This window comes from Pelodiscus sinensis, chromosome 30 (genome assembly GCF_049634645.1).
Source record: "Pelodiscus sinensis isolate JC-2024 chromosome 30, ASM4963464v1, whole genome shotgun sequence".
Lineage (NCBI taxonomy): Eukaryota > Metazoa > Chordata > Testudines > Trionychidae > Pelodiscus > Pelodiscus sinensis.
Genome location: NC_134740.1, coordinates 4,790,729 through 4,859,760, shown reverse-complemented (window position 1 = coordinate 4,859,760; position 69,032 = coordinate 4,790,729). Strand labels below are relative to the sequence as shown.

The window sequence follows — 69,032 nt, the reverse complement described above, 5'->3', positions numbered from 1 at the left end:
CCAATCATGCAGAGCCCTGCCTGGGTCTCTGTTCCTCATTCCCCTATTTCCAGTGCCCCATTCCCCCATGTGACGGCGCGTTGGGGGCCCCCGTCTCCTGCACCCCGAAATGGCACAAACAGACCGCACCAGCCGGTGGAATAGAGGAAGTTTATTGCCTCTCCAGGATACAGCACAGCACAGATGGAATCTGGTCACAGAGCTGGGCTAGGATGCCTCAGGCCCCCTTGAGATGGGGGAGACTGGGCCCCTAAACTCCAGTCCCCTTCCCTAGGCTGTCTCCTTCATGCTTCCAGCCAGCAACTCACTAACCCTCTTCCCGCCCTGCCCCCCAGCCAGGGCAGCATTCCACCTTCCTTTGTTCCTCTCCATGGGGGGTGTCTGGCCACTGGTTTGCATAGTGACTCATCCTGTTTTGCTGGGTCGTGGTACCCACGGCAGCCAGTGGGGGTTACCCCAGAGCCAGCAGCATAGAAACCAGCTGGGTACCCCCACTACGTCACACCCCATTACCAACCCCCTTCCCACTCCACCCTTCTCCTCCACAGACACAGAGACACCCACCGTGCAAACCCCGATGGCACCTCCTAGAAATCATGTTCCATTGGGGGGGGGGTGAGTCAGGGTCTGTGTCCCACCCCTTTGGTCCTCCTTGGGAGGAGCAAGGAGGGAGGCTGCGTGGGTCAAGGGCTGGCATTTCTCTTGTCAGTGTTTTACCTCCCCGCCGGATGCTATGAAACTGGGAGGGGTTGCAACTGCTGTGGAGGATAGGGTCATAATTCAAAATGATTTGGATGAACTGGAGAAATGGTCTGAGGTAAATAGGATGAAGTTTAATAAGGACAAATGAAATGTATTCCACTTGGGATGAAATAATCCATTTCGCAGATTCAGAATGGGAAACGACTGTCTAGGAAGGAGGCCTGCAAAAAGCCATGTAGGGGTCATAGTGGACCACAAGCTAAATATGAGTCAACAGTGTGATGCTGTTGCAGAAAAAGCAAACATGATTCTGGGAGTCATTAACAGGAGTGTTGCAAGCAAGACAGAGAGATCATTCTTCTGCTCTACTCTGCGCTGGTGAGGCCTCAGTTGGAGAATTGTGTCCAGTTCTGGGCACCACATTTCAAGAAAGATGTGAAGAAATTGGAGAGGGTCAAGAGAAGAGCAACAAGAATGATGAAAGGTCTAGACAACAGGAGCTATGAGGGAAGACTGAAATAATTGGGCTTCTTTAGCTTGGAAAGGTGAAGACTGAGAGGGGTCTTGAGAGCAGTTTTCAGCTATCTAAAAGAATTTCACAGGGAGGAGGGAGAAAAAAAATTCTCCTTGGTCTGTGAGGATAGGACAAGAAGAACAGGCTTAAACTGGACAAGGGAGGTTTAGGGTTGACATTAGGAAAAACTCCCTAACTATCAAGGTGCTTAAACACTGCAGTATCTTGCCTAGGAAGGTTGTGGAATCTCCATCTTTGGAGTTCTTTAAGAGCAGGTTAGATAAATGTCTCTCAGGGGTGGTCTAGACGGTACTGGGTCCTGCCATGAGGGCAGGGGACTGGATTCGATGACCTCTCTAGGTTCCTTTCATTTATAGTCTCCTGTGATTCTATGAATCCCGCCCCAGCTTTGCTCCCACCTCTCTCTAGGATTCACTGGGCCCATTAGCAAGGCTCCATCACTGTCTCAGAATGGGGCTCAATGCCAGAGTGGGGGAGATACCATGCACCCATTGATTTCCACCAGTAGCTGCCCAAACTCCTCCAGAGATCGGTCCCTCTACACGCCGTGTGCCCATCTGCCAAACTGGTCTCGTAGCACCTCAGGGGGATGGGGCAGGAGAGACACGTTCCAGAGAGTGCGGAGCCCAGATACCAGGGTGATGGGAGCGAGGGAACTTGTGAGCTGAAAGCTCTTTGGTGATCTGAAATCCTCGCCTTTGGGGGCGGGGAACTGTTAGAGACCAGCGCCCATAGCCCCATCCACCCCGCCTCCGCTAGTGTCCTACCAAACCCACGTTGCTTCACAACCCTGGAGCGGCAGGGAGCCGGGAGGAAACGGCTGATTTACCTCCAAGGCAGGTCAGGCAGCAACGGGATCCCGGCTCCCACCTCCGCACGCAGCGTCTCAGGGCCAGAGGCAGGTTCCTCCGTCTGTCTGCTCTGCCCGGCGCGTTCCCCTGCGCCCCGGGTCCGGTCAATGGAACGTCGGAGCCCAGAGCAGCGACCGAGGCTCCTTCGCCCTGTCCGGTGACGCGCCCCACGCCTCAGCCCTGCGCCAATTGTGGAAAATCTTCCCCGCTGAGCTGTATAGCCTGGTGCGGGCAGGGGCCGCCTCCCCAGGTGCCAGCCCCACAGGGAACGTCACCGGCGAGGGAGGTTGGTGTTTGGTCTGTTTCTGGATGATACCGGCAGGTGCAAACTTCTAGTCTCAAAGGTGAAGTCCCGGAGAGGGGAGAAACTTTAAGCCCTAAAGCAAATCCCTCTGTGGCGGGCGAGGGCTGCGCTGGCTCTCAAGAAATAACACACGGATCCCAGGAACACGCTGTGTGGCTGAGTTTGTCAGAGCTGCCTAAGTGGTTTAGGCACAAAATTCTCATCCGACTCCCTTAAGCAGGTTTGACAATCTCAGCATGGTTCGCTGAGCTTGCCCGGTCTGGAAACAAACCTCCTGCTGCCCTTGGAAAGGAACAGCCAGGTCCCTGTCCTGTCAGAGTCTGTAACAGTTCAGTTCAGGTGTCATATTAATGAACATCTAAGTGACTGGGGAGCTTGGATCCCATTTTCAAAGGGGCTTCATCGCCAGGGCTGAGCAGTCTCTGCCTCGCTGAAATTAAACCGACTCCTTTCGAGATTCACTGAAGTGTGTGTGAAAATGTCCCCCACAGACGCTGATACTGAGCCGGGAAGGGACAGGAAACTTCTAGGCTACATCACCCACATTCAGCCACTAAAGGCAGATTAAAATGGGGTATAAATGGTCATTAGAGCCCGTCACCAGAGGTGGCGAATGGAGCCATGTCCGACACTGCAGCGCTTGACAGGCCGGCTGGTTGCTCGCTAGTGACTGTGCTGCTCTGGGGTCCCTGCACCTCACTGGAGGTCAGTGATGAACCCAGGTGGTTTCTGTCCCTGCTCTATGCTCTTGGTTCCAAAACCCCCAAGGGGCTGTGACTGGCCAGGACTTGGCTGTGACAGTGTCAGTGTCCATGAGTCATTTTGAAGTCAAGTGGCAACTCAGCAGCTGAATGGTCAATTGTCCCCGGCTGAGGAATGCAACTAGCTTCCCATGATCTGTAGGAAAGGGGAGTTTTCCCTGCCACACCTCAGCACCACACCCAAGCAGGGCCTGGGGTCAGGAGCCTGCCTGAGAAGTGAGAAAAGAAACCTGTGGCCCTGGCCCTGTTCGCCCAGCTCTGTAGAAGCCTCTTGCGGGGAAATTGGATATGCCAGACCGAGTCTGCAGCTCCTGCTCTGTCACCCTGGTATTGGCCACTGGGCTGTACGCCAGGGAACTAACTCCCAAAGAAGTTGAACTAGGGGCCATCAAATGACATTAATAGGAGGCAGCAGGTTTAAAACAAGCAAAGAGAAGTTTTTCTGCATGCAAGGCACAGTCAACTTGTGGAACTCCTTGCCAGAGGATGGTGTGAAGCTCAGGACTTTAACAGGGTTGAAAAAAAGAGCTACATAAATTCATGGAGGATTGGTCCATCATTGCCTCTTATACAGAATAGGCAGGGAAGGTGTCTCTAGCCTCTATTGTCAGGGGCTACACATGGATGACCTCATTCCAGGAAGTGTAACAGTTAACTCGAACTAAGGACTTAGTTCAAGTTAATGTTTCACTGCCGTGTGTAATCGTGGGTAGTTAATTCGGACTAGGGGGATTGAAAAATGGCAACCAGATGGGAAGATGCAAATCAAGCCCGAGATATTAAAATCCCGGGCTTCATTTGCAACTTCGAATGCCTACATTAGACTCCCTAATTCGAACTAGGGGGCTAGTGTAGACATACCCTTGCAGAAGAAAGCTCTGATGGCCATTTTAGCCATAGGGCTTTCTTGTGAAGAAACCCCTGCTGTGCAACCACACTGCCTTCTTGCGCAAGAAAACTTACACTTGTAAGAAAAGAGCATAGCTCTTGTGCAAGAGGTCGTCTTTTACTAAGCCGTAGTGTAAATCTTCTTGCACAACAGTGGGTGGGCAGTGTGGACACTCTGCAGAAGAACGGCTCTTCTTTTGCAAGAACCCACAGGTTTAGATATAGCTTCAAGTGTGGGAAGAGAGGGCTTCTTGCGCAAGAGCTACACTCTGTTCTAACAAGTGTAAGAGCTCTTGTGCAAGAGGGCTGTGTGGACGCGTGGCAGGGGTTTCTTGCGCGAGAAATCCCTATGGGTAAAATGGCCATCAGAGCTTTCTTGCACAAGTGAGCATCCACACTGCCATGGATGTTCTTCCTCAAAAGCACATGGCAGTGTGGACGTGTTCTTGTGCAAGAATCCACCAGTGTAGACATAGCCTGGGAATGGCTGGGGACAGCTGGCCCAGGGATGGAGCAGCAGAGCCAGGTCAGACTCACGCCTGCTCTGGTCCCACGGCCCTCCTCACAGCAGCTGGCAATTACAGCAGTGGCTCAATGGTTTGAGGTGCTGCCCCTCAGCTACAGACTCTGATGCCACAGCTCCCTGATATTGATCAATGGGAGCTGCAGGAGTGGTGTCCGCAGGGAAGGACAGCGTGTGGCGACTCCCTGCTCTGCCTCTCAGGGGCTGCAGGGACATGCCAGCCACACCCAGGAGCAGCAGTTGCCACGGGGATAATGACTCCAGACGTGGCAGGTTTGGCATTTTAGAGCTCACTGCTCAGAGTCACATTTAAACAACCCAGAGAAATGAAAGTGATGTCTGCACAGCCCAGCCAAACCCAAACTAACCCACTTTGCAAGCAGTGAAAGTGGTAACCTCCCCTCCCCCCCTTCCCATCCCCTCCCCGCATACATGATGGGACCAGAGACGAGAGGGAAGGGCAGTGTCTGTGTCTGTGTGTGTGAGAGAGAGAAATGACAGAGACACGGACTGTGAGCGTGGCAGAGATTTGCATTGCCAAGCTCCCGCCATCCCCTTCTCCTGAACCCACACAGAGAGGGTGGAGGAGGGACACCCTGACATCAGCTCCTTTCCTCTTCCCCCTCCCACACCTGCCCAGCAAGCAGGAGGCTCCCAAGGGAGCGCTCCAAGGCAGAGGGCAGGAGCAGCACGACAGTGGGTGGACGAGCAATTTTAGTGCCAGCACTTGAGAGCTTCCTGGCCAAACCAGTCGGGATCCCCTGCCAGAGGCTCCAGGATCTACTGGTAGATCCCGATGGACTGGTTGGTCAGCACTGATTTAAGGGAACTGTGTTTCTGGCTCCTGGGTACCAGCAAAGTCCTGCAGAAGCTTTTCGCTCCCCCGTTTGAACAATCTAAATATCAGCCTGACAGTTTGGGGGACTGTCTGCCCCCTTCTTTGCCATTTGCCCCAGCAGAGCAATCCCAGCCTGGCCCACTGGGACCCCACTCAGCGTATCCTGAAGTTTGTATCCTCTGATGTCTTCACACTTTTCATGACTGCCCAGCACCAGCCTTTCCCCCGCTGACTGGTTTTGTCTCCAGAGCTTTGGAGCTAACAATGCCCAGCGGGACTTGCATAGAGGCACTTGCCTTCCATGTGCCTTGGCTAATTGTCTCTTTTGCTTCCCCTGATGCAGAAAAATAGTTCAGTTCCTAATTAAACACTGGTTTACATGTTGGGAGAGTCTTGTCCCAGGCTGTTCCACTGTCCTCGCACCAACCCCTTCTTCATAGAACTCTAGCACTGGAAGGGACCTCGAGAGGTCATTGAGTCCAGTCCCCTGCCCTCCCAGCAGGACCCAGTACATTCTAGACAGTCCCTGACACGTGTCTGTCTAACTTGCTCTTAAATATCTCCAGAGATGGGGATTCCACAGCCTCCCTAGGCAACTTATTCCAGTGTTTAACCAACCTGACAATTAAGACATTTTTACTAATGTCCAACCTAAACCTTCCTTGCTGCCGTTTAAGCCCATTGCTTCTTGTCCTATCATCAGAGGCCAAGGAGAACAATTTGTCTCAGTGCAGTGTAGAGCGGAAGAATGACTTCTTGTGTCTTGCTCACAACACTCATGTTCATGCATCGCAGAATCATGTTTGCCATGTAACACTGCTGGCTCATATTTGGCTTGTGGTCCATTACTTTTGAGTCATTTCCTATTCAGTATGTGCGAAACTGACTGTTGTTTCTCAAAACAGTAAAACTTGAAGCAATGCATTTCAGGGGTGAATTTGATCTAAGAAGAGTTTTGCAAGTTTTTTTTTTTTACTTTTGCTTTCAGGAAGGTAAATTAATTTCAACCTCAAATATATTTTTCACTTGCGAGGTCACTGAACACCTTCATTCACACAGGTACCCTGACACACACTCATTTGCTACAACTCCTACAGTTTGTGTGCTTAAGAATGCAATCCATAGAAGTGCTTGCAAAATGGATAACGAATTGGTGACTGTTGAAGGGAAATATTTTCCAGTGTGTTCTCAGAACATTCTTCCAAACTTTGATGGGGGGAAAAATAATGAAAAAAAAATAAAAAAGTGAGAAATTAAAAAAAAAAAATTAATCACCGACGTCTGTTTTCAAATTACAGAGTGGGATTTCCAAAGATTCCTATGGGATTTGAGCATCTGAATTCCATGGGAGGTTTGTACATAATTTCTTTAGGTTTTTTTGAAAATGTGATCCTTAAAGAAGATGACCATTTTTCTGTTCAATTTGTTTACATAGCTCAACAAGTCCTAGGAAACTTTTTCCATTTGTAATTTCCCACTGGTATTGGCAGAGCCCAGATGAAACCATCCCACTTTAAAAAACGTATTTATAGAACGGATGCAGGCAAAGTTTATTTCCCAGATGGGCAGAGGCAACATGATAGGTAGAGCAACAAAGACTGACAGAGAGTAATTTGGAAAATAAGAGAGGCATTTACTTAATTTGTGATTACAGCATCTGAATCACAGCCAGTCTGAAAAGGTGAGATCTGTATAACTATGCAGACCTATTCCTACGCTTTGATGTTCCATGGCTCTCAATTTCATGGACAAGAAGGGACCGTTTTGATCTCTAGGCTAAAATCCTGTGTAACACTTCACTGGAAAAAAACTCCTACAGCAGAACTTTTAGAAAAAAATCCACTTTTAATTTAAAAGCAGTCCATTATGAGGAATCTATCACAATCCTCGGTAAATTGTTAATTATCTTCAATGTTAAAACGTGCATCTTATGTCTAGTGTGAATTTGTCTTCTTTCAACCACCATTCAGTGCGGCATTTTTGAATGTCTCTGTTAGAAGATCCAATTTACTCCTGATGTAGGTGCTACGTACGAGCAACCAAGACATTTCGGAATGGATTGAGTTCCTTGAGTCTGTCACTACAAGGCACACGTAAGTGGCACTTTGGCTGCTGTGTTGATGTTGTTGCTCAATTAAAGAGAAATAGAAAAAGAATTTAGCAAGGAATACAGAAAGGCGGAGGAAAAAATGTAGCAGTGAAGTTCAATCCAAACAGATTATTTAAGAACAGGCGGAGAGAAGACTTTGCGGGGAACAGATTTCTGAGAGTTCAAAACTGCTTCATCTAGCAAAAAAAAAATCCCCTGGTTGGAAACTGAAGTTAGACACATTGAAACAAGAGGTAAGGTGCATGTTTTAAAGAGTGGGAGTTGTTAACAATTGAGTTAGGGTTAGGGTTGGGATGAAAGAGGTGGTAAATATGCCGTCACATGAACTGTTTACATTGAGTCTGGATGTCTTTCTTGAATATATCCTCTATTTAAAATCCAAATTGTGGGTTGAGTTGTGAAATTACCATACAGTGGTATGGTTTATGTGATGCTGAGAGAAGATTCAATCTTTATTTGGCAACTAATTTGGGGGCAGAAAAAATGAAAGGCAGTCCGAGAGGGGTAGCTGTAGGGCACTGATATTTTTACACATTGTATTTTCCTGATACAATGAAAGTACATCTTTTAGAATAAATTTGGAATCATTAAAAGCTTCAGAGTTTCTGAGGTCACACATAGTGGTTGTATTAAACAGGTTTCTTGTTGTCACTGATAAAATATTTTATTCTCTACATCTATCATGGTGGGATTCTGAATATATTTTCATGGAAAGGTTTGCCAGCCTTGAAATGCTGAAAAATATTGTTCCGTGTAAAGCGCATGAGCGGCAATGGGGCATTTGAAAGTGTTTTGTGTGAGATGTTCTAGGATGAGTCTTAAGGAAAAGTGGGTTTGAAAAAAAATCTCCAGGGTCCTGGTGAAAAACCAGCAGAACACGAGACTCCGACAGGCAGAACTGAACCTGGGCATGAGGCTCTACTGCGGGGGTTCTGAACCTGGGGTCCATGGACCCCCAAGGGGCGCATGAAGCCGTGTCAGGGGGTACGTGATGTTCGCGTATGTTCAAGTATAGGTAATGTATTGAATTTAGTTATAAAAAATATTATCACCCAGCGGGATAGGTGATGTGTTTGGTGAGACCAAGGGGTGTGTGGACCGAAAAGGGTTCAGAACCGCTACTGCTTGAGGAAAAGAACAGCTGGGTCCTCACTGAGGCTGTAGAGCGAGCTCATTCTCGCTCACTCACAGTAGGTGGTGTCGGTGCCACTAGCTGGGACAATGAACCACACCCAGCAGGTGCGGGGGTCACGCTGTGACCTAACAGGCTGACTGCTTTCTTGGCTGTTAAATCAGGGGAATAGTTACTAGGAGAAGAGGTGTCCTTTCTCCCCTGGATTTGGCACATGCAGAAATCCCACGTCCCGTTTTGCGGTGCCCATCTGAAAAAAGCTTCCGAGAAATTAAGGCGTGTTCAGAAATGAGCCAGAAGAGTGGCTGAAGCTCTGGGCAGTTTCCTTGCAGTAACAGTCTCCATACGCTCCTCTCAGCAAGGAGAAGGTGGCTGGGTAATTTGATCCTGGCCTGTAGGTACCTACCCGGGGAACACAGAGCTGGGTCCAGCAAACCGAAATGTCACGTGATGAAATGGCTGGAAATAGAAGCTAGAAAAACAGAGATTGGAGCAAAGGTTCCCAGTTTGGATAGTGAGGGGAGTGAGCCATCCGAATAACCCGCCGAGTCATGTGGGGGATTCTCCTTCTCTGCTGAGATTTAAATCAAGGCTGGACATGTTCCTGGGGCAGAGGTGGGCAAATACTGGCCTGTGGCTGGGTTCGGTCTCTGGGGGTTAACCCCTGTAGGTCCCGGCCCCACCATATCTACCTGCACCGCCTCAGGTACGGGGAGCACAGCATCCATTGGCCACGGATCGCCGTTCCTGGCCACTGGGAGCTGCGATCTCCAGGACCAGGGGCGGTGCAGGTAAATATGGCGGCGGCAGCCCAGCAGGGGCTAACCCTGGTGAAATGGCCCAGTTTTAGTGCCCACCCCTGCAGTAGATGATCATTCATGATTTCACAGACTATCTATAACTGCGCAATTTCGATGTTTTTCTTCTCCCCTCATTTGAAACTGTTTCCCAGCCCCTCGTGTTTTATTGCCCCCTCGGCACCTTTTCCATACTTAGTGTAGATTTTTTGGGATAGGACAACCACACCTGCTTGCACATTCAAGGTGGAGCCTTACCTACAATAATTAAACCTAGTTTGGTTGTACCTGCTACCTACAGTACCAGGCAGGAGGTTCCTTTGAATGCTGGGTATGGTGAAGGGCTCCATTATTTCTAGTTACAGCAAAAGCAAAACCTGTGGGTCATTCCTGCTTATTCCCTCCCATCGATTCTTCTTACTAAACCCAATTTATAGCAAAGCGAGACTTGGTGGTTCTAGTCATAACTACCAATCAACTGCATATCGTGTACGATACCTATTATGTCAATATTTAGGATACATTTTGCTGGGCCAAAATATTGCAAAAGTGCTTAATTAATAGTTTTCCGGATGTCTCTGGAATTTTTCTTATAAAAATGGGATGCACTAGGACCAGGTTGTTTCTGGTCCAAGTGTCCTGGTCTCGCTGTCCTGTACAAGCTATGCTGATTGGGCAGCACTCCTGACTCTCCCCCACCCTCTTTGGCCTTATTTGTATGTGTCCATGAGTCCCCCAGAGCTGAGTCAGACCCAGGCTTTGCTTTGTGAGGACCGAATGAGGCTGGCACTGGAGACATTGTTGTTCTGGTTAAGGAAGGGCCGTCCACGCTCCTCTACATGTGCCCTGCTGCTTTCTATCCATAGGAGGAGAACCGGGGGCCAGGCCAAAGGGAAGCTCCTCACCCGGCCCTTACAAGTCCCAGGCCCGCTTGCTTGGCTGGTTTCTCTGCTGGAGCTCCCTGTCAAATATTCCCTCCAGCCGATCTCCCCCTCCCTCGTTCAGCTTTGAGCCACCAGGCAGTGACTGGAGTGACTGTCTGAGCCAGCGTCTGTCACATCCATCAGGGAGTCTGTACCCCCTGTCCAAGTCCAGCACCACAGGCTGCCGTATTGCAATGAATGTTAGTTATTGCTCCCAGTGACCCTGTCTCTGTCCCACAGACACACCCCATGACAAGCCAGAGACAAGGAAACCAAACATCTGTCACAGAATTTATCCTCCTGGGATTCGGGGATCTTCCTGGCCTGCAGGTTCCTCTCTTCCTGCTCTTTCTCGTGATCTACCTGGTGACCATGGTTGGAAACATCCTCGTCATAGTGTTGGTTGTGGCTGATCGACACCTCCACACCCCCATGTACTTCTTCCTGTGCAACTTGTCCTGCTTGGAGATCTGCTACAGCTCCACCCTCCTGCTCCAGCTGCTGGCCGGGCTCCTGACTGGGGACTGGACAATTTCCTTCACAGGGTGTCTCACACAATTTTACTTCTTTGGTGCTCTGGCAGGCTCAGAATGCCTCCTCCTATCAGTGATGTCCTACGACCGGTATCTAGCCATATGCAACCCCCTGCACTACGCAGCCCGGATGAGTGGTAGGTCTTGCCTACAGCTTGCCTTGGGATCTTGGATAGGCGGCTTCATTGCTTGTGGTATAACCACAGTCTCAATATCCCAGTTAACTTTCTGTGGCCCCAACAGTATCGACCATTTCTTTTGTGACTTTATTCCCCTTGTAAAACTCTCCTGCAATGACCCTCTGCTGATGGACATGTTGGCATTCACAGTCGCCTTGATTGTCTTACTAGTCCCCTTCGTGCTCACCTTAGGGTCCTACATCTGCATTCTCAGGACCATCCTCAGAATCCGCTCTACCATTGGGAGGCAAAAGGCCTTTTCCACCTGCTCCTCCCACCTCATTGTGGTGAGCATTTACTATGGAGCTCTCCTGATTGCCTACATGTTCCCGACCACCGACCTCCTGAGCGACTTCAAGAAAGTTCTCTCTGTCTCCTACACCATCCTGACGCCCCTGGTCAATCCACTCATCTACGCCCTGAGAAACAGAGAGGTCCAAGAGGCCCTGTGCAAAGCTTGCAGAGAGTTAAGAACATAAGAACTCCTACATTGGATCAGACCAAATGTCCATTTAGCCCAGTATCTTGTCTGCAAAAAGTGGCCAGTGCCAGGTGCCCCAGAGGGAGAGTACACAAGAGGTAATCCTCACTGATCCCTCCCCTCTCACCCATTTCCAGACAAACAGAGACTAGGGGCACCATTCCTACCCATTCTGGCTAATAGCCATTCGTGGACCTAACCCATGAATCTCGCTAGCTCTTTTTGGAACCCTATTAAAGTCCTAGCCTTCACCACATCCTCTAGCAAGGAGTTCCAGAGGTTGACTGTGTGCTGAATGAAGAAAAACTTCCTTTTCTTTGTTTTAATCTGCTGCCTATTGATTTCATTTGGTGACCCCTAATTCTTATATTTTGGGAATAAGTAAATAACTTTTCTTTATTCACCTTTTCCACAGCAGTCATGATTTTATAGACCTCTAGCATATCTCCCCTTAGTCTCCTCTCTTCTAAGATGAAAAGTCCTAGTCTTTTTAATCTCTCCTCACATGGGGCCTATTCCAAACCCCTCCTCAGTTGTGTTGCCCTTTTCTTTACCTTTCCTAATGCCGAGAGATCATTTTTGAGATGAGGCAAAACTTACATCTGTGCCCAGTACTCAGTTAAGGGTTCTAAGATTATGGCCCATAGGGTTGCGTAGGTGAAAATGGAACAGCTGCAGCACGGGCTGGGTTAGGGAAACCGGAGGACAACTCCCGCTATTACTGTTCCGCACACACAGCGACACAGAACCTGGTAGAGATTCTACAAGAACCCAGCCTGCACCTCCGCCTTGAGCCGCCTGGGGGCAGCAGTGACAGTGCTGTAGTGTCCTTGCAGCTGAGCGGTCTGCAGCCCGCAGACACCGCCCTGTATCCCTGCTCCAGATACACACAGTGAGAGGGAGCCTAGGAAAACCTGGACTGAAACTAACCGCGCGGAGAACCGGTCTGGCGTTACTAGCCCCAGAGAGGAGCAGCCGCCAGCCCAGTGTCCCTCTGCCGCGGGAGGTGTTCGCCTCGCCAGGCTGGAAGCGGGACCTATAGACTCGAACATTGGAACTGGAAGGGCCCTGCAAAGACCATCAACTCCCCTGCCCTCACTGCAGGATCAATCACCGTCTAGAACCGCTGCGTCCAACGAATTCTGAACTTGCGACCTAGCCACACACAAGCAGCCGAAGAGAGATTAGAGGTGAGCCTGTTGCACACTAGGGATCTAGGTACACTTAAAAGTAGACACTGTCCCTGAGGCTTTAGGAGGATTTGTACTCACAACTCTCGGCCTGACCCCTGAGCTGTTGATGTATCTAGGAGTTCCTTTATCATGTCTCCGACAAGTGACTGGAACGCCATCCCCTGCCCAGAGCTGCAACCATAGGAGTGGCCACGTTGGGTCAGACCCGAGGTCCTTCTAGCCCACAGTCCTGTTTGCCGGCAGCGGCCAATGGCAGGTGCGTCAGGAGGAATGAACCCAACAGGGAAGTAGCAAGTGGCCCGCCCCGCTTGCCAGATACTTTGCAATCGCCGGGCAGGGGCACGTCTCTGTGTCCGGGTCGGTGCCCGGGGAACGTTTCCTGCCAAATGTCGGTTCCAGGTGCGCTCGGGCGCCTGCAGAATTCCGGGGGAGCCGAGCCGGGCAGGGAACGGGGGAGGCTCCGTCCCATATCGGGCCTGGCTCCGGGATTGATTCCGCCCCTTGGTCTCTAGGGGGCTCAGGGAGGCGGAGAACGTTGGATTTCCCCGAGTGAATTAGGCCTGGAATCTCAAAGGTGCCCGAGGGAGCCAGGCGCTGCCCCGCTGCCCCGTCCCACCACGTCCCCCGCGGAGATTTCCGTCCCAAGGGAGGAGGAACTAGTGATCTGAGGAGCAGAAATGCCACGTGGGTTGGAAAACGCTTCTGGCAGCAAAGCGCCGTCAGACACCGCCCTTCCCCGGGCTGATACCGCCCGGCGTGTGAGCCGGGGCCATTGCTCCCAGGGCCTGGCTGAGCAGACACTGACTGGGGGTTGAAGGGGGGGGAGCAGGGACAGTCCCAGACTCGCTGACCCCTCACTCCTGAAGACTGATCACTGATTCCTACCTGCGCCCGGACAAAACCCGCCTGAGGCTGCGGGGGAGAAATTCTCTGGCAGGGGGCGCTGGTGAGTCGCGGTCCGCACGGGGCAGGCGTTGGGAGCGTCGCAGAGAAGGGGCCGGGGTAGAAATGTGGGTTCCCCAGTGAGGGGGAGTGTGACGGGGACAAAGCAGGTGCCTCGCTGCGGCTGCGCATCCCAGTCCCGGTGAGCGGCCAGAAATGGGCCAGCGGCTTGGGCCACTCACCGCATCGAACTCACCGAGCGCAGCGGGAAGCGATGGGGGGGAGTTACAGACACGGTGCGAACTGGGGCTCGCGTGTCCCAAGCGGCGTAAAGGAGGAAGAATCGCACTAAACCGCCCGGAGCCCCCAGGCCTGGAGCTGCAAATCCCGCCGAACCTGACCCGAGAGGGGAAATGTTCGCGCCTCCGGGCTCCCAACAAACACGGATCCCCCCAGTGAGCCGAAACCCACTAACGCCTGGGAAAATATTTCCCTTCACCACAGCCGATCCCCAGGAACCCCTAGACATTCATGACGAGCTAAGTGACGTCATTTCTCGGTGTCTCCCCAGAGCTGTGAGAGCCCATCGGGACCCCCCGCGCTGTGCCAGGCGCTGCACAAACACACCGGGAGGGGGGAGGAGACTCCTTCTGCCGGAGACTCCAGGGCAGTGACTCGGCTCGTTAAGGGAAGGCGTTTGTGTCTCTGATAAGGAGGGGAATATGCAAATGGCGGTGACCGGGGCCTGCTTAAATCGGTGTCTCTCTCTCCCTAGGCTGCACCCAGAGAGACACCCCGCAGCCTCCGGTGTCTGTGCAGTTACCAGCCTGCTCTGCCCCCCAGCAACTGGGAACATGAAATTTTGGGTCTACTTAGTGTTCGTGGTGGCAGCTTTGCCAGGTATTTTCTAGCTAAATACGCTGGAGAGAGGGACAGAGATTTTGTTTCATGTTTGATATTAATGCTTCTGTCGCGCCTTTGTTCCCAGGTGCCCGGTCTCAGGAGCTGGTGGAGTCCGGAGGGGATGTGAAGAAGCCCGGAGACTCTCTGCGCCTCTCCTGCAAAGCCTCCGGCTTCACCTTCAGCGATTACTACATGAGCTGGATCCGGCAGGCTCCCGGGAAGGGGCTGGAGTGGCTCGCTTATATCGCTGGTGGCGGGGGTGATATACAGTACCTTGATGCCGTGAAAGGCCGATTCACCATCTCCAGGGACAATCCCAACAACCTGCTGCACCTGCAAATGACCGGCCTGAAGCCCGAGGACACCGCCCGCTATTACTGTGCGAGACACAGCGACACGAAACCTATTGACGCTCCTACAAAAACCCAGGCTGCAGAACCCGCGGCGCCTAGCGGGAGCAGCAGAGACACAAACAACCCGGCGCTGGGTACAGAGCGGAGAACAAGCTGCGGTGGGTGAAATACAAACCCGGGGGAGATTTTAACCCTTTCGTTGCCTAGCAACGTCCCCCCTCCCCGTGCGGTTTGCAAGGTCCCACTGAGCCTGCGGGGCGGACATCGCTGGCTGCCTCTTCCAGGCCCCTTGAGGCGGGAGCCCTGTTCCCACGGCCCGGCTCGCCTGGTTCAAGGGACTCGTTCGTTCCCACGTGGCTTCTTCGCGCCCCTTCCCGCGCAGGGACCCGGTGCTGCGAGGCCAGCTCGCTAGAGCGCGGCGGAAGGATTTCAGCAGGGAGAAGGGCGGAACGGCTTTGTGAGGGGCTGGGATGTGCGGCCAGAGGCGGCAGTTTCCTGTTTAAAGCCGCCTGCCTCTGCCGGTTCTACTGCAGCGCAGACAACCTGCAGCCTCCAGGTGAGGTGACCAGCTGGGCTCCCGAGCCGCGGGAAGGAGACGGGCAGTTAGGCTGCGCTTGGTTCCTGGTAGCCGCGTGGGAAGGTGTGTTACCCCCTTCGGAGCACTGGGGGCGCCAGGGGAACGTTAGTTTCGGTTTTAAGTTAATAAAATCACCGCTTCTGATTGAGTGTCGCACCTAGACTATGTCTACACCGCCTTCTTTTTTGCACAAGCAATATACAAATGAGACTAAGCGAGGAATATCCCGGCACCTCATTTGCATATCTAATGAGCCGCCATTTTGGGGGCACAGGCTTTTGCGCAAGAAGGATCTGGCTACACTGGCCCGTTTTGCGCACAAAAAGCCTCTTGAGCAAGGATCTAAACAGGGGCCTATGAGAGTTTTGTCGGGCCCAGGGTAGCACAATTTCAGGGGCCCCTCTTTGGGAGAAAAAATAGAAAAAAGCATAAAATTCGCAAGTTGAAAGCTATTTTCATATTAAGTGTGAATTGGGTAAATTTGATAGAAACTTAATTTAGTTGGATAATTTTTATTTGAATTATATTGTAATTAATTTTTAAACAAAATTCTGCATTAATAACTAAACATTTCAATTCCTATTTAAGTCTATCACAGCTGTCTAGCTCTTTGGGCAGCTGGGTCTCTAACAGCCGTGAGAAAAGGCTTCTCCTCAGCATGAGCCCCTTCTGCAGCCCCAGGTACTGGAGCAGCGAGGCGCCCGGAAGCAGGGAAATCCTGACCTGGTTTAGAAGGGGCTGGCTGCTGTGTCCGAGCCAGCAGCCTCTCAGGAGCCTGCAGAGCAGCTGGAGGGGAAGGTGACGGCACCTCAGGCCCCAGGCAGGGTCAGAGGAGGGGCCAGAGAGGCTGCCCCGACTGGCCCCGGCCGAGAAAGGGAGCGTGGACACAGCAAACTCGCCTGCCACTACCCGCCCCCCCCCCCCCGCCGCCCCAGGAGTGTCCCGAGCAGAGCGCTCTGCCAGCCTGATGCTGCCCAGCTTGTGGGCTGGGTCCCCCCTGGCTGGGGCTGGGGGCAACCGCCTGGCTCAGTCTCCCTGCGTCCGCACCAAGGCAGCTGTGTGGGCCCCTAGTGCCCGGCTGCTCTACGACTGGGTGCCGGGGCCAGGAAGGGAACAGCCCCCGATGCCCAGCCCCCGCCCAGGCACAGACCAGCTAGTGTGGGGCTCACGGGGCTCCCCCACACCGAGACCGCCCCTTCCCATGCTGGGGCAGAGGACTCTGGCTGCGGAATCTGGCGGCAACTGGGGGGCAGCAGATATGGGGTGGGGCAGGGCTAGGCACAGCGCCGCGTTGCCGGCTCCTGGCCCTCTCGGTAGAGTCGCTCCCCCCGCCCTCCCCCCCCATGCCAGGCTGCAGAAGCTGCCGCTTTAGTCTGTTTTTCTCTTTCAAGGAGCTGGAATCGTGTCCGGGTCTGCGGAGCTGGGGAAAGGCGCCTCCCGGTCCCCACCCGCCAGCAGAGACCCCCGAGCGCTGTGGGCCGGGCTGCTCTAGACAGAACTGCAGAGGCTGGGGGACGCTCTGTGGGACAGGGCCCTGAGAGCGCTGCCCACACGCTCCGGCATCTCCCTGCCCGGCTCCCACCCGCTCCCAGGACCACCTGGCTTCCCTGCGAGGCGCGGGGCAGCGGCGCCCTCTGGTGGCGAGAGCTAGAAAGTGACCCCGCTAGCGCGGGGCTTATTGAAACGCGGGGCAAGAGGAGCAGCCGCCCCGCTCGCTCTGCCCTATATTCGCCGCTGATCGCTCCCCTGCTCTGGGCGGGAGCAGCACTTCCACGGGGAATCCCGCGCCAGGCCGAGCAAGAAAGTCACAAGGCTCCCGTGTCTGTGTGTGATCGGATCTGAACCAGCAATGGCGTGGAGCGCGCATCTCTGCTGTTTCATGTCCCACGTTTTTTTCGGAGGCCAAGCCCCACACAGAGGTACAGTGGGGAAGGGCCCGTGCTGGAGGGAAATCCGGGTTGTTAACATCAGCCGGGGCGTGGATGGGACAGCGTGGGAGGATGTCGAATGGAACACGCGTGGCCGTGGGAATGGGAATGTGGCTGCAGCGAGACGGTTCTAGTGCCTGGGAACGGAATTGTTTTATTATTTGTTAGTTTGTTTTGTTATTATTTAGTAGCACCAGTGCTATTGGAATCCCTCAATGTTACACCGCGGGGGCGTGTTCTGAAAACCGCCGCTTTCCTACCGCAGAAGAGCTTTGAACATGACAAGGGAAAAGCTTCTGTCTGCACTTTGCGTCTTACAGATCATGAACTAAGGAAATGATCTTGATGTTGACCCTCACACGACCCCGCCCCCCTCCTCGAAGCTTTTTCTACCGGGGAGCCCCGCAGCTGCTCCAAGACACGAACCCGGCTCAGCTAAGGGCACGTTCAGGCCCAAATCCTCTCCGCGCGGCGGAAATCTCCCCTCCCCGAGGGGTTGCGGCCCGGTGTCCCCGTGGGCACGGCCCCTCCCCAGACCCGGGGCCTGGATCGCTCCTTTTCACAGGGGGGCAAACTGCAGTCCTCGGGCCCGAATTGCACCAGGTCTCGCGGGATTTGAAGAGGAGATTCAGGCCTCCACATCGATTGGGCCTCGCACCGCCGAATGCAACGATGAAGGGTCAGCTGGGACCTCTCTGTCCAGGTACCTCGAAACCTCTGCTCTGTAGCTGCCTGGGGAATCAGACAGGCACCGGCTGGGGTTCTCAGAATCAGCCGGGTGCCTAAGTCCCATAGATCTCAATACAGGCTAAGTGTTCCGGTATTCTTAAAAATCCCGCTAAGCATACACTTGGGGACGGAGAAGAGCTCGAAGTCTTGTAAGTGCCAAGTGCTCCTCACAGGGCAGGGTCAGTGCGGAGGAAACTTCTCGTGCTCCTCTGCCCCTGGTTGGCCTGGGGACGGGGGAGCTTCTGGGCCTCCGGGAGGCCGCATCCGCCCGCGAGGGCCGTTTTGCTCACTCCTGAGCTAAAAGGGCGAAGAGGGGGAATCGTTTCTCTGGTTACTGAAGGGACAGATCCGCACGGGGGCAGCAAAGTGTCACGGTCGCTTCGGAAACGTTTCTTCCCAGAGACCGATTCGGAGAATAATCACCAGGAATTATTGGCCTCAACTCTGCAGGCTGGGATGGATTTTCAGCGTGAGGCTCTGCCCACCCTAATCCCTTCCCATTCAGCACGAGTTCGGTGCCCAGCGCCCCAGGGAAGTTCGGAGATCGCCGCTCACAGGCAGATTTCCCCGCTGGAGAGTGCCCGTGTTTACACATTACTGGACTCTGTGTTATGTCGGTTTCACATCCATTGGGTGTGACATTGTGACAGCCCGACACTGGGCACCGTAACATTCAGCTTCACCAATTGTCCCTTAGGACACACGGGCGCTCCGCTGAGGTGAAAGTAGTTACAGTGTTGTCCTAGTTCTGGGACCAAATTCCATAGATCTGCTCTGGCCTCCTCCGTGGCTGTGTCCCGCCAGATTCCGAGGCCATTTATTTGTCCAGGCGGGCACAGCCGAGGTTTCGTCAAACGATGTAGCCCCGCCCACATGCAAATGAAGCAGGAAAACTGACACAAAAACAGCCAGGATCCCTCGCTAACAGGCAGAGGGTTTCTTGCTTTGCAGCACACAAGGTGGGAGAGGAGAATATAACAATGGTCGGTCTGGGGTTCTGTTTTGTTCTGGCGGCTCTCTCAGGTAAAGGGATGGATGCGAGTTTCTGCTGGGCACAGCTGGGCTAGGGGAGCAAAGATGGTTTGAAGGTGAAGCCCTAGGAGGTGGATCAGGAACTTTGGATTCTAAATCCTAGCTCTGAGCACATCGCAAAGTGTGGAATTTGAAAGACTAGTAGCCTATTTTAATGCCAAATTTTGATTATTTTGTGTCAGGAATCCGGTACGCAGCTCTGAAAAACCTCCAGCCCAGTTCATGTCTCAGTTTCCCTCTGAAAATCGTGTAACTGTACTTCCCTACTGCACAGGAATATTGCGGGAACAGATTCTTCCTATAAAAAGCCAGACAAGAGACTGTCCTGAACAAGGCAAGCGCTTGGATAAGGGAAGAGGAGGAATAGAATGGACTTAATGGAATTTCTCTTGGTTTTTTTATTCACAGGTGTTAGTTCCCAGGTCCAGCTGACCCAGTCTGGGGCAGAAATCAAGAAGCCCGGAGAGTCCGTGAAGCTGACATGTAAAACCTCCGGCTACACTTTTACGAGCTATCACATTAACTGGGCACGGCAGGCTCCCGGGAAGGGCCTGGAGTGGGTCGGACGGATCAATCCAAATAGCGGTGGCACTGACTATGCCTCGGCCTTCCAGGGGCGAGTCACCATCACCAGGGACAACTCCATAACCACGGCCTGGCTGCAGCTGGGCAGCCTGCGAGCCGATGACACCGCCACGTATTACTGCGCTCTATACACAGTGACACAAACCGCATCTACAGCCCTTCACAAACCTCCAGTGAGAGAACCCAGGCCCTGCCAACCCAGGTGTCCTTCCAACATTGGAGCCTTTCAAAGCAACAAATCGTTCTGTGGCACCACTCCCGAGAGCATTTGCCCAGGTCAACAATCCGGGGTAATTTCTCCCCGAACCTCATCGGCTCCCAACTCACTTTGGCCTCCTGGGAATTAGATTTTTCTTGCTGCAGCGCTAAGTCACTTTTCCAAACATGAATTAGGCTCCTGGGAGAGTCACCTGTGACAGCAGCAATAGAACCGTGAGGAAATATCCTGAGTATGAGACGATGGGGGACTGGGGGGGGGGGGGGGTCTTTCAATATCTCCCGCTGAAGCTGTTCCTCAGGGAGTAAATGAATACTCATTAAGGCTGAAAGAGGAGAGGGTGTCTACACTCCCCCTGCTCTCATACCAGTTTGCGGAGAGATGATCCTGGCTGTATCGTTTCTCAGGCAAGTGTTCTAACCACTAGTTTAAAGGAAGCACCAACTCCTTCCTTGGCGCAGGGAGCTTGGCGGTGTTATTAAGTATCCACCGAGGCACCGACCTCCAGGAAGGGGCTGTGAATCCCAACTGGAGTATGGTACCTAACTCACTTTCACCGGTGGGACTCCAACCTTCCTTGGAATTTGTTAAAACTAGAAGCTGCGCAAGGCAGACCCCCACCCACCGGGCTGGCATTTGTAGATCCCCTACCAATCCCCTCACTCTCCGCGTAACCAACATGAGCTGTGATCCCCGGTACTTGAGCAGAAAAATACGGCACTTCGGGGGGCCCCAAAGTGCTGACTCTGGGACACCGAATCCGGCTCGCGGGCCAGTATTTGACCACCGCTTGTCTGCAGCAGGTTACAAGCAGGTCACACACACACACGTGTCTGTTGTTGGCAGCCCTGGTACCTGATTGTCATCGAACTCGGAAGCTCTTTCTAAGGAGCGGTCAGTGCTATTATGCCTCGTTTCACAGATGGGAAAACAGGTACAGGGAGCGGAAGGGACTTTCCTACAATCATCCGGCAGCCAAGGGAAAACCACGATCCGCATCCAAGTCTCCTGGTCCTCACAGACTAGGTCGATAGATAGATAGATAGATAGATAGATAGATAGATAGATGTGTTTGCAGATGGATGGATGGATAGTAAGAGACAGACAGGTCGGACATATAGGGATGGTCAGACAGCTAGGGACCGCATGTCACTAAAATGGCAGGGGGAACACGCCCTACTCACCCCTGACTGTCTCAGGCGCCGGGCACCCTCCATTCATGGCCCACTTTTTTTTCGGAGGCCAAGTACCCTACAGAGCCTGTATGAACAGAGCAGCTGCAGCTCGAGATGGGATCGATTGGCCACTAGGTGGCAGGCGACGACCGTCAATGGGCGGGGAGGAGGCTCTTCCAGGCTTCACCTGGTGCCGATCCCCCTTATTCCACCCCGAGGAGTCTTACGGAGCGTGTAGCTGAAAGACAGCCCAGCCCCACTGCCTCAGGGCCGGCTCTCCGCTGACTCTTAGCAGTAAGTCTCCTGCCGGTCCCGGCAGGGCGCTGGGCACTAGGGTTCATTGTGCGCTTATTAGAAGTAAGTTCTCTGACTCAGTTTCCTCTGTAAAGCTCGCCCCTCCCCCCGCCCTGCAACTCCGGGAGCAGAATCCGCCGTCCGGATGGGGTTGTGCAGCGCCAGGCAAACCCCGCAGGCAGTGGCGGGGGAAGAAGAGGAAGGAGCCAGCACCCCCGGGCAAACACGAGTGTCTGGCGCCTTTGCTCTGCGGCCAGCAGGGGCGGTCTCGGAACTGGGGACTCGAAGCTGGAGCAGCGGTCCCTGGAGCCGCGCAGGGGAAGCGGGGCCCCGCTGGGGCTGGGTCGGGGCTCCGGGCCAGAGGGCACCGGGCTGGGGGAGGTTCCTGGCCTCTGTTTGTCTCCACTCGCGCTGTCGTGATGGGGGGTGTTGCACTCGCAGTGACACTCGGGCGTTGGCAGATCCCTGGGAGGAGCAGAGACTCAGGAGAGTGGGGAGCTCCCGAGGGTTTCCCTGGGGCACAGGCAAGAGCAGCGCGTGGGAACGTCGGACTCGGCAGGGCGCGCCGTGGGGCCGGGAACCCACCCAGGAAATGAGAAAGGCCCGAGTCTCCCAGCCCCGCTACTGCAGCACCCGCCAGAGGACCCGGGCCCCTTTACACCGTCCAGGACCTTCGGAGCTAGGATCGAATTGACCGTCTGTGGGATCCAGGCACCGAATCGTATTGAAGATTCGCACCCCAGGGCCGAAGCAGCGATTCCCACCAAATCTGCACAGAGGGAAATGTTCTCACCTCCGGGCTCACAATAAACACGGACCCCCCCCCCCCCCACATCACCACGTGGGCCGAAGCCACTAACGCCAATTAAACTATTTCCCTTCCCCACAGTCGATTCCCAGGCAACCCCTAGACACGAATGGCGAGCTACGTGACGTGCTTCCCCAGCGCTGTGAGAGCCCATCGGGACCCCCGTGCTGTGCCAGGCGCTGCACAAACACACAGAGAGGGGGAAGGAGACTCCTTCTGCCGGAGACTCCATGGCAGTGACTCGGCTCGTTCAGGGAAGGCGTTTGTGTCTCTGATAAGGAGGGGAATATGCAAATGGCGGTGACCGGTGCCTGCTTAAATCGGTGTCTCTCTCTCCCTAGGCTGCACCCGGAGAGACACCACGCAGCCCCGGTGTCTGTGCAGTTACCAGCCACCTCTGCCCCCCAGCAACGGGGAACATGAAATTTTGGGTTTATTTAGTTTTCTCTGCGGCAGTTTTTCCAGGTATTTTCTAGCTAAATACACTGGAGAGGGGACGGATAATTTGTGTTTGCGATTTTGATACTTATGTTTGTATCGTGTTTGTTCCCAGGTGCCCGGTCCCAAGTGCAGCTGGTGGAGTCCGGAGGGGATGTGAAGAAGCCCGGAGACTGTCTGCGCCTCTCCTGCAAAGCCTCCGGCTTCACCTTCAGCAGCTACGGGATGAGCTGGGTCCGGCAGGCTCCGGGGAAGGGACTGGAGTGGGTCGCTGTTATCAGTGGTGATGAGAGCTATATACGCTACCTGGATGCGGTGAAAGGCCGATTCACCATCTCCAGGGACAACGGCAACAACCTGCTGCACCTGCAAATGACCGGCCTGAAGCCCGAGGACACCGCCCGCTATTACTGTGCGGGAGACACAGCGACACGAAATCTATTGATGCTCCTGCAAAAACCCAGCCTGCAGAACCCGCGGCCGCCACGCGGGGGCAGCAGAGACACGAACAACCGGGCGCTGGGCACAGAACTGAGAAGGCGCCTCCAGGCAAATAAAACAGAAACCTGCCGCGGGGCTTTAACCCTTTCACTGCCCAGCCGCGTCCCCTGTTTGCAGCCAAAGTCCCTCTGGGCCGGTGGGGCAGACACCGCTCGCCAGCGCTGGGAGCTGATTTACCCCCGTCGGGGGAGGGGTTTCCCAAGGTTTGTGCTTGGACAGAAACTGCAGATTCGTACCGTGTCGTTATTCCCGATGTCCGGTCCCAGGTGATATGGGGGGGACGGGGTGTGGAAAGGGGGAGGAATGGAGTTCGTCTCCACCTCCCCGGTGAAGCCTCCAGATTCCTGTTCAGTAACACAGGAAGTGAAGAGCCCCTGATAGTCCCGAGCTCCATGTTGCCCCAAAGGACTTTGGGAGCCGGACCCTGAGCAAGGAGCAGGAGGCCTCGGCTGGTGCTCGTGTCTCTCCTGCTTCTTCCTACATTTCTTCAGCCTTCACTTTCCATCCTCCCCGCGTCTGTCTGCACCAAGTTCCAAGCCACAGCAGGTCACGTAGGGTATTATCTCCCCAGTGTGTCCATGGACCAGCCCCGCACACGTGTCTGTTCCTAGCAGCCCTGGTACCAGCTTCTCATCGGACGTGGAAGCTCTTTCTAAGGATCGGTCAGTGCTATTATCCCCGTTTGGCAGAGGATACCCAGGGAACGGGACCCACAGCTCCTGAGTCTGAGACTCAAGGCCGGCTCTAGGTTTTTTTGCTGCCCCAAGCATAAAAAAAAATTGTCCACCCCTTAGCCTGTCTCTGCAGGACAGGCACCGAGGTGGAAAGCGCCCCTTTCACTTTGCGGCTCTTTGACTCCCACCACGCCCTCCGGCAGCCTACGTCCTGTCTCCCCTCCACACACATCCCGACCCCCCCCCCCACCCACCCACCCACCCACTCACCGAACTCAGTTTCCACCTTCTTTCCTCTCCCAGGCAAACCCAACCCCTCAGTAACTGGATCCAGTCCGCCCCCTTCTCTCCTCCACCTAGGCCTGGCCCTGTAACCGGATTACATCTGTGCTGTGATGTATCCTGGAGAAGCAATAAACTCCCTCTATTCTACTGGCTGGTGGAGTCTGTTCATGCCACTACAGGGGTGCAGGAGGCAGGGGAACCCCGACGCCCCACCACACAGGAGTCTCACAACCTGTCTGACAGGTTGCCTCCCAGGGAGAGAGACAAAGGAAGGAAGGCAGAGACCAATCCCTGTCTGGGGGACAGGGCTGGAAGAGAATCAGTTTCTGTCTGGGAAGCCGGGGAGAAGGGGCTAGGGAGGGAGCTGGGATGTTAGGGCCCAGCCACCCCGCATCTCGGGGGGGGGGGGGGGCTGAGGCCTCCTAGCCCCAGTTCTTGTAACCAGATGACATCTGTGCTGTGCTGTATCCTGGAGAAGCAATAAATTCCCTCTATTCTACTGGCGGGTAGAGTCTGTTCATGCCACTAGGGGGGTGCAGGAGATGGGGAAACCCCAACGTGTCATCACAACTGCATACCCAGATTCTGTGAAAGGCTGATTCACAATCTCCAGGGACAACCCCAACAACCTGCTGTCCCTGTAACTGACCGGCCTGAAGCCCGAGGACACCGCCCGCTATTACTGTGCGGGAGAGACACAGTGACATCAAACCAGTTTGTGATCATGCAACAACCCAGGCTGCAGAATCGCCCTTCCCCCCACAGCCAGGAGGGGGAGCAGAAGCACACAGACCACAAATCCCAGGCCAAGCCGGTTCCCCCAGGGTGCCAGCCTAGAGGCCTGTTCTCTGGCTTCTCCTCCCTCCACTTACAGACGCCACCTGTCATGTGAGCTGATGTGAAATCTCCCTGTGAATGGAGACCTGTCCCCGAGGGGACATCGCTATGAGTAACGTAGTGGGGGCTGCGTTCACTCTTATACCCACTCTGGCTCACTCTGGTTTTGCATTGTTGTGCCCTTTGTGATTCCCACTGTCTGGTGCTGCTCTGCAGTGACTGTGTGTGTGTGTGTGTGTGTGTGTGTGTGTGTGTGTGTGTGTGTGTGTGTGTGTGTGTGTGTGTGTTTGTTTCCTGCTCACTGTCCTCTCCTGGGAGTGTCCAGGGACCAGGTCCACAGAGAGACTGTCAATGGCTAAATCATCCCTCACTTTCTTTCCCTGTCCCCACGTGTCCTCTCTCAGGTGCAGCTGGTCCAGTCCAGCCCAGACGTGGTGAAGCTTGGAGAGACCCTTGTCCTGACTTGCACTGTCTCTAGAGTCTCTATGACACTGGGTATTATTTCTGGTATTGGAGCTGGCAGCCCACCAGGCAAGGGCTGGAGTGCGTGGGACATAACCCCCATCACCACCTAGTCCTGTGCTTTGGATGATTTTGTTAGTTTTTTTTAAAGCCTCATCTACTTCTGTCTGCAGTAGACCCCCAGCATGACATCTCCATTGCTTCGTACCCCTTTTAACCTAACCCAGAGACTCTCAGGAAGTCTGTCTCTTATGTCCATCTCAACCTCAGTCCCAGTATAAGCATCTTCAAAATAGAAAGCAACATCTCCTCCCATTTCCCTGCCTACCCTTCCTGAGCAAGTTTGGCTCTTCTATACCAATAGACCAATCGTGTGTGTAGGAGAAAGAAAGAGCCTGAAGCATGGGCCTGGTGCTTGAACCAAAGTGAGCAAGAGTTATACTATGGCTACGTCTACATTGGCCCCTTTTCCGAAAGGGGCATGGTAATTTGACAGTTCGTAATAGGGAAATCCACGGGGGATTTAAATATCCCCCGTGGGATTTAAATAAAGATGTCAGCCGCTTTTTTCCGGCTTGTAGAAAAGCCGGAAAAGAGCGTCTAGACTGGCCCGATCCTCCGGAAAAAAGCCCTTTTCCGGACGATCTCTTATTCCTACCTGAAAGTACTATTATGAACTGTCAAATTAGCATGCCCCTTTCGGAAAAGAGGCCAATGTAGATGTAGCCCATGAGTAATAGATAGGCTGTGGCAAAAGCCGATGTTTTCCTGCAAGTCAGTGTCTCTCACACTAGAACTGTTGGCTCTGCTAAAAAGCACATGAAATATGTAAATACATCCCCCCCAGCATGGTACAAGGACACCCCAACTTAGTACTTGATAAAACAGTTTAAAAACACCAGGGCTGTGTCTAGACTGGCCAGTTTTTCCGGAAAATCAGCCACTTTTCCAGAAAAACTTGCCAGCTGTCTATAATGGCCGCTGGAATTTCCGCAAAAGCACTGACGTCCTACTGTAAGAAATCAGTGCTTTTTGCGGAAATACTATGCTGCTCCCATTCAGGCAAAAGTCCCTTTTGCACAAAACTTTTGCACAAAAGAGCCAGTGTAGACAGCTGAGATTTGTTTTCTGCAAAAAAGCCCCGATCGCAAAAATGGCAATCGGGGCTTTTTTGAGGAAAAGTGCATCTAGATTGGCCCTGGACGCTTTTCCACAAAAAGTGCTTTTGCGGAAAAGCGTCCGTGCCAATCTAGATGCTCTTTTCCAAAAATGCTTTTAACGGAAAACTTTTCTGTTAAAAGCATTTGCGGAAAATCATGCCAGTCTAGACGTAGCTCAGGGGCTATGTCTACACTCTCGGCTCCTTGCACAAGTATGGCTGTTCTTGCGCAAGAATCCGCAGAGCATCCACACTGCCTGCCCGCTCTTGCAGAAGGAAATTTACAGTACGGCGGTAAGAGAGGGCTTCTTGCACAAGAGCTATGCTCTTTTTTAACAGGTGTAAGCCCTCTTGTGCAGGAGCTCTTGCACAAGAGGGCAGTGTGTACGCTTGGCAGGGATTTCTTGCGCAAGAAAGCCCTCTGGTTAAAATGGCCGTCGGAGCTTTCTTGCACAAGAGATCATCCACACTGCCATGGGAGCTCTTGCGCGAAAGCACGGCACGCACATGGCAGTGTGGACATTTTCTTGCACAAGACTTCTTGCACAAGAACCCTTATGCAAGATGTTCTTGTGCACGAAGCTGCGAGTGTGGACACAGCCCAGGAGTGAAAGCAGAATGATGGGTGCTGAATGCTTGGGGAGGAAAGTACAAGGGGAGGTACAAAATGTGTCGTTAACGAGTACAATGATTCTAGGGTGTGTATCAGATTGTTTCTCTCTTCTATAAATGTTGGGGTACCTCAATTTAACTCCTTGGGCTGGCCTAGGGGACAATAGTGAAATCCATACTGTCGACTGAGCCGGGTCCATTGTCACAGGTACAAACACACAGGGGCTCAGAGGCCATCTGGCTACCGACAACTATTAATGTGCTTCATTCAACAGTAAACCTGACTTGGGTGCCATCCTATCTCATCCGAGTCAATGAGCCCTAGGGACTCTCATGAGGTCTATTATGCTAGCTGGCTGTGCAGAGCTGGCATGATATACTGAGGGAGCATACAAAAACACATACAACCAAACTTTTATCATCACTGACAGAGCAGGACAGCTGTCAGGATGTCACACCAGTGAATCCTGAACTTACTGCATCACTGTCCTGACCGATTACATTGTGCATGATCCCACTAAGTCTGTGTGATACCAGCTATGTCATAGTTGTGTTTATTTACTAGCATGTCAAGTTCTTCCTGCTTATTCATACTTTTTAGCATTTGCATACAGGCATCTATGGTACTTACCTGCGAGTTTTGGTCACCTTCCCCCATCAAACCTAGTTTAGAATTCTCCTCGCTAGGTGAATCTCTAGGACAGCATCTCCCACTCCTTCCTCTGGTCTAGGGGCAGTGGAAATTCCTGCCACTGACTGAGCAGGTCCATTGTTGGACTCTTACATGTCTTAGTGCTCCTGTATGTTCTATGGCACAACAGGCCTGTGCTGTGTTGCTGTGCAGCTGGATGAGCGCTCTTGCTACTGACCCACAGTCTAGTGCAGGGGTGGCCAACCCGCGACTCGTGAAGAGAAAAATTGCAGGTCCTGATGGAACCAGAACAGAAACCAAAACCGATCAGCTCAGCCGCTCTCACGACCCGCACCATTCCGCTTGTGGGCCCAGCACCAGCATCATATTCTGCACGTACTAGCAGTCGGTTGCTGAGTGCAGGCAGTGGCAGCGGTTCTGGATGTGGTGGTGATGCCAGGGCCAGTGGTGGCTCCGGGACCTGGGCATAAGATTAGTGGGGGAGGAGAGGTGACTGGCTCTGGGGAAAGGGAGGGGAGGGAAGGGAGGTTGGGGGGCAGGGTGTGCATGGCGTGCTGGCTACTCAGCTCATGCACCTCAGCGCCTGATGGAAGAGGCATGACTGTAGCCGTGGTGGTGGCTCCAGGACCTGAGAATTAGGTTGGAGAGGGGGATTGGTATAGAGGAGGGCTGATGTCTGGATCTGGGGTGTTGGGATTGAATATGGAATGTGTGTGCCTGGCTCTGGGGAAGGGAAAGGGGAATGGATTGGAGGGTGTGTGCCTGACTCTGGGAAGGGGAGGGGGAATTGGGTTAGAGCAGGAGACTGCCTGGGGGAAGGAAGGGGAAGGGAAGAGCAACCAGTGCACTTCCTGAGACCCTAGATCCACAGGTACTGGCCCCAGCTATCTCCCCCCACCCATGAGTACCCTGCCCCAGGACCCTGTCCCCTGACCCCACCAGCACAGTTGAGGCCATGTTAGTGAGGCTTGGGGGGTTTGGAAGGGTTGGTTTTTTGGATCTCACTTGTGTGGCCCCGACTGACTTTTCTGTGAGTCAATGACCCCTGACACAAACAGGTTCCCTGCCCTTCTCATAAATAAAGACAATGCTGAAACATTTTCTGTTTGACATAATATTTTATTTAAAAATGAATCCTGGCCAACAAGCCCCCAATTGGGGCCAAGCCTCCATCTCACTGCAGTATCATAATGCTCTTGCACGGCTCTCCACCCCAAACCTGAGCCTATCATACCCTGGAACTCCCTGTCCTGAACTTCTCACATCCCCAAACTCCTGCACCCTGACATCCCCAGTCTTCTGCCATGACACTCCTGCACCATCTACACACCACAAATCTGTGTCCTGAGCATGTCGTACTTCCAGCCTCCCTGTCCTGAGCCCCTCATGCACCCCAGCCCAAACTCCTGCACCCTCACAGCTACAAGCCTGCAGTTTTCACACAACCCCAACCCACCCCCTGACCTCAAAACTTTGCAGCCTGGGGCCCCTTGAGCCAGCATCCTCTTCTCTCCTTCCTCCTGCATCCAGATTCCCTCCTGGAGCTTGCACCCCTCACCCCTTCCCAGTGCATTTTTTGTGATGTTCAGTAGCAGTGGTGAGGGTGTTGTACCAATAAAAGCAAGCAGGATCTCATGAGGGGGATAAGGCAAAAAGCCACATTTATTGTAAAAATAATAATAAAGAATAAAGAAAAGATAGAAGCAAACAACGTTGTTTAACTACTTATTCCTATCACTACTTAACCCTTATACACACACACACACACACACACACACACACACACTCATTCATTCATCCATTCATTCAAGGTCTGTGTATTTGTTATAGTTACCAGCCTGCAAGTTGCTTGTGACAGAATACTGGCCAGGTACTCTATACACAAGTGATGGGAGTGGGGAGCGAAGTCCTGATCAGATGCGCATCTGAAGCTCCTGGTGGGCTGGCAGCAGAACCTTGGACTCTGACTCCATAGTCTTTTAGTCCAGTTCTTATAGGAATTTCTTCTTATGCCAGTCTATGGGAATTGCTGCATCATGCTGATGTCCAGGGTGGCTGCCAGGTGCTGGTCAGTGATCTCATCGGGTGGACCTCCAGTACTTGGTTTTCTCCACTTGACACCTTTTGGTTGCACTGGCACCTGACGCCTTCTTCAGCCCTTTGTTGCTGCATTCTCAGGCTGGCACCTCTCAAAACCATTCATTCATCGCCAAGCACTCTCTCTCTCTTACATACATTCCCCAATTAATGTTTCCCATACAGTATTTTGTATAATAATAACTTTACATATACAAGAGTTGTAGTTACAAAAAGTCACAAGTTTCTGGGTGGCATTTCTTAAAACATTCTCTGAGTGCTGAGTCAGTTACTATTATAGTTATAGCAATGGCCTTAGTCAATTACAGGGCTTGGCTCCCAGAGCAGAGATAGTGGCTTGGCAATGCATTGTCACAATGTATCGCTTCAACGTCAATTTCAAGCAGCCCCTTGCAAAAGCTTGAGCCTGGGACACAGAGAGGGGAGCTGTTTCTGGCTACATAGTAATAAATCTAAACATTTAACAATCTTAAAAAAAAATCTAAACACTTCTCAAGCTTGATAACACTAAATCTAAACACTTTAACAGGAATAAATCTAAACACTTATATCCTTCTTCTACTTAACAAACTTATACTACTTAGACTTTTGGTTGTGGGGAACAAATTATAGGGAGTCACTTCCACTTGGGGGAATCAAATATGTTATCCCTACATACTCATGAAGAGCTTGGGCAAAGCTGTTGAGATCTCCCTCCTCCCCCACCCTGCCAAAAAAAGGCCCCGAGGAAAAGTTGTTAACCAAAAAACAAACAAACAAACAAAAAGAGCAGCCATGCTCTGGGATGGATGTACCATTGTCTATTTTCCCCCAGCATGGTGGTGGTTTGTTTTTTTCTCAACAACTTTCTCCCAGCTCTTCACTCTGTGTCCACTGCTATTGCGGCTCTTCGTCTGGAATGGGCTGGACACCCCTGCTCACTGTCTTCTTGGACAGGTCACATGCACCCTGCTGGGTTGGCTCTCGGCACAGAGCTGGCCCAAGGCACAGAGCATGTGACCCACTCCTGCACCTCTCTCTCAGCTCAGTCTCTCCAGCTCTCTTCATTTGGCATAGCCACCAGTTCACATCCCCTGCAGCCCGTTGGTACGTCCCTGGTGGCATTGTCCATTGGTCCTAAATATCACAGAGAAAGGCTTTGGAAAAGGTCCCTGCACCCCCGTTGCTCCCAGGCCTGTGACTCTGCAAGTGCAGGGAAAGAAGGTCAGAGATACGAGTGGAAATTGAACCTTCTATTTGGTAGGCTTTGATTCTGGTCCTACCCCGGCCCATGTTGCAGCTATTCCATTTTCACCTAAGCAAACCAATGGGCCAGTATCTTGGAACCCTTAATTTCCTGGAAGCTTTGCACAGGGCCTCCTGGACCTCCCTGTTTCTCAGGGCATAGATGAGTGGATTGACCAGGGGCGTCAGGACGGTGTAGGAGACTGAGAGAACTTTCTTGAAGTGGCTCAGGCGGTCAGTGGTTGGGAACATGTAGACAATCAGGACAGTTCCATAGTAAACACTCACCACAATGAGGTGGGAGGAGCAGGTGGAAAAGGCCTTTTGCTTCCCAGTGGTGGAGTGGATTCTGAGGATGGTGCTAATGATGCAGATGTAGGACACCGAGGTAAGCAGGAAGGGGACCAGTGAGAAAATCAAGCACATTGAGAACGCCAATGTGTCCATCAGCAGAGGGTCATTGCAGGAGAGTTTCACAAGGGGAATAAAGTCACAAAAGAAATGGTCAATAGTGTTGGGGCCACAGAAGGTTAACTGGGATATTGACACTGTGCTTATACTACAAACAAGGAAGCCACCTATCCATGATCCCCCGGCAAGCTGGAGGCAAGACCTGCCACTCATCCGGGCTGTGTAGTGCAGGGGGTTGCATATGGCTAGATACCGGTCGTAGGACATCACCGATAGGAGGAGGCATTCTGTAGCCACCAGAGCACCAAAGAAATAATGTTGTGTGAGACACCCAGTGAAGGAAATTGTCCAGTCCCCAGCGAGGAGCCCAGCCAGGAGCCGGGGCAGGAGGGTGGAGCTGTAGCAGATCTCCAAGCAGGACAAGTTGCCCAGGAAGAAGTACATGGGGGTGTGAAGGTGCCGATAGGCCACAACCAACACAACAATGAGGCCGTTCCCAGCCATGGTCACCAGGTAGATCACAAGGAAGAGCAGGAAGAGAGGAACCTGCAGGCCAGGAAGCTCCCCGAATCCCAGGAGGATGAATTCAGTGAGGGACGTTTCGTTTCCTTGTTCCTGGCTTGCCATGGGGTGTGTCTGTGGGAGAGAAACAGGGTCACTGTGAGCAATAACTAACATTCATTGCAATATGGCAGCTTTTCTTCATTGCCTCCCTCTGCTGGCCTGTGCACAACAGCCAAGTGGGGGTAGCCATCAATTGGCCCCGGGAAAGAGTCGATACCTGAGCAGAGCGCAGGTTAAAGAGACTGTGTCTCTGCGCTCTTGGGGAGCATCTCAAGAGTTGTCACCAGGCACTCAAACCCGGCAGTGCTGGGCTTGGACAGGGAGTACAGACACCCAGAGAGATGCGACAGACACTGGGTCAGACCGTCATGCCCATCACTGCCTAGTGGCTAAAAGCCGAATGAGGGAGGGGCCATTCCACTGAGGAGCTGGGCCAGGAGGGGATATTTGACAGGAAGCTCCAGCAGAGAAACCAACCAAGCAAGAGGACCTGGGACCTGTAAGGGCCGGTGTGAGGGGCTTCCCTTTGCCCTGGCCCTGGTTCTGCTCCTTGAGGCAGAAAGCAGCAGGGCACAGTCTGAAGTGACTTGTGTTGGGGCCAGTGTCCAAGCAGGTGGATTCCTAAGCCCTGCGTGCCCTTGGGGTGCATCTCTGTGGGCCGACAGAGTTTCCCTCTTCCCCAACTGCAGCGCTACACACAGCATACCCCTTCCTGTAACCCCCCAGCTGCGCACACCAATGGGCTCCCTCATCCCTCTGCTCTGTCCCCAGCTCCAGTGCGGCAGAGACCTGCCTGGGTGCCTGGTTCTCATTCCCCTATTCCCAGTGCCCCATTCCCCTATTACCACCCCCTTTCTCACTCCCCCCTTCCCCGGCCCAGACACACCTGCCATGCACACCCTAATCACACCTGCCAGACGGCACATTCCATTCTGGTGAAGCCATGAGTCAGGGTCTGTGTCCCACCCCGGTGGTCCCCCTTGGCAGTGGCAAGCAGGGAGGCAGTATGGATCAGGGGCTTAGCATTTCTCTGGTACCCGCCAACATCTCTTGCCCCTGCCATCTGGCTGCTGGGCCTGGCTCCAAGATACAGACATGGGCAATCGAGCAGTGCGCGCTCACACATCCCTCCCCACCAGGCCCTGTCGCACTGTGAGCCCTGTCCCGGGTCTGCCTCATGGGTCTGCAGGCCCCGCCTTCTGGGGGGAAACATGGCGCCACGTCACTTTACCTTTTGTCCCACTCAAGTCTCAGGGGGGTGGGTGCGAGTGTCTCAAAACTTAAACCTCCAAGAATCTCTCAGGCCCACAAACTGGCCCATACATGAAGGGGGGTGGGGGAGTGTTAAAACCCACTGTGAACTAGGCAGGAAATGGCAGCTCCCTGTGCTCCTGCCCTTTGACATTTGCAGCCAGCTCTAGGGTGCTGGTATATTGGAGAGAGGCCAGTGGAGGGACCCCAAAATTATCAGGGGGCTGGAGCCTCCACCTCCTGCCAGCCCTGGCTGTGGATGGACCCTGCCCTGGGCCAGAGCAGCCGCTGTCCCTGCTCCTGACCCCCTATGTCTTGCCCCCCCTTGCCGGTTCAGGGGGCTGCTGTATGTCCGCTGTCATGGGTGGGATCTCCCCACAACCCCACTGTTGGTGCTGACCTCCCCCTCCCCCACACCCTGCCCCGGCTGCATTCCCCACAAGGGTAAACAATCCAACTGGTTAAAAATGGAGAACAAAGCCATAAACCTGAAGGTTAGTCCATGAGATTGGGGAAAAGGCCATTTCTGCCAGGCCGGCTCCCGTCAACATCTCCTGCCTGAGGCAGCAGCAAATGTCAGCTCTGCCCCATCCTCCCCCTGTCTCCATGGCCCTGCAAGGGCCGGCAAGCAGGGAAGGACACTCCCTGTGACACAGGGAGGGGTGCGGGAAGCAGACCCGGTGTGCGCAAGGCTGCCTTGGGCGCAGGATGTGAGTTGGGAAACTAACACAGCAGGGCACAGACTAGCCAAGCAGTTCTTGGACTGCACTGAAGACAATTGTTTCATCTCAGAAGCTAATGGGGGGAAGCTGTTCTAGGTTTGATTTTAACAAATAGGGAGGAGCTGGTTGAGAATTTGAAAGTGGAAGGCAGCTTGGGTGCAAGTGATCACGCAATCACAGAGTTCGTGGTTCCAAGGAATGGGAGAACAGAGAACAGCAAAAGAGAGACAATGGATTTCAGGAAGGCGGATTTTGGTAAGCTCAGAGAGCTGGTAAGTAAGGTCCCATGGGAAACAAGACTAATGGGAAAAGCAATTGACGAGAGTTGGCAGTTTTTCAAAGGGACATTATTAAGGACCTAAAAGCAAGCTCTTCAGCTGTATAGCAAATGTAGAAAGTCTGGCAAAAGACCTCCTGTGCTTAACCAGGAGAGCTTGCATGATCTAAAAATCAAGAAGAAGTCATATAAAAAGTGGAAACTATGACAAATGACGAAGGATGAATACAAGCGGTTTTCAAGTACCAAAAAGGGTGTCACAAGGAGGAAGGAGAAAAACTTGTTCTCCTTGGCTGCTGACCATAGGGGAAGAAGCAATGGACTTAAACTGCAGCAAGGAAAGTTTAGGTTGGACATTTGGAAAAACTTCTTACCTGTCAGGGTGGTGAAACACTGGAATAAGTTGCCCAGGGAGGTTGTGGAATCTTGGCCAGAGACGTATCAGGGAAGGTCTATGGTACCTGAGGGCAGGGGACTGGACTCAACGACCTTCCGAGGTGCCTTCCAGTTCTCGTGTTCTGTGTTTCTATTATTCCTGTCCCAGCTTTGCCCGGAGCTCTCTCTGGGACTCACCCGGCCCATTAGCAAGGCTCTGTCACTGCCTCAGACCAGGGCCTAGTGTCAGCGTGGGAGTGGTACCACGCAAACATTGATTTCACATCGTTATCTGCCCAAATACCTCCAGAGACTGGTCCCCCCCGAGCACCGGGTGCCTTTCTGCCAAGCTGGGCTGGTAGCAATGCATGGGGTGGGGAAGGAGAGACACGTTTCAGATACCAGGGTGACGGGAGCAAGGGAAATTGTGAGCTGAAAGCTCTTCGCTGATCTGAAATCCTGTCCTTTAGGGTAGCGGGGCTGTGAGAAACCAGCGCCCAGTGCCCCATGAATCCTCCCCCCCTCCCCCACTAGTGTCCTACCAAACCCACGTTGCTTCCCAGCCCTGCAGCGGGAGCAGGGAGGAAGGGGCTGATTTACCTCCAAGGCAGGTCAGGCAGCAACCGGATCCCGGCTCCCACCTCCGCACGCAGCGTCTCAGGGCCAGAGGCAGGTTCCTCCGCCCATCTGCTCTGCCCGGCGCGTTCCCCTGCGCCCCAGGCTCGGTCAATGGAACGTCAGAGCCCAGAGCAGCGACCGAGGCTCCTTCGCCCTGTCCGGTTATGCGCCCCACGCCTCAGCCTTGAGCCAATTGTGGAAAATCTTCTCGGTGCGCTGTATAGCCTGCTGCGGGCAGGGGCCGCCTCCCCAGGTGCCAGTCCCACGGGGAACATCACCAGCAAGGAAAGTTGGTGTTTGGTCTGTTTCTAGATGACACCGGCAGATGCAAACTTCTAGTCTCAGAGGCAAAATCCCAGGGAGGGGAGAAACTTTGAGCCTTAAAGCCAATCTCTCTGTGGCGGGCAACGTCTGCGCTGGCTCTCAAGAACTAACACACGGATTCCAGGAACACGCTGTGTGGCTGAGTTTGTCAGAGCTGCCTCAGTGGTTTAGGCACAAAGTTCTCATCCAATTCCCTTAAGCGGGTTTGACAATCTCAGCATGGTTGGCTGAGCTTGCCCCGTCTGGAAACAAACCTCCTGTTGCCCTTGGAAAGGAACAGCCAGGTCCCTGTCCTGTCCGCGTCTGTAACAGCTCAGTTCAGGTGTCATTATAGTGAACATCTAAGTGACTGGGGAGCCTGGATCCCATTTTCAAAGGGGCTTCATCGCCAGGGCTGAGCAGTCTCTGCCTCGCTGAAATTCAACCGACTCCTTTCGAGATTCACTGAAGTGTGTGTGAAAATGTCCCCCACAGTCTCTGATACTGAGCCGGGAAGGGACAGGAAACGTCTGGGCTACATCACCCACATTCAGCCACTAAAGGCAGATTAGAACGGGGTATAAATGGTCATTAGAGCCCGTCACCAGAGGTGGCGAATGGAGCCACGTTCGACACAGCAGCGCTTTGACAGGCCGGCTGGTTGCTCGCTAGTGACTGTGCTGCTCTGGGGTCCCTGCACCTCACTGGAGGTCAGTGATGTCCCCAGGTGGTTTCTGTCCCTGCTCTGTGCTCTTGGTTCCAAGACCCCCAAGGGGCTGTGACCGGGTAGGACTTGGCTGTGACAGTGTCAGTGTCCATGAGTCACTTTGAAGTCAAGTGGCAACTCGGCAGCTGAATGGTTAATTGTCCCGGGCTGAGGAATGAAACTCGCTTCCCATGATCTGTAGGAAAGGGGAGTTTTTCCTGCCACACCTCAGCACCACACCCAAGCGAGGCCTGCGGTCAGGAGTCTGCCTAAGAAGTGAGAAGAGAAACTTGTGGACCTGGCCCTGTTCGCCCAGCTCTGACAAAGCCTCTTGCAGGGAAGCTGGATCCACCACACCAAGTCTGCAGCTCCTGTTCCATCACCCTGGTATTGGCCACTGGGCTGTACGCCAGGGAACTAACTCCCAAAGAATTTTTTGCACTTGAACTAGGGGCTATCAAATGACATTAATAGGCAGCAGGTTTAAAACAAGCAAAGAGAAGTTTTTCTGCATGCAAGGCACAGTCAACTTGTGGAACTCCTTGCCAGAGGATGGTGTGAAGCTCAGGACTTTAACAGGGTTGAAAAAAAGAGCTACATAAATTCATGGAGGATTGGTCCATCATTGGCTATTATACAGAATAGGCAGGGATGTTGTCTCTAGCCTCTATTGTCAGGGACTAGACATGGATGACCTCATTCCATGAAGTGTAACAGTTAACTTGACCTAAGGACTTAGTTCAAGTTAATGTTTCACTGCCGTGTGTAATCGTGGGTAGTTAATTCGGACTAGGGGGATTGAAAAATGACGACCAGATGGGAAGATGCAAATCAAGCCTGGGATATTTAAATCCCGGGCTTCATTTGCAACTTCGAATGCCTACATTAGCCTTCCTAGTTCAAACTAGGAGGCTAGTGTAGACATACCCTTGCAGAAGAAAGCTCTGAAAGGCCATTATAGCCATAGGGCTTTCTTGTGCAAGAAAACCCCTGCTGTGCAACCACACTGCCTTCTTGCACAAGAAAACTTACACTTGTAAGAAAAGAGCATAGCTCTTGTGCAAGAGGTCGTCTTTTACGAAGCCGTAGTGTAAATCTTCTTGCACAACAGTGGGTGGGCAGTGTGGACACTGCAGAAGAACGGCTCTTCTTTTGCAAGAACCCACCAGTTTCGACATAGCTTAAAGTGTGGGAAGAGAGGGCTTCTGGCGCAAGAGCTACACTCTGTTCTAACAAGTGTAAGAGCTCTTGTGCAAGAGAGCTGTGTGGACGCGTGGCAGTGGTTTCTTGCGTGAGAAATCCCTATGGCTAAAATGGCCACGAGAGCTTTCTTGCACAAGTGAGCATCCACACTGCCAAGGATGTTCTTCCTCAAAAGCACATGGCAGTGTGGACGTGTTCTTGTGCAAGAACCCACCAGTGTAGACATAGCCTGGGAATGGCTGGGGACAGCTGGCCCAGGGATGGAGCAGCAGAGCCAGGTCAGACTCACACCTGCCCTGGTCCCACAGCCCTCCTCACAGCAGCTGGCAATTACAGCAGTGGCTCCATGGTTTGAGGTGCTGCCCCTCGGCTACAGACACTGATGCCACAGCTCCCTGGTATTGATCAATGGGAGCTGCAGGAGCGGAGTCCGCAGGCAAGGACAGCGTGTGGCGACTCCCTGCTCTGCCTCTCAGGGGCTGCAGGGACTTGCCAGCCACGTCCAGGAGCAGCAGTTACTTTTGGTCACGTGTCCATCTTGCCCCCAGAGTGTTGCCTGCAGAGGCTAATGGGGCCAGGGGCGTGGTTAACAGGGCTCAGGGGCCTGGCTAATGGGGGTCAAAGAGAACATGTAAAACATTCTCTGGGTGCACAGCCTAATGAGATGTGCTGCGCATGCCTGTGACGGGAAGCAGTGGGGCATGAAAGAGCAGGGCTGGGTCCTAGAGAGAGCCGAATGCTCTGCCTGCAGCACAGTCTGAGGGAAGGGGGTGGAAGAGCAAGTCAGGCCTAGGGGCACCAGTTTAACAATCCCACCTAGGGCACCATGGATCCTAAGGACGCCCTGAGAGCACACACACGCCATGGATGCTCTTGCACAAAAGCACATGGCAGTGAGGGTGTGTTTGGAGCAAGTGTAGACACAGCCTGAGAGTGGCTGGGGAGCCCTCACCAGCTGGCCCCTGCTCTAGGAGGCAGGATAAGGGGCCCCCTGACGTTATGGAGGGGTGCTGGGCTGTGCAAGGGCTGGAGCATTCACACAGAGAGCACAGGGCCTGGAGCTTGATCTTCACCCACCCTGGCCCCACAGTGCTCCTGAGAGCAGCTGCTACGTACTGCAGTGGCCTCACGGTTTGATGTGCTGCCCCTCATCTACAGACAGTTCCCTGGTATTGGTCAATGGGAGGGGCAGGTGCGGTGTCTGCAGGCAAGGACGGCATGTGGACACCCCCTGCTCTGCCTCGCAGGGGCTGCAGGGACATGCCAGCCACACCCAGGAGCAGCAGTTACCACGGGGATAATGACTCCAGACGTGGCAGGTTCGGCATTTTAGAGCTCACTGCTCCAAGAATCACATTTAAACAACCCAGAGAAATGAAAGTGATGTCTGCACAGCCCAGTCAAACCCAAACTAACCCACTTTGCAAGCAGTGAAAGTGGTAACCTCCCATCTCCCCTCCCCCCCCCCCCCGCGTACATGATGGGACCAGAGACGAGAGGGAAGGGCAGTGTCTGTGTGTGTGTCTGTGTGTGTGTGAGAGAGAGAGAAAATGACAGAGACACACAGACTGTGAGCGTGGCAGAGATTTGCATTGCCAAGCTCCCTCCATCCCCTTCTCCTGAACCCACACAGAGAGGGGGGAGGAGGGACACCCTGACATCAGCTCCTTTCCTCTTCCCCCTCCCACACCTGCCCAGCAAGCAGGAGGCTCCCAAGGGAGCGCTCCAAGGCAGAGGGCAGGAGCAGCATGACAGTGGGTGGAAGAGCAATGTTAGTGCCAGCACTTGACAGCTTCCTGGCCAAACCAGTCGGGATCCCCTGCCAGAGGCTCCAAGATCTACTGGTAGATCCCGATGGACTGGTTGGTCAGCACTGATTTAAGGGAACTGTGTTTCTGGCTCCTGGGTCCCAGCAAAGTCCTGCAGAAGCTTTTTGCTCCCCAGTTTGGACAATCTAAATATCAGACTGACAGTCTGGGGGACTGTCTGCCCCCTTCTTCGCCATTTGCCCCAGCAGAGCAATCCCAGCCTGGCCCACTGGGACCCCATTCAGCGTGTCCTGAAGTTTGTATCCTCTGATGTCTTCACACTTTTCATGACTGCCCAGCGCCAGCCTTTCCCCCGCTGACTGGTTTTGTCTCCAGAGCTTTGGAGCTAACAATGCCCCGTGGGACTTGCACAGAGGCACTTGCATTCCACGTGCCTTGGCTAATTGTCTCTTTTGCTTCCCCGATGCAGAAAAATAGTTCAGTTCCTAATTAAACACCAGTTTACATGTTGGGAGAGTCTTGTCCCAGGCTGCTCCACTGTCCTCGCACCAACCCCTTCTTCATAGAACTCTAGCACTGGAAGGGACCTCGAGAGGTCATCTGAGTCCAGTCCCCTGCTCTCACAGCAGGACCCAGTACATTCTAGACAGTCCCTGACACGTGTCTATCTAACCTGCTCCTAAATATCTCCAGAGATGGGGATTCCACAGCCTCCCTAGGCAACTCATTCCAGTGTTTAACCAACCTGACAATTAAGACATTTTTACTAATGTCCAACCTAAACCTTCCTTGCTGCAGTTTAAGCCCATTGCTTCTTGTCCTGTCATCAGAGGCCAAGGAGAACAATTTGTCTCAGTGCAGTGCAGAACGGAAGAATGACTTCTTGTGTCTTGCTCACAACACTCATGTTCATGTATCCCAGAATCATGTTTGCCATGTCACACTGCTGGCTCATATTTGGCTTGTGGTCCATTACTTTTGGGTCATTTTCTTTTCAGTATGTGTGAAACTGATTGTTGTTTCTCAAAACAGTAAAACTTGAAGCAATGCATTTCAGGGGTGAAACTGATCTAAGAAGAGTTTTAGGAGTTTTTTTTAACTTTTGCTTTCACAAAGGTAAATTAATTTTTTTTCAACCTCAAATATTTTTTTCACTTTCAAGGTCACTGAACACCTTCATTCACACAGGTACCCTGATACACACTCATTTGCTACAACTCCTACAGTTTGTGTGTTTAAGAATGCAATCCATAGAAGTGCTTGCAAAATGGATAACGAATTGGTGACTGTTGAAGGGAAATATTTTCCAGTGTGTTTTCAGAACAGCCTTCCAAACTTTGATGGGGAAAAAATAATTTAAGAAAATAAAAAAGTGAGAAATTTTAAAAAAATTAATCAAATTACAGTGTGGGATTTCCAAAGATTCCTATGGGATTTGAGCATCTGAATTCCATGGGAGGTTTGTACCTAACTTCTTTAGTTGTTTTTGAAAATGTGATCCATAAAGAAGATGACCATTTTTCTGTTCAATTTGTTTACATAGCTGAACAAGTCCTAGGAAACTTTTTCCATTTGTAATTTCCCACTGGTATTGGCAGAGCCCAGATGAAATCATCCCACTTTAAAAAACGTATTTATAGAACGGATGCAGGCAAAGTTTATTTCCAAGATGGGCAGAGGCAACATGATAGGTAGAGCAACAAAGACTGACAGAGAGTAATTTGGAAAATAAGAGAGGCATTTACTTAATTTGTGATTACAGCATCTGAATCACAGCCAGTCTGAAAAGGTGAGATCTGTATAACTATGCAGACCTATTCCTACGCTTTGATGTTCCATGGCTCACAATTTCATGGACAAGAAGGGACCGTTTTGATCTCTAGGCTGAAATCCTGTGTAACACTTCACTGGAAAAAAACTCCTACAGCAGAACTTTTAGAAAAAAATCCACTTTTAATTTAAAAGCAGTCCATCACGAGGAATCTATCACAATCCTCTGTAAATTGTTAATTATCTTCAATGTTAAAACGTGCATCTTATGTCTAGTGTGAATTTGTCTTGTTTCAACCACCATTCAGCGGGGCATTTTTGAATGTCTCTGTTAGAAGAGCCAATTTACTCCTGATGTAGGTGCTACGAACGAGCAACCAAGACATTTCTGAAATGTGTCTGTGGGACACGGAATGGATTGAGTTCCTTGAGTCTGTCACTAGAAGGCACACGTAAGTAGTAGTTTTTTGGCTGTGTTGATGTTGTTGCTCAATGAAAGAGATATAGAAAAAGAATTTAGCAAGGAATACAGAAAGGTGGAGGAAAAAATGTAGCAGTGAAGTTCAATCCAAACAGAACTATGTAAGACTTCGCGGAACCTCAAGTTAGACACACTGAAACAAGAGGTAAGGTGCATGTTTTAAAGAGTGAGAGCTGTTACCAGTTGGGTTAGGGTTCAGGTTGGGATGAGAGAGGTGGTAAATATGCCGTCACATGAACTCTTTACATTGAGTCTGGATGTCTTTCCTGAAGACATCCTCGATTTAAAATCCAAGTTGTGGGTTGAGTTGTGAAATTACCATAGAATGGTACGGTTTAGGTGATGCTGAGAGCAGATTCGATCTTTATTTGGCAACTAATCTGGGGGCAGAAAAAATGAAAGGCAATCCAAGAGGGGTAGCTGGAGGGTACTGATATTTTTACACATTGTATTTTCCTGATACAATGAAAGTACATCTTTTAGAATAAATTTGGGATCATTAAAAGCTTCAAAGTTTCTGAGGTCACACACAGTGGTTGTATTAAACAGGTTTCGTGTTCTCACTGATAAAATATTTTATTCTTTACATCTACCTTGGTGGGATTCTGAATATATTTTCATGGAAAGGTTTGCCAGCCTTGAAATGCTGAAAAATATTATTCCGTGTGTGACGTAGTGGGGGTACTTGCTGGGCTGTGGTGACCCCTGCTGTCTGGAGCAAGACCCAGCAGGGAAAACCTCACTATGCAAAGGTAGTGCCAAACTTGTTGAACCAGTGGCCAGACACCCCCCATGGAGAGGAACAAAGGAAGGTGGAATGCTGCCCTGACTGGGGGGGCAGGGCTGGAAGGGAATTGAGTTAGTTACTGTGGGAGAGCATGGAGGAGAGCCTAGGAGAAGGGGCTGGAGTTTAGGGGCCCAGTCTCCCCCATCTCAAGGGGGCCTGAGGCATCCTAGCCCAGTTCCTGTAACCAGATTACATCTGTGCTGCGCTGTGCTGGAGGAGCAATAAACCACCCTCAATCCACTGGCTGGTGCAGTCTGTTTGTGCCATTTCGGGGTGCAGGAGACGGGGAACCCCCAACGCGCTGTCACACCGTGTAAAGCGCATGAGCGGCAATGGGGCATTTGAAAGTGTTTTGTGTGAGATGTTCTACGATGAGTCTTAAGGAAAAGTGAGTTTGAAAAAAAATCTCCAGGTTCCTGGTGAAAAACCAGCAGAACATGAGCCTCAGACAGGCAGAACTGAACCTGGGCATGCGGCAGGGGTTCTGAACCTGGGGTCCATGGACTCCCAAAGGTTGCATGAAGCCCTGTCAGGGGGTACGTGATGTTCACGTATGTTCAAGTATAGATAATGTATGGAATTTAGTTATAAAAAATATTATCACCCAGCGGGATAGGTGATGTGTTTAGCTAAGACCAAGGGGTGTGTGGACCGAAAAAGGTTCAGAACCGCTACTGCTTGAGCAAAACAACAGCTGGGTCCCCGCTGAGGCTGTAGAGCGAGCTCATTCTCGCTCACTCACAGTAGGTGGTGTCGGTGCCACTAGCTGGGACAATGAACCACACCCAGCAGGTGCGGGGGTCACGCTGTGACCTAACAGGCTGACTGCTTTCTTGGCTGTAAAATCAGGGGAATAGTTACTAGGAGAAGAGGTGTCCTTTCTCCCTTGTGTTTGGCACATGCAGAAATCCCACGTCCCGTTTTGCGGTGCCCATCTGAAAAAAGCTACTGAGAAATTAAGGCGTGTTCAGAAATGAGCCACAAGAGTGGCTGAAGCTCTGGGCAGTTTCCTTGCAGTAACAGTCTCCATACGCTCCTCTTAGCAAGGAGAAGCTGGCTGGGTAATTTGATCCTGGCCTGTAGGTACCTACCCGGGGAAGACAGAGCTGGGTCCAGCAAACCGAAATGTCACGTGATGAAATGGCTGGAAATAGAAGCTAGAACAACAGAGACTGCAGCAAAGGTTCCCAGTGTTGATAGTGAGGGGAGTGAGCCATCCGAATAACCCGCCCAGTCCTGTGGGGGATTCTCCTTCTCTGCTGAGATTTAAATCAAGGCTGGACGTGTTTCTGGGACAGAGGTGGGCAAATACTGGCCTGTGGCTGGGTTCGGTCCCTGGGGGTTAACCCCTGTAGGCCCCGGCCCCACCATATTTACCTGCACCTCTTCAGGTACAGGGAACACTGCGTCCATTGGCCACTGCGAGCTGCGATCTCCAGGACCAGGGGAGGTGCAGGTAAATATGGTAGCAGCAGCCCATCAGGGGCTAACCCTGGTGAAACAGCCCGGTTTTACTGCCCCCCCCCCCCTGCAGTAGATGATCATTCATGATTTCACTGACCATCCATAACCGCACAATTTCGATGTTTTTCTTCTCCCCTCATTGAAACTCTTTCCTAGCCCCTCATGTTTTAGTACCCGCTCGGGAACTTTTCCATATTTAATAGAGATTTTTTGGGACAGGACAACCACACCTGCTTGCAATATTCAAGGGGGAGCCGTACCATGGATTTATACTGTGGCATCATGGTATTCACGGCCTTGTTAATGATCCTTTTGTCCTGTGGTTCCATTTATTTTAGATCCAAGAGAAACCAGCACCGCAGCCCAGAGAGATTAAAGCACTTTCTTATTTATTGCAAGCTCTAAGCAATTAATGCAGTTGTTTAAGTTTTACAGCCTTAAAACCAATGACTGTGCACTTTAACCCTTCAGTACTCTAAATTCTAAAACAATACAGCCCAAAGCGATAAAAAAGTAAGTAATAGAAGATTATTATAATACAATAATTAAGCCTAGTTCGCTTACACTTCATCCATATACCACCTACAGAACCAGGCAGGAGGTAGTGGTCCCTTTGAACAGCAGGCATGGTGAGGGGTCCATTATTTCTAGTTACATCCAAAGCAAGACCTGTGGATCCATCCTGCTTATTTCCTGCCATTGATTCTTCTTACTAAACCCAATTTATAGCAAAGCGAGACTTGGTGGTTCTAGTCATATCTACCCATCAACTGCATATCGTGTACGATACCTATTATGCCAATATTTAGGAAACATTCTCCTGTGCCAAAATATTGCAAAAGTGCTTAATTAATAATTTTTGGCTGGTTCTGGAATTTTTCTTATCAAAAATTGTATGTACTAGAACCAGGTTGTTAATTGCCCTGGTCTCGCTGTCCTGACTCTCTCCCCACCCCCGCCACTTTTTGGCCTTATTTGCACGTGTCTGTGCATGCACCAGACTTGAGTCAGACCTCGGCTCTGCTTTGCTAGAGATCCAAGGACCGGATGAGGCCTGGCACTGGAGACATTGTTGCTCTGCTCAAGGAAGGGCCATACAGGCTCCCCTACATGTGCCCTGCTGCTTTCCATGTAAAGGAGGAGAACCAGGGGCCAGGCCAAAGGGAAGCTCCTCACCCGGCCCTTACAAGTCCCAGGCCCACTTGCTTGGTTGGTTTCTCTGCTAAAGCTCCATGTCAAATATTCCCTCCTGGCCCAGCTCCCCAGTGGAACAGCACCTCCCTTGTTTGGCTCTTAGCCAGCAGGCAGTGACGGGAGTGACTGTCTGGACCAGCATCTGTCACATCTGTCAGGGTGTCTGTACCCCCTGTCTCAGCCCAGCACCCCAGGGTTTGAGTGCCCAGCGCCATCTCTCGAGACCCTCCCCAGGGTGCAGAGACACTGGATTTTTCACCTGCGCTCGGCTCGGATATCGAACCTGTCCCTGAGGCCAAGAGATGGTAATTCCCGTCCCCAGACTCCATTCCCTACTATGCTGCTGTGGAGGACCAGTAGAAGGAGGCGATGAAGACAAGGCTGCCATGTTTGCAATGAATGTTAGTTATTGCTCACAGTGACCCTCTTTCTGTTCCTCAGACACATCCCCATGGCAAGCCAGGGACAAGGAAACCAAACGTCTGTCACAGAATTCATCCTCCTGGGATTCGGGGATCTTCCTGGTCTGCAGGTTCCTCTCTTCCTGCTCTTCCTCCTGATCTACCTGGTGACCATGGCCGGGAACATCCTTGTTGTGGTGTTGGTTGTGGCTGATCGACACCTCCACACCCCCATGTACTTCTTCCTGGGGAACTTGTCCTGCTTGGAGATCTGCTACAGCTCCACCCTTCTGCCCCAGCTGCTGGCCGGGCTCCTGACTGGGGACTGGACAATTTCCTTCACTGGGTGTCTCACACAATTTTACTTCTTTGGTGCTCTGGCAGGCTCAGAATGCCTCCTTCTAACAGTGATGTCCTACGACCGGTATCTAGCCATATGCAACCCGCTGCACTACGCAGCCCGGATGAGTGGCAGATCTTGCCTCCAGCTTGCCGGAGGATCGTGGATAGGTGGCTTGCTTGGCTGTAGTATAACCACAGTGTCAATATCCCTGTTAAACTTCTGTGGCCCCAACGGTATCGACCATTTCCTTTGTGACTTGATTCCCCTTGTAAAACTCTCCTGCAATGACCCTATGGTGATGGACATGTTGGCAATCGCAGTCAGCTTGATTTTCTTACTGGTCCCTTTCCTGCTCACCTTGACGTCCTACATCTGCATTCTCAGCACCATCCTCAACATCCACTCCACCACCGGGAGGCAAAAGGCCTTTTCCACCTGCTCTTCCCACCTCATCGTGGTGAGCATTTACTATGGAGCTCTCCTGATTGTCTACATGTTCCCGACCACCGACCTCCTGAGGAACTTCAAGAAAGTTCTCTCGGTCTCCTACACTGTCCTGACGCCCCTGGTCAATCCACTCATCTATGCGCTGAGAAACAAAGAGGTCCAGGAGGCCCTGTGCAAAGCTTGCAGGGAATTAAGAACATAAGAACATCCACACTGAGTCAGACCAAATATCCATCTAGCCCAGTATCCTGTCTGCCAACAGTGGCCAATACCAGATGCCCCAGAGGGAGGGCACACAAGAGGTAATCCTCACTGATCCCACTCCTTTCACCCATTTCCAGACAAACAGAGGCTAGGGACACCATTCCTACACATCCTGGCTAATAGCCATTCATGGACCTAACCTCCAAGAACCTATCTAGCTCTTTTTTGAACCCTGTTGAAGTCCTAGCCTTGACCACATCCTCTAGCAAGGAGTTCCAGAGATTGACTGTGTGCTAAATGAAGAAAAACTTCCTTTTCTTCCTTTTAGTCCTGCTGACTATTAATTTCATGTGACCCCTAGTTCTTATACTTTGGGAATAAGTAAATAACTTTTCCTTATTCGCTTTTTCCACACCAGTCATGATTTTATAGACCTCTAGTGTATTCCCCTTAGTCTCCTCTTTTCTAAGATGAAAAATCCAAGTGTTTTTAATCTCTTCTCATATGGGACCCGTTTCAAACCCTGCCTCATTTTTTTGCCCTTTTCTTTACCTTTTCCAATGCCAATAGATCTTTTTTGTGATGAGGCGACCACATCTGTGTGCAGTATTCAGTTTAGGGTTCCAAGATACTGGCCCATTGGGTTGCTTAGTTGAAAATGGAATAGCTGCAGCATGGGCGGGGGTAGGGCCAGAGTCAAAGCCAACCAAACAGAAGGTTTTATTTCCACTCGCGTCTGGGAGCTTCTTGTCATGCACTTGCAGAGTCACAGCCCTGGGAGCAACGGGGACTCAGGGACCTTTTCCAAACCCTTGCTCCATTATATATCGAACCAATGGCTGATACCCCAGGGACGTACCAACGGGCTGCAGGGGACATGAACTTGTGGCTACTCTAAATGAAAAGAGCTGGGGAGACTGAGCTCAGAGACAGGTGCAGGGGTCAGTCGAGTGCTCTGTGCCTTTGGCCGGCTCTGTGCCGAGAGCCAACCCAGCAGGCTGCCCGTGACCGGCCCGAGAAGACACCGGGCTGCGGGTCAGGAGCAGCAGCGCCCGGCCAGCTGCACGAGAACAGCACAGGCCTGGTGCCCGTCCTGGAATCCGATGGATGTTGGAGTCTCTGGAGGCACGTGACGCACCATGGAACGGCCCCCTGCTTGGTCTTTTCCCCCTTGGTAATAAACCTTCAGGTTCACACGCCGCAGGGCTGGTGGGGGCACCATTGGGCGGGAGAGCCCGGCCTGGTCACGTGCTGCCTCATTGCGGTCTTAAGGGCAGTTTGTACCTGTGAGCAGGGGGTTTAAATCCCTTCTCCCTGCTCCAGCCCCGGCGCTGATTGGGAGCCAGAGACCCCACCGAGCTAGCAACCTCTCCAGACTGGGAGCAAGGGCATTTCCAGGGAGGGCTGCCCCCGCGCTCCAGCTCACATGAGCACCGGGACTCTGGGGATCTCTAGGCAGAGCATTTAGTTCCAGGGCGCCAGCCCTTGTGCCTCTAACCTCGCGCCAGCTGGGCCAGAGACCCGGCTCTGAGGGGGCGCGAGTCGCCCCTTCTCATTGTGGCACAGGGAGGGGTGGGGAGCAGCACAACCAGAGCTTTTGGGATTTGCCTGAGGCCAACGCAGCACCAGGAGGTGCCCCGTGGTGGGATGTGGAGGCCTGAACGCTGCCAGCTGCCCTAGTGAGGAACCTTAAAGGAGTGTCCCCTTTACATCCCTACAGCAAGAAAAGAAACTCAAATATATCCTAGAAATGCTCATGGGACGGTTACAGTCAGATCAGTGACAGCTCCCTCCTGTGACACAAACAACTGCCTTAAACCACTTAGTTAGCGAAGGTGAAATCTCCTCCTTGAGCCCACATGTGTGATCATAAAGTCTCTTGTTTGTGGGATCCCAAAGGCCCAATGGGCCACTGACATGGCAGGTCACTGTCTGACAAGCTTCCTTTAACCAATCAGGTGAGGTGCTGCAAAAGTCCCTTGTGATGTCACTGCCACACCACCGCTGCCTTGCAGGGCTCCTGTTCTACCCCTGGCCAGCCCCTTGGCATGTTTGAGCTGCTCCCCCGTGCGGCCCTCCCACTCAGAAAGTTTGCAATCGGACCTGTCAGTGCAGAGATGGGAATAGCGATTGTGGGGCCAGTTTGTGCCAGAGCCAGCTCTAGGTTTCTTGCCACCCCAAGCAAAACTTTTTTTGGCTGCCCCCTTTTTTTGTTGGCTTTTACACATTTGCACTTTCTAATTTTTTTTTTACTGTTTAAAATTATTTAAAAATGAAAACTGAAAATGTGTAGTTAGTGAAATAAAACAGTTTCCTACTAGTGTACTCATTTCATTTTAATACAATCACAATGACCAAAACCAAATTGATAGACCAGAGAGGGAGGTCCAAAAGCCACGCTCACAGAAAATGGGCTAATAAGGAGAAGTCCTGTGGCACCTTATAGACTAACTGATTTATTGGAGCACAAGCTTTCGTGGGCAAAAGATGAAAAGTGGGCAAAAGTGGGTCACGTTACAATGATAGCTATAAGAAACTTAAGTGTTGTGCATGCAGAGACACAAGGCTGAGGGGTATGAGGCGCTCAGGGCAGGAGCTGAGAACATGGGGGTGCATGCCGCAGAATTGAAGAGTATGAGGGGCTGAGGGCAGGGAGCCGGGGACATGGGGGGGAGGGGCACATGGCTGAGGGGGGTTGGAAATAGTGTGTGAGGGCTTGGGGCTCAGTGACATTCTCCTTCCGGCTGGACGAGACGTTGGGGCAGGATCACTGTGGCCAAATGGTGGCCTATTCTGCCTCCCCTGTTATTATCGCTACAGAGGGGCTGTGTCTAGACTGGCCACTTATTCCGGAAAATCAGCCGCTTTTCCGGAATAACTTGCCAGCTGTCGACACTGGCCCCTTGAATTTCCGGAAAAGCACTGATGATCTAATGTAAAATCATCAGTGCTTTTCTGGAAAAACTATGCTGCTCCCGTTCGGACAAAAGTCCTTTTCCAGAAAACTGTTCCGGAAAAGGGCCCGTGTAGACAGCAGAGATTTCTTTTCCGCAAAAAAGCCCTGATTGCGAAAATGACGATCGGGGCTTTTTTGCGGAAAAGCACGTCTAGACTGGCCACGGACGCTTTTCTGCAAAAAGTGCTTTTCCAGAAAAGCATCCTGCCAATGTAGACACGCTTTTTCCGAAAATGCTTATAACGGAAAACTTTTCCGTTAAAAGCATTTCCGGAAAATGAGTGTAGACGTAGCCAGGGAGTGATGCCCCCTCCATCCTCTCCTATGGCCAGATGGGGGCCGGACCACGAGGCTTCTACCAGGATCGGGGTCAGGGACAGGCCTCCATTCAGGAAAGCATCGAGGAATTTGCTGAACCCCAGCTCTGTGCGGGACACAGTTCTCCATTTCAGCCCAGTTCTTGGTCTCCGGCTGCACATTACCACTGGCTGCAGGAGATCTGCGGTAATATTTGTCTTGTGTCCCTAGAACACAGAGAGTTCCTAAAATATTCACCTGCTGCTCTGGGCACCGACCTGCCCTTTAAAACTGAAGCACTATGTCTATACTGGCAGCTTCTTGCACAAGAATATCTTGTGCAATTGTTCTTGGGCAAGCAGTCTTGTGCAAGAAAATGTCCACACTGCCATGCATGAGCTGTGCTTTCGTGCAAGAGCATCCATGGCAGTGTGGACACTCTCTTGCACAAGAAAGCTCTGATGGCCATTTTAGCCATAGGGCTTTCTTGCACAAGAAATCCCTGCCGAGAGTCCACACTGCCCACTTGCACAAGAGCTCCTGTGCAAGAGAGCTTACACCTGTTAAAAACGAGCATAGTTCTTGTGCAAGAAGCCCTCTCTTACCGCCATACTGTAAATCTTCTTGTGCAAGAGTGGGCAGGCAGTGTGGACTCTGTGCAGATTCTTGCTCAAGAACGGCCATACTTGCACAAGAAGCCCTGAGTGTAGACATAGCCTAGTGTCTTATAGCAGGGGTGAGGAACCTATTTTAGCTGGGGGTCGCTGACCCACAAAGAAGGAAGACACTCCTCACATTCCTCTTGCACACCGCAGCATGTGGGGCGGAGGGAGAGGGGTCAGCATAGTAGATTTTCTTTGCTCCAGCCTCATGATGGGGCAACAGTAGGGCTGGATTGAGCCCCCATCATTAGGTTCCCCACCCCTTTTATAGAGCAGGGAGTTCATGTGTCTCATTCTTTTATTCTTTCCTTTCTCCCATTGCCCCAGAGGACTATTGCCTGACCCAGCATAGAAACTAAGGGTTATTCCAGTACTGAGTGGGGATTAGGAGACAAATTAACCTTGTGGGAAGGGAAGGGAAAACTAAAGTGTTTCTGCCTGGTTTTGAACCAGGGACCTTTTGCGTGTTAAGCAAACGTGATAACCACTACACCACAGAAACTAGCTACTGTTGCAGCGGCAGCACCTTCCGCCTAGACACGCTCAGGTGAGCTTCAAGGCAGGTTTTTGGCCATCTTTGCTTCATTCTTTGTACTCCCCAGCCTGTCCAGGGCATGGGGCAGAAGGCGCAGATGGAAGGTGCGATTCCAAACCCCTCATCTTAGGGACCGATATTCCGAGTGAGAAAAGAACAGAAAAGACCAGAGGCGGATGGGGTAACAGGGCACCTTTACCGCTGATTCTGGATCCGCCTCAGATCCCGCCTAGCTGGGGTGTGAGAGAGTGAGAGACGAAGGGAGCCCAAACATGCTCCACATGCGCCCTGTAGAGCCGAACGCGGCAGTGCGAGCACCCGCACAGCGCACAGACAGAGCCATGGGCTGAGGAGCGTTAGCCCGCCCCTGTCTGCTTATTTACTAGAGTTTGCTGAAGTCGGCTCATTATGGAGGGGTCCTGACTAAGTGCAGAGCCCTGTGCTCATTGGAGCTCAAGGGACCAATAACTGAGAAGCCCAGCGACAGAGCAGTGTAGCTAGAGAGCCCCCTTTAGAACCTTCCAGATTGAACCGCGTCTCTCTCTCGGATCTAGGGGCGGCAGACAATAAACCCGGGAAGGGGCTGGAGCGATGTATCCGTTCGGCTGGGAGACAAGCTACTGCCCGTCTCCCCAGGGCGGAGTCACCATCTCTGCAGACACCGCCAGGTTCCAGCTCTCGCTGCAGCTCCGCTCGCTGACAGCTGGAGACAGCGCCCCCTACTGCTACGCCAGAGGGACCAACAGTGGCACAGAGCGCAGCGGAGACCTGGCTCAGAAGGGAGGTTGTTTCTGCACAGACATGGAGTGGAGTTGACTCCCGGGACTTGCACTGATTGGAGCTAAATACCAGTTTATTAGGTAACAGATCGCTCCAGCCATGAGAGGGCATCGCCGATGGAGACCTCTTTTGTCCAGAGCCGGATTTAAATTCTGGTAGTAAAGACTACAAGGCTGTGACGGACCGGGCCGTGTCTGGGCACAGCTGAGGGCGTCCGCTCAGGGCGAACTGCTCGAATCCGGGGCTACTTACAGCCCCCGACTGGTGACCTTTCCACACAGGCCACAAACCAGTCCCACAGAGCGCTTCAGCTGCCTGCCTGAAGCCTCCCAAGCAAAACCCCTCCGACACCCCAGCAATATCAGTGCCCCAGATGGCCCTGGGCCTCATACACAGGTGGGGGGGTCCTAGCACCCAATTCCACCTACCCCGAACAAATTCTGTCCGGTTCCAGGAAACCAGCCACAGATCCCTGGTCAATTTACCCTCTGAACCTTACCCACAAATCACGCTGGGCCAATCCTTTAGAATCTATATCTAAAGGTTTATTATTACAAGAAAGAAAAGCATGAGAGTAAGGTTATTAAAGTACAGTACGTTACATGCACCGAATCTCCCAGTCCTCGATGCAGGCTCTAGCAGAGATGTACAGCTGCTGGTTTAAAAGTTCTTATTGCACATCCTACGATCAGGATGGGTTCACAGGTCTTCCGGGCTCTTCAATCCCTGCAGTGCTGCCTCTGGGATGAAGTGCTGAGCTGAGAACAAAATGGCATCGACCACATGGCCTCTTTATACCCCCTCCCTGGCCTCTTCTGGTATCAGCCGGTCACCTGGTCCTCAGCCTCTCTGTGTTCCCTTTCAGGTGACAGCCCCCATTCTTTGGGTGTGTCCATAGCCCATTGAGAGCCATTGTTCCACAGGTAATTAGCATGTCCACAGGCTCGGCCCTGCCCAATGCTTAACCACATGCAGGGAAATCTTCAGTCCACACAAGTACATGCTAATAATTGCACACACAGACATTATACAAACACATGAACAGCATACATAGGATTATCAGATAATAAGCTTCTATTCAATACCTCACATGGCCCCCTCTGTGACGTAGTGGGGGTACTTGCTGGGCTGTGGTGACCCCTGCTGTCTGGAGCAAGACCCAGCAGGGAAAGCCTCACTAGGCAGAGGTAATGCCAAACTTGTTGAACCAGTGGCCAGACACCCCCCATGGAGAGGAACAAAGGAAGGTGGATGCTGCCCTGGCTGGGGGGCAGGGCTTGGAGAGGGTTAGTGAGTTCCTATCTGGAGAGCATGGAGGAGAGCCTAGGGGAAGGGGCTGGAGTTTAGGGGCCCAGTCTCCCCCATCTCAAGGGGGCCTGAGGCATCCTAGCCCAGTTCCTGTAACCAGATTACATCTGTGCTGCGCTGTGCTGGAGGAGCAATAAACCACCCTCAATTCCACTAGCTGGTGCAGTCTGTTTGTGCCATTTCGGGGTGCAGGAGACGGGGAACCCCCAACGTGCCGTCACACCCTCCTATACCATTTTTGGGGCCAACACCCCCACCTATGGGTGCATCAGGGATCTGGCTGCTCCCTTCAAGATCCAGCAACGTGACAAAGGCACCACTGGGAGTTGAACCCAGGATCTCCTGTTTACAAAACAAGCGCTTTAGCCAGCTAAGCCATGGCGCCCGCCCTGAAAGTTTTTTTTCCCTACTGTTCTACTTTATTGCCCAAGACAAAGCCGTCACAGTCAAAAGTAGAGACACTCCCCATTTCCCTCAGCACTTCCACACCTACTCGAAGAGAAATCCGAATTTACCCACCAGGTGCTCTCAATGGGCCGCTTCTGAAGGTATTGGAAGCATTTCCAGAAAAGGGTGCCAGCGTAAAGGTAGCCCTGAAGATCTGCAGGATCAGGGATCAGTATTCACTGTAGCATAGACCTGCCCACAGAGAGACCCTGACAGCGGCCAGACGGGACAGGGTCAGTCTCAGAAACGTTTGTAGCTTTGCCACATGGAATCTCCTTCTTGAGGTTTCTGCTTGAGGTTGGAAAGAGAATTTGGGGTCACATTCGTGAGCGCAAGGAGGAGACTCGGTTTAGCTTTCACAGCAACGCAATTTGGAGAGATTTGTGTGTAGGAAGGAGCAATAAAGAGGGGGCTTTCCCTGACTGACAGCAGATCTAGGGGAAACAGGACTACAAACCTGCGATAAGAGTAGGAGTCGAACCCACGTGTGCAGAGCACAATGACTGGGCCACCTCCTCGGAACCAGTTTTATTTCTTCCGAAGTACCCAAAGTCAGCGCCGCTGGGAACCCGCTGGCGGGCCAGGGACACCGGATGGGAGGGTTTGGCTTTTACTAATGTTCCCTACGCGACTGTACAACACTAAGCGCTGTCCAGAAAACCCTTAAACACGCCCTGCGCGCAGAGAGGCGGGTCGGCTATTCCCAGCCGGGCTGGGAGTGTAATGGACAGACGAGCGTGCAGCGGTCACAGGGCAGCAGCGCACAGCTCCGGCCGCGCGGGGCGGGAAGTCCCAGCCTCTGGAGGAGCGTTTCGGGGACTGGCCGCTAGTGACACTGTCTGTCTCTGCTCCGATTGCCCCTTACGGCGAGACAGCGGCCCCTACAGCAGCGGGGACAGTCCCAGGCGCTCGGCCCTTATCGCTTCTCTACAGCTGCTGTGTCCCCGGGACTCCCTCTCTCCTCCCTTGGCTCCCTCAGCTCCCGGCCCCGCAGCGCTTCCCGCCTGCCCCGGTCCTGTGGATTTGAGCCTCCAGGCTGCTTCCTAAGGGCCCCCAGGAGAAAGGGAATTTCCTTAGGGGCAAGCAGGCAGCGGAAAGAAACACAGACCCGGCCTGGGCACTCTCGCTCGGGTAGCTGGGAAGAGGAGTCCGCGGGGCTCGAACCCCCCGCTCATTATCGTGTCTCTCCTGCTTCCCGTCGAGCTGCCCTCAGGGACCCGACCGGCCCCTCCGCAGTGCTGCTCCCTCGCGCATCCCTGCACACCGCGTCCTTGGGAACCGAGAAGCCTCGACAGAGCCTCGTCCGCCGCTGGGGCCATCAATTCTCGTTCCCGTGGCCAAGTCACCACGGGCTCTGAGCTGGCTCCTGTCCCGCGTGGCTGTTGTGACGCTCTCACTGTGACGTCACTGCCTCCCGAACTGCCTCAGCTGAGGAGTTGCAAAAGGCCCTTCTGATGTCACTACCCCCCCCCCCCCCGCCTCCTTGAAGGGCTTATCACACCCATCCCCCCATAAAGCCTCTGTCAGTCTCTGGGGCGGCCACCAGCCTCTCTTCCTGCCCCATCTGCCCCCCCCCCCCCGAGAAACTCCCCCTCTGGGCATCTCCCGGCCTTGTGTGTCCTAGGCAGGCTCCGGTAGATTTTAGAGGAGCCCGCGGGCCAAGGGTCGCCCGGAGCTTTTACCCTCGCACCGGGGAGATGTTTGACTCTCCAGCCCTGCGCCGGCAGCGGTTCTTCCCCCGGATGTTCATCTCTGCTGGGTCACAGCCAAATGCAAATCACTGACCCAGCGGAGTCTCCTTGGTCTCCTGTAGGGCCCAGTCCCCTGCACCCTCCGACCTGCCTTCCCCGAACACTGTGACGTAGTGGGGGTACTTGCTGGGCTGTGGTGACCTCTGCTGTCTGGAGCAAGACCCAGCAGGGAAAACCTCATTATGCAAAGGTGACTCCATACTGGTTGAACCAGGCAACCCTCCATGGGGAGAAACAAAGGAAGGTGGATGCTTCCCTGGCTGGGGGCAGGGCTTGGAGAGGGAATTAGTTCCTGGCTGGAAAGCAGGGGAGAAGGAACTGGGGAGGGGGTTGGGATCCCCCCATCTCAAGGGGGGCACTGAGGCCTCAGCCCCCAGTTCCTGTAACTAGATTACAGCTGTGCTGTGCTGTATCGTGGAGAAGCAATAAACCACCTGTATTCTACTGGCTGGTGAAATCTGTTCATGCCATTCCGGGGCTGCAGGAGATGGGGGAACCCCAATGCGCCATCACACTGGTGTCAGGGGTGGGATACACTGCACCCTGTGGATGGAGCTTCCAGCGGCGAGCACAAGGCGCTGTAAAAGCAAGAGCCCTGGAGCCCTGTCTCTCTGGTGTCATGGGGAGACCTGTCCCCGAGGGGACATCGCCATGTGCCGAGCGCCCACCCTCTGGCGCCCCTTATATCCGGCCCGGGGAACCCGCATGCAAATCCCTGCCCGGGGGTTCCTGTTAAATACCAGCGCCTGGTTCTAGGAGCCTCAGTCTCCGCCCAGACACAGACCTGCCCGGCCCTGCCCGCTGGGGAGTTGCCCTCAGTGCCCGGGAACGAGAATGGAATCTCTGCTGCTTTTCCTCGCCCTGCTCGCCGCCCCCAGCTGTGAGTGTCCGTGGGGCACGTGGTGAAATTAGTGTCCCACAGAGAGACGTTGAATGGCTAAATCATCCCTCGCTTGCTTTCCCTTTCCCCAGGAGAGTGTGGACCAAGGGCAGTCAGGGGCGTGGCCCATCTGGAGGGGCGGAGCCGCGTGGGCAGGTATGCAAATGTGTGTGCGAGTGAAGCATTGTGGGAGTAGGAGCAGGCTGCCCAGCGAAGCCCTAATCTGCAAGCGGGGATCTGGGGTCTCGGGACTGGGGGGGCGGGTGGCAGCAGGCAGCAGCGGGAAGCGGTGCCGGCGGGGTTGTTTGGAGGCGGAGGTGGGAGCCACCGTGATGTGAGAGTTCGGGGCGCGTGAGGGCTGGCGGGGGCTCTGGGACAAGGCTTTATACTTACCTGGCAGGGGAAATACCACGCTCAGGAAGGTGGTTTTCCCAGGGTGAGGCCCATCCATTGCACTGCGGGTGCGCTGGCCCCTGCGATTTCCTCAAATAGAGGAAACTCGACTGCACAATTTGTGGTAGTGGGGGACTGCGTGCGCGCTTTCCCCTGGTATAGTTGCTGAAAAAAAGACAATCTTCTTTCCGCGTTAGGGAATTAAGCTGACATGAATAACTCTCACCTATTTTGCACCCATGCAGTTAAACAGATTCCCCAAGAACCATTCCCGGCGGTGTATAAAGCAGGGTTAATGTTTGACGCTAGGAATTGTGTTCGCTCCGCTTTGGAAGTTTTTCATCTTAAGTATCATCAGTTTATTTACCCGCGGGGCTGGGCTCGTTGCTCGTTTTTGTTTCTTTGCTTTTTCCTTGTCTGGCAGGAGAATGGTCTGACCAAAACCGCGTGTTTCTCCCACCTTCTTGGGAAGTTCTGATCCAAGCTACAAGCTCCCCGCCCCCACTCACCTCTGGACCCAGCTTGGGTGTTGGCACCCCCGAGTAACGCAAACGTTTAAGAAAACGAAGGTCGGAAGAAACTGCCCTGGGGCGCTCTCAGGGCGGCCGAGTGATCTAACAAAGCGGCCCACTCCAGGGCCTGCCTGTCCCCTCATGGGTGTTCTGGTCTCCGAACTCAGCCGTGGGTTCAAATCCCGCTCCGGGCGCCGCCTTTGCTTCCTGTGCGGAGAAGTAACCGCATGTCCATGTCCCCCTGTCATTGCAAGGACACGCGCTTAGGAATCTGCCAGTTCGGAGCACGTGGACAGGTACGTTCTGGCACGTTCCCCAGGAGATAGTTGGTCTTGTCTGGGCTTTGGTAGGCAGAGGGGGAGGCGGAGGGGAGAAGCGCAGCAAACACTGATCAGAATCTGTCCCTTCTCCCTGAGGAAACAGGAACCCAAAGGGCGCCCAGAGAGGCTGCCGGACACACCGCGCTCGCCAGCCCCTTATTTGTAGCCTTCCAGTGAGTGACCCAGCCCCGTGCAACCCTGTGACCCGGCCCCTTCCAGGCACCGACCTCCTGACCCGCATGGACAGGACCTCGGACACCTCCACGCAACGGGATAACTACGTGACAATCGGGCCCTAAATTCAATACCGGGGAACCGGGCTCGAACCCGGCAGCTGCTTCTCCCCTTTAACCCACCTCCCTGGAGCTGGGCGCTGCACAGACACAGCGGGGCAGAGTCTGACTCCGCCCTGAGCCCCGAGCCAGAGATTCAGAGTTAAGGGAAGGAGCCTGGGTCCGTTATAAGCAGCGGGCCATGCAAATAGGGGAGAGAGGTTCCTGTTTAAATCAGAGCCTCCCTCTGCCCAGCCTGCACCCGCAGGGACAACCCGCAGCCCTTTGGCTCAGAGCAGGGACCAGCCAGTCCCCGGAGAACTTTCCCCGCCAGCAGCAGAGACAATGAGACTTTGGGTCGCAGCTGTTTTCATCCTAGCAGCTCTGGAAGGTATTTAGTTCCCCGATGAAGCGGCAGAGCCCAGACAATTCTGGCTGGTTTTATGCCGGTTCTTCTAACATCCCTTTATTCGCAGGTGCCCGGTGCCAGGTGCAGCTGGTGGAGTCCGGAGGGGATGTGAAGAAGCCCGGAGACTCTCTGCGCCTCTCCTGCAAAGCCTCCGGCTTCACCTTCAGCAGCTACGGGATGAGCTGGGTCCGGCAGGCTCCCGGGAAGGGGCTGGAGTGGGTCGCGTATATTTACAGCGATGGGAGCCCACAGCTCTACGCAGACTCAGTCAAAGGCCGATTCACCATCTCCAGGGACAACCCCAACAACCTGCTGCACCTGCAAATGACCGGCCTGAAGCCCGAGGACACCGCCCGCTATTACTGTGCGAGACACACAGCGACACGAAACCTATTGATGCTCCCACAAAAACCCAGGCTGCAGAACCCGCGGCCGCCACGCGGGGGCAGCAGAGACACGAACAACCGGGCGCTGGGCACAGAACCGAGAACAAACTTCGGTGGATGAAATACAAACCCGCGGGGAGATTTTAACCCTTTCGTTGCCTAGAAACGCCCCCTCTCCCCCCGTTTGCTTCACGGTGTTCCCCTGGGCCTGCGGGGCAGACATCGCCGGCTGCCTCAGCCAGTCCCGTTGAGGCGGGAGCCCTGTTCCCCCGGCCCGGCTCGGCTTGCTGATCGGGCACTTGCACTGATGTAAACCGGGATTCATTGGCCTCGTTCCGACGTGGCTCCTGCGCTCCCCTTCCCCCACAGAGACCCGGGCCCGCTTCCTCGGAGCCACCCCGGCCCGGGAGAGAAGGTCCCCCGCGGCCTGCGCTCTGCAGCAAGTCACGCAGAGAGGTGGCAGCGGTTCCTTCTGCCCCTCGGCTCTGTGCCAGCGCCCGTGGGGCGGAGGGTGACGGAAGGAAACACGCAAACAGGCCACAGTCAGTTATCAGAGGCCTTAGGGAGCAAGAGCGGCTGGACACTGGGTCTATTTCGGACAGCAGAGGGGACTTGAGTCCAGGTGCGCCCCTGTGCCTGTTACAGAACAGGAGTGACTGTCCGCAGCTGGGACAGGACACACACACACGAACCGCACACACAGTAACACACAGCGCAGACACACAAACAAATCAAACACAGTCACTCAGACACAGAGACACTCGGACACACTCACGTCTCCTCCCCTTTTCTGAGGCTGAAAGGGCGAAGAGGGGGGATCGGTTCTGTGGTTACTGACTGGAGAGATCCGCACGGGGGCAGCAAAGTGTCACTGAACTTTCGGCCTCGGCTCTGCAGGCTGGGATGGAACCGCAGCGCGAGGCTCTACCCAGCCTAATCGCTTTCTAGGGACCAAGAGTTCGGTACCCAGCGCCCCTTGGAAGTTCGCCTATCGCCGCTCACAGGCAGATTTTCTCCATTGGAAAGGGCCCGAAAGGCAGAAAGAAGGCGAGTAGAGTTAACTGAATTTGTGTCGCTTTTTATTCGCAAGTCCAGCTCACCCCGTCTGGGACTGGCTATGACCCGGCCTTCCAAGGGCGACTCACCATCACCAGGGACAACTCTATGAGCACGGCCTGGCTGCAGCTTTAGTCCCTCCAGAGAGCGTTTGCACCGGTCAACAGTCCGGGATAATTTCGCCCCAAACTTCATAGTTCCCTGACTCACTTGAGTCGCATGGTAACGAGAGTTTTCTGGATGAAGCGCTAATTCACTTTTCAAAATATGAATTAGTCCCCTGTCTCACTTGTGACAGCAACAAAACATCCCTGAACAAATGCCCTTAATGCCAGACAACGGGAGACTTGGGGGAAGATCTTTCAAAATCTCCTGTTGAATCTAATACTCATTAATAGTGAAAAAGAAGGGGTTATCTGCACCCCCACGTCACCCTCCTTTCATAGTGGAGGGTGGGGTGTCAAATCCCTGCTCCCACGTCAGGCTGAGGAGGGATGATCTTGGCTGTATCATTTGCTAGGCACGTGATCTAACCACTAGGAAATAGGAAGCACCATCAACTCCTTCTGTGGTCAAGGGATTTGGGGGCTTTATTAAGTATCAGCTGAGGCACTTACCTCCAGGGCTGTGAATCCCAACTGGAGCTCGGTATCTAACTCCCTTTCGCTGGTGGTACCCGCCCCGTTCTCGGCATTTGCTCGAGCTAGAAGCTGCATGAGGCAACCCTCCCCCGTGTAGAGGCTTTGGAAGGCCCCCTAGCTCTGTGATCACCGTACCCAAGGAGGCTGAGGTGAATACAGTGAAGTGGGTGCCCGCTAGGGGCTGACCCTGGCAGACCGAATCAGGCCCGCGGGCCAGTATTAGCGCTCCGCTGGTCTGAAGCAAGTTGCAAGCGACCGGAAGTCACATGGCATATTCACCTTACCCGTGTGTCCCTGGACGAACCCCCGACACGTGTATGTTCCTATCAGCCCTGGTACCTGCTTCTCATCGGAAGCGGAAGCTCTTTCTAAGGAGAGGTCAGTTCTGTTATGTCGTGCTTCACAGATGGGGAAACTGAGGTACCCGGAGCTGAAGGGATTTGCCCGCCGTCACCCAGCGGGAGGGACACAGTCAGGATCCGCATCTAAGTCTCCGGAGTCCGAGCCCGGTGCTTTGTCCACACAAATCAGCATGCTCTGTACTCAGCAATGCCCACGTGACCCGTGCGGTGCAGCAGCTCATACTAGGGGATCCCAGCAGAGATTTCTAGTAACAATAACTAAAATAATAATAAACCGTGTCCCTCCCGCTGGCTCACCCACGTGCGCAGGCCACTCACAGACACCTCAGGGTGAGGGGTGTGGCCCTTTCCCAAGGCCGGGCTCGCTGTGACTGCGGGTCTGTGCAGCGCCGAGCACAACGGGGCTGCGGACTTGGGTTCGGTTTCTAGGCGACACCTCGCTGGTGACTCGTGGGAGCCGCACGAGCCGCTCGCTGGGGACTATGAGGCCGGGGCCGCATCTCTGGGCACTGAAGAGCGAACGAACCGGCCCCTGCTTTGCATGCCGCGCGCGCTATGCAAATGAGGGGTTTGTTTCCCCTCCAGCACAGACTATTTCTGTCCACTAGTCCCTCAGCCCCTCCCAACGCCCAGCCCGTGTCGCTCCCTCCGGGTCTCGGTGCCTGTGTCTGTCCGGCTGCCCAGCGGGGAGATGAAATTCCTGCTCCCGTCTCTCCTGCTCTGTGCCCTGGCGGCAGGTAGGTGCCTCGGCGCGAGCTGTCTCTGCCCCGCGGAGCCCGCCGCGCCCCGCGCTCTGGCTGAGGTTTCTCCTGGCTCTTTGCAGGTGGCCGCTCCCAGGTGACACTGCGGCAGCCCGGAGCCGCCCAGGTGAAGCCTTCGCAGACCCTGAGCCTCACCTGCTCCGTGTCCGGATTCTCTCTGACTGATAATACAGTGAGCTGGATCCGACAGCCCCCGGGGAAAGGCCTGGAGTGGCTGTGTCTGGTGTACTGGGATGATGACAAGCGCTACTCGGAGTCCCTGAAAAGCCGCTTGAGCATCTCCCGGGACACCTCCAAGGGCGAGGTGTATTTGGAAATGAGAGGCATGGAAGCCGGAGACAGCGGCACCTATTACTGCGCCAGGAGACACAGTGACACAGAGCGCAGCAGGGACTCGCACAAAAAGGGGAAGCGGATTTCGATCAGCGCGGGATGAGGCCAGATCGGCTCAGAGCAAAGAGATTTCTCCAGTCAACCTCCTGGTCAAAAGAAAGAAAGAAAAAATCATTTTCCACCAGGGCGTCTCTGTCTCCAAGTCCTGAGCGGATCAGAGCAGCTGGACCACATAGGAACAGACCATTCGGAGCTGGACTAGAGCCCGTGTGGAACAGGCTTTGTAGTTAGTCACTAGAGGGCAGTATTGTCACACAACTGAGGCGGCCGCAGTCGCTGGCCACAGGGCGCTGTGATGCTGATAGCGAATCTCTTAGGTACCTTCCCGCAGTGGGTCTGGCCCACGAAAGCTCATCACCGAATAAACCATCTTGTTAGTCTTTGCAGTGCTACATAGTCCTGTCTCTTCTCCCCGCAGGATTTGAGAACCGGGGCTTTGAAATGCGGGATTTTGATTTTTTCGTCTGCTCGTAGGTCTCTCGTCGTCACTTTCATCTGTAAAGTGTAAAATTAAATGAATTACCCCTTTCCCTCCCCCCGCAAATGTGTCTAAAAGCAGCTACAGTGGAAATACATCCCTGGTGCATCTTCCCAGCAGGTGACTCAGGCGAGTTGGCAATGTTCCTGTTGTTTATTCAGAAATGTATCCCTTTGCATCAGTAGGTGCCACGTCACTTTCCCGACATGCCCAGTCCTACAATAGAGGAAAGTGAGGAGCACAGAAATGACTTGCCAGAGTTCACTCGGCAGCCAGACTTTTCAAATCCAGGGCCGGCTCTAGGCACCAGCAAAGCAAGTATGTGCTTGGGGCGGCACATTTCAAGGGGCGGCATTCTGGCTGAGAGCCGCCCGCTGAGTGGGGACGTTCACTCGGCACAGCCCCCTGCAGCCCAGAACTCCTGAGCTTAAGCGACCCGCCAGCCTCAGCCTCCCGGGCGTTGGGATCACAGGCACCTGCCATGGCTCCCGACCGGCTGCCAACGGCTCCAGGCTGCACCTTGAACTCACTGTCCGATGGAACCGAGCGCAGGCGCCATGTGATATCGGCATCTCCCTTGGCATTGCCCTTGGAACACGGGCCATGGGGGGGAGGGGAGAGGGTTGGGCCCAGCCCTGAGAATGGGGCGCGGGCCGGTATCAACACAAACCGGGTCTGGATCGGCCCCAGCTAGTCCCAGGGGCGCCCCGCTGTCAGTGCGCCCCGCCCAGAGCTCTGACCTGCTCCATTTCTGATCCAGGTCCCTTCTCCCCGGCCCTAAAACATCCCAGCAGTGACCGTGTCAAGGCCGAAGGTGGCCCAGCAGGGTCCCCCCGAACTGCGGATGCCTCCAGCCTCAGCCTCCAGCAGCGCTGGGAAAAGAAGCGCCAGCCGGTGTGTGTGCGGCTGGGGCAGGTCCCCTCTCCCCAGTGCGCCCAGTTTGACCGATGGGAATGGAGCCCCCGAAACACCCGGGGTCCTATAAGGAAGGACAAAGGATCCCCCGCCCCTTGGATCATGTGCGGGGAGCGGCATTAGCCCAGCTCCCTGGCGCCCGCTCTGGCCAGCGCCTCAGACCGCAGAGCTTGAAGCTGGAGCCTTGAGAAGGCAAAACCCACCCGGCACAGTGGCGGGTGCCTGTGATCCCAGCGCCCAGAGCGGCTTAGACCAGCAAGTCGCTTGAGTGTAGGAGCTCTGGGCTGCAGGGGGCTGTGCCGAATGGGTGTCTGCACTAAAGCGGCATCAACATGGGGGGAGCCCGGGGTCCTCAGGATGCCTAAGGAGGGGCGAACCGGCCGAGGTCTGGAACTGAGCAGGTCGAAGCTCCCCTGCCGCTCAGTAGTGGGATAGCCCCTGTGGCGCAGCCTGGGGGAGACCCGGCCTCTTGTTATGCCGCCCTCCGCAGAACCCATCTGGGGAATGGAGCATCCACACGGAGGGGTCCGGAATGGGGAGGGCGGGCAAACACGCAGGAGTCAGGGATCTTCAAAGCGTGATCGGACCCCAGATGCCAAATGTCCGGGCTGGGCACAGAGGGGCTCGCACGCTGCTTCCCGGAGTCTCGAAGCGAGCTGGAGGGCTCGCAACTCACGTGTCTCTCTCCGAACCCTGCAGCCCATCTAGTGTGCGGGGCCCTGCTCCCCTCTCAGGATCTCTGGTGAAGGGTCGCCCCCGCTGCTCCAGTCTGGATCCCAGCTGTGTGTTTGGCTCCATTCTCCTCCCCCAAGGCTCTGCAGTGGGGGGCGGCATAAAAAGAGGCCGGGTCTCCCCAGCCTGCGCTGCAGGCGCTGCTCACAGGCGCTATCCCACTACTGAGCGGAACCGGAGCTTTCACCTGCTCCGTTCCCGACCTGGGCAGGTTCGCTCCTCCTTCCGCAACCTGGGGACCCCGGGCTCCCCAGGGACCCTCCCCCCCCAATGCCGCACTTAGCGCGGACATCCGCTCGGCGCAGCCTCCTGCACAGACTCGCACCCAGGCCCGTGTGGAGCCCGGAGGCCTTGGACAGAGCGAAGCGTTTCAGCTCGCGGGAGGCTACTCGGGTCCTGGGGGCAGGGAACAAGGCGCCACCAGGGCAATAGCGGGGAACGGGGTCAGTGACACGCGCCCCGAGGGTCCCACCTGGCGATCCGCTCCGGAGCCACAGAGCCGGGTGTCCCTGTCCCGCTGCCCTCAGTGCAGGGCCGGCTCTAAGCACCAGGAAAGCCCCCGGTCCAGCTCCGCTCATGCGTCTCTCGCAAAAAAGGGAGGGGCGGCCAAAAAAATGTTGCTTGGGTGGCAAAAAACCTAGAGCCGGTCTGGGACCGGACCCAGCGCTATTGGCTGCCCAGCTGTTCTCAGACTCTCCTGGACAGGCTGGTGCAGCCTTTCACCCGCAGGCGGCTCCCAGGTCCTCTGCCCTTATCGCTTCTCCAGAGCTTCTGTGTCCCCGGGACTCCCTCTCCCTTCCCTTGGCTTCCTCAGATCCCGGCCCCGCAGCGCTTCCCGCCAGCCGGAGACTTTCCAAGCCCGATTCTGTGGATTTGAGCCCCCAGGCCGTTTCCTAAGGGACCCCCAGGAGAAAGGGAATTTCCTTCAGGCAGTGGCCCCACAGTCTGGGAATGGGGGTGTCGGTCCGGGCACAGCCATTATTCTTTGAGCTCTTGGTGCACAAGGAAAGTTAAAAGCCACCTGCCCGGACAGGGCTGGACACCTCGGTGTGACTTAGTGGGGGGTACCTTACTGGTTGCTATGCTGAGCAGTGGGTTGTGAGTGACCGCTGCTGGCTGCAGCACAGTCCAGCAGGGCAGAGGATGAGTCATTATGCAAGGGGGCTTCGAAACTGTCTAACCAGTTATCTCTGAGGGAGCGTAACAACGGGAAGAAGGGGAGTGGAGCCCTGGCTGGGGGCAGGGCTGGAAGTGTTGTAGTTAGGTTTCTGGCTGGTATCATGGAGGAAGCAGCCTAGGCAACGGGCTGGGATTTAGGGGCCCAGACTCCCCCATCTCAACGGGGGCTGAGGCATCCTAGGCCTGCCCTGGAACCAGATTACATCTGTGCTGCGCTGTATCCTGGAGAAGCAATAAACTCCCTCTGTTCTACTGGCTGGTGGAGTCTGTCCGTGCCATTATGGGGGTGGAGGAGACGGGAAAACTCCAACGCCCCTTCACACTCTGCTCCCGAGTTAACGGCCTGATGCTCTGCCTGCTGCCCTAGTGAGTGACCTTAGAAAAGGTTTCAGGCTACTGCTAGGAGAGCGAAATGGTTCCACCCGCACGCACGGGACAGAGCCACAAGGGGGCAGCAAAGTGTCACGTGGGAGCACGACGCGTTTCTTCCCACAGACTGACCCTGGTCACAGGCTCCGGGAATTCCCGCCCCAGCGCCCAGGGCTGGATTGTCCCAGGGCGGGTCCGACCGCGCCGCCCCCTTCCCCGTCAGCACAAGGGCAGCGCCCAGGGCCCCTCGGAGGGTTTGGCAGCCACAACGATCGGTCCCATTTCACCCGAGCGGGGGGAGCCCTCGGTTCTGTTCTGTCAGTTTCCTTCCTATCGCCTGTTACATTCTGAGTTCACAATAGGAGGAATCTTCCTGCTGAGTCCCCCAGTTAACTCCGAGCTCAGACCCATGTCCACGTGCTTCAGTGTCTGCCGGGATCGGGACCCGAATTTCATTCGTGTGTTTAGTGCCCGCCAGAACCGCGCCCCGCTCAGTTCTCCCGGCGGCTATTTGTACAGGCGGGTGACGCTGAGGTTTAGTCAAGTGACGTAGCGGTGCCCACATGCAAATGAAGAAGGAAAGTGACTGATAAAGGCGAACAAGCGGCCCTCCCTGAACAGCTGCCGGCAGAGGAAGGGTCGCTAGTTCCCAGGCACGGAACTGAGGCTGAAAATGCTCAGTCTGAGCCTCTTTTCCTTGTTGGCAGCTCTCTCCGGTAGGTTGATGAACGCACCGGCATCAGCTCAGCACAGCTGGGCCAGGGGAGGGAAGATGGTTGTAAGCTAGGCCAGAACGGTGCGGGTCAGGATTGTAAATTCTCTAGCCTTGAAGAAATCACATAGATTGAGATTTTGAAACGTCAAAAAGATTTTAATACCCACGTTCATCATTTGTAATGGGACCTGGGTATCCAAAAACTCAGAGAGCACACTAAAATACCTTCCTGCCTCAGTTTCTCCTTTTCAAAATGGGGATAACTGCCCCTCCCTACAGCACAGGAGGGTAGTGCAGGTAAATTCCTTTTGACACACAAGCTGATCCGCTTCTGCTGTGAGGAGGGGAACAGAGGGTCTTGGGTAAACCTGGGAAGGCGGGGACAGACGGGAATTAACTGTGTTTTTATGATTAACAGGTGCCAGCTCCCAGATCCAGCTGACCCAGTCTGGGGCAGAAATCAAGAAGCCCGGAGAGTCCGTGAAGCTGACATGTAAAACCTCCGGCTACACCTTTACCAGCTATGAGATTCACTGGGTCCGGCAGGCTCCCGGGAAAGGCCTGGAGTGGATGGGATACATCAGTCCCAGCAGCGGTAGCACTGGCTACGCCCCGGCCTTCCAGGGGCGAGTCACCATCACCAGGGACAACTCCATAACCACGGCCTGGGTGCAGCTGGGCAGCCTGCGAGCTGATGACACCGCCACGTATTACTGCGCTCGGGACACAGTGACACAAACCGCAGCTACAGCCCTTCAAAAACCTCCAGTGAGAGAACCCAGGGCTCCTGCCAATTGCTCACTCACCCGGGCCAGTGGTTGCTCGTGTGAACCCGGGTAATTTCACGCCCTATCAGGGACTCAGAATCAGAGACAGCTAAAGGGGGTTAGAACCCTAAGTGCCTAAATCACTTTCCAGGCGACTCCGTTCCTGGGACCCAGTCGGCTCCAGCTGGGGGGGACCGGAGCCACCGCAGCCCCTGGAGAAGCGGGATGTGGCAGGAGCAATCGGCAGGAAATGTGGGTCTGCCCAAGGACCGGACCCGCCCCCAGGGCCCTACCCCTGGCGCTCACCCACAGCTCCAGCGGGGGAGGGGCCCTGGCTGCTGACGCCTTTTAGCCCACCCCTCTAGCAGCGAGGGGTCCTGCCAGTCACAGGCCCCTGGAACGCGCCTGCGGGTGGAGAGCGCGCCCCGAGCAAAGGGCGCTAGGCGGTCAGAGCTCCGGAGAGAGCGCAGAGCGGAGGGAGGAGCGGTGCTGAACAGAACAGCCGGGCACTGGTAACTGTGGGATCCAGCCGGAGGCAGCCCCGAGAAAGGTCTCGCTGACTCTGGGCTCCCAGCCTCCCATCTTACCGCCAGCAGGGCCACCAGGGAGATTTGCGGAGGGCGGGCTCCATTTCTGGTTGGTCGAGTTGAGACACCTTAAAAGGGGCGGCCAGGGAAAGCCCCGTCCCAGGGAAGAACCGCGGATCTCAGCGCACGGCGTGTGCAGAGAAACTGAGGCTGCGACGCTGGAATCGGCCTCGTGCTCTGCTGCAGTGGAGCTTCACCCATCTGAGTCCCAAGGATGCTTCTTCCAGCCTCTCATTAAACTCCGGTCAGTTCCCTCAGCGCTGCAGCCGGGACTGGGTCATCTTGCCCTAGGAAAAGGCCTGGTCAGGGAGAGTTCATTGCCGATTCCCCTCCCCCTCATTATGGATTGGAGGCTAGGAACGTACCACTGTGCTCGGGTCACAGTGATACAAACCAGCCCCTCACAAACCCCAGTGGTGGAACCCAGGTGTCCTGCCAACACTGGTGCCTTTAGCCCCTCCAGCGAGCATTTGCCGAGTTCTACGTTCTGGGGTAATTTCCCCCCAAACTTCACAGGCCCCAACTCACTCAGGCCTCAGTAAGGGGAGTTTTCCGGCTGCGGGTCTCAGTCGCTTTTCAAAATATGCATTAAGCTCCTGGGACAGCAGCAAAACAGCCCTGAGGAAATGCCCTCAAGGCCAGACGAGGGGGACTTTGAGGGAGGGATCTTTCTGTGGAAGCTGTTCTGCAGTGAATAAATTAGTACTGGGGGGAGGGGGGAGCATCTGCCCGCGCAGAGAAAGGCTACAGACCCTGAGCAGGGTTTCCCTGGGGCGCTGGGGGGGTGGGGGCGTTCTATGGACCTAGCGTCTCCTCCAAGCTCCAACAGGGCCCGTTAAATCTGCTTCCTCTGCTGCCTGGCAGGGCCGGCTCTGCGCTGCGACCAGGGCAGCTGGCAGAGGGGACAGACACAAGGACAAGGGGGCAGGCAGAGAACAGGGGCGGGGCAGCGGGAGGTTTTCCCTGGTCTGACACAAATCCCCAGAATCACGTTCACAATCTCGCGAAAGCGCCGCCCGTGGCCTCACGGGGGCAGCAAAACGCAACGTGAGCCCGGGGAGAAATGTTCCCTCACCAGTGACCTGCAAACACTGCGCCGGATCGTCCCCTCTCCGGCCGGGATTTGCACAGGCAGGGTTTGGTCACAGGCCAGCCCCGTGAGATGGCTGGGAAGTGAGTTCCCGGCATCTCTGGGGGCTTTGGCAATCAGCGCTCAGCCTCAGAATTCAGCAGAGCAGGGTCCTGTGTCCGCAGCTTCTTCTCTTTGGTCACTGCCCCCTTCCATTCATGGGGTATCTCATCCCAGCAACCCAGCGTTATTCACCTCCCCATTGCAACGTCCCGCTCAACCCGAAATTCCCCCGATCTCAGCACGTTTCACGCACTAATCAACAACGTCCTTATCTCGCGGCTCCGTTCCGCACGCTCGTGTGTCTGGCACCCGCCTGCCGTGGCACGTTCCAAGTCCCGCAGGGAATTCGGACACCCCCTTCGCGTTGATGTCTGATGGGTCCTGAGCATGCGCATCCCGGGGCTGCTTGGCGAATCCAACCCGCAGATTGTCCTCCCTTTGGGGTAGCGGCCTTCATTGCCCGGCGGGTGTCTGTGGCCGCTGGGATCACGGAGGCCTGATCTCTGGCTGTGGCCTCAACATGCTACAGCAGTAACTGACTATAACAACAACAGTAACACACGTGGCCCCGCA

At 53.9% G+C, this 69,032-nt stretch overlaps 4 protein-coding genes and 3 non-coding genes across 7 annotated transcripts; 4 read left to right on the top strand and 3 right to left on the bottom strand.

The window, feature by feature from the left end:
* The first annotated feature begins 10,613 nt into the window (after nucleotides 1–10,613).
* On the top strand, nucleotides 10,614–11,555 carry LOC142821130 (olfactory receptor 10A7-like). The gene has a single exon (XM_075911929.1). The coding sequence runs from the start codon at nucleotides 10,614–10,616 to the stop codon at nucleotides 11,553–11,555; it is 942 nt and encodes a 313-aa protein (XP_075768044.1).
* Nucleotides 11,556–31,240: 19,685 nt separating this feature from the next.
* On the bottom strand, nucleotides 31,241–32,212 carry LOC142821129 (olfactory receptor 10A7-like). The gene has a single exon (XM_075911928.1). The coding sequence runs from the start codon at nucleotides 32,210–32,212 to the stop codon at nucleotides 31,241–31,243; it is 972 nt and encodes a 323-aa protein (XP_075768043.1).
* Nucleotides 32,213–45,520: 13,308 nt separating this feature from the next.
* LOC142821128 (olfactory receptor 10A7-like) lies at nucleotides 45,521–46,462 on the top strand. Its single transcript, XM_075911927.1, has one exon. The coding sequence runs from the start codon at nucleotides 45,521–45,523 to the stop codon at nucleotides 46,460–46,462; it is 942 nt and encodes a 313-aa protein (XP_075768042.1).
* Nucleotides 46,463–50,808: 4,346 nt separating this feature from the next.
* Nucleotides 50,809–50,881, bottom strand: TRNAV-AAC (transfer RNA valine (anticodon AAC)). The gene has a single exon. It is a non-coding gene; the product is annotated as a tRNA-Val (tRNA).
* A 2,432-nt stretch (nucleotides 50,882–53,313) lies between these two features.
* On the bottom strand, nucleotides 53,314–53,387 carry TRNAT-UGU (transfer RNA threonine (anticodon UGU)). Its single transcript has one exon. It is a non-coding gene; the product is annotated as a tRNA-Thr (tRNA).
* A 3,078-nt stretch (nucleotides 53,388–56,465) lies between these two features.
* Nucleotides 56,466–56,629, top strand: LOC142821405 (U1 spliceosomal RNA). Its single transcript, XR_012898179.1, has one exon. It is a non-coding gene; the product is annotated as a U1 spliceosomal RNA (small nuclear RNA).
* A 1,206-nt stretch (nucleotides 56,630–57,835) lies between these two features.
* On the top strand, nucleotides 57,836–61,628 carry LOC102460387 (uncharacterized). Its single transcript, XM_075911926.1, has 3 exons — nucleotides 57,836–57,968; nucleotides 58,054–58,350; nucleotides 61,255–61,628. Exons 1-3 carry the CDS (start codon nucleotides 57,923–57,925, stop codon nucleotides 61,626–61,628), a joined length of 717 nt encoding a protein of 238 aa, XP_075768041.1. The 5' UTR covers nucleotides 57,836–57,922.
* The last annotated feature ends 7,404 nt before the right edge of the window (nucleotides 61,629–69,032 follow it).

Excerpts from the sequence above, each read along its gene's own strand:
- LOC102460387 (XM_075911926.1), top strand. The coding sequence starts at position 57,923 with ATGAGACTTTGGGTCGCAGCTGTTTTCATCCTAGCAGCTCTGGAAG. Across the intron at positions 57,969-58,053 it reads CATCCTAGCAGCTCTGGAAG|GTGCCCGGTGCCAGGTGCAG; the intron begins GTATTTAGTTCC and ends CTTTATTCGCAG. Across the intron at positions 58,351-61,254 it reads GGACACCGCCCGCTATTACT|GTGGCCGCTCCCAGGTGACA; the intron begins GTGCGAGACACA and ends GGCTCTTTGCAG.
- LOC142821130 (XM_075911929.1), top strand. The coding sequence starts at position 10,614 with ATGACAAGCCAGAGACAAGGAAACCAAACATCTGTCACAGAATTTATC.
- LOC142821128 (XM_075911927.1), top strand. The coding sequence starts at position 45,521 with ATGGCAAGCCAGGGACAAGGAAACCAAACGTCTGTCACAGAATTCATC.
- LOC142821129 (XM_075911928.1), bottom strand. The coding sequence starts at position 32,212 with ATGGCAAGCCAGGAACAAGGAAACGAAACGTCCCTCACTGAATTCATC.